A 72,089-nucleotide genomic window follows, 5' to 3' on the forward strand; every position below is an offset into this window, starting at 1 on the left:
ATGGAGAGACCAAATCCCAAAAAAAACCAAACATCCAACAGCAGTGAGGCATGCCTGTAATCCCAGCACTTGGGAGGCAGAGGCAGGTGGATCTCTGGGAGTTCAAGGCCAGCCTAGTCTACAAAGCAAGTCCAGAACAGCCAGGGTTACACAGAGAAACCCTGTCTTGAAAAACCAACCACCAAACAAACAAACAACACCTAAAACAAAAACTTGCTATATACTCAATGATTAGCTAGAATTTCTGATCTTGTCTCCAAATGCTAGGATTGCAAGCATGCACCACCAAGGTCAGTTAAGCCCTGTGCTGAGGATAGAACCCAGGTTTTCTCAAATGCCAGGGAGCACTCTGCTAACTAGGCCTCCAAATCGAAATGCATAAGAAATATCTGTGAATTAACATTTTTTGTCATTGTTTCTGCTTTTTTAAAAAATGGCTTTGCTATCGACGTAGCTCCAATAGGCCTTAAACTTGTGCCCTCCCGTTCAACTCCAGGGTGCTAGAATCACACACAGGTATGGGCCACTGTACCAATGAGAGTCCACATTTTAAGGATAAAATAGTTAAATGGAGTGGGAAAGAGAAAGAATGGTAGTGTGAGGGAAAGTACTATTTGAAATTGAAGCATCGCACACAGATGTATGCATACAGATTAGTAAACAGAAGACTCCTCCCACCTTCTGGCCCCAGGCATCACACATGTTTACTGTAAAGTGCTTCAGAAGTCGGGAACAGTAGGGTAGGAAACAAACATCACTCCAGAGTCACTGATAACATTTCTGGTGTGTGTCCACCAAGCATTCCCTGTGTTGAGGGTTTTTTTTTTTTTTTTTTTTTTTTTTTTTTGCTATTGTTACAAAATATCTGAAATAAGCCCCAGCAAAGAGGAAAGGCTTGCCCTGGCTCACAATCTTGGAAGCTGCAGTTCTCCGGCAGGTGGTGCACTGCTCTTCCGTCTCCTACAAGGCAGTGCATCACGGCAGAAGCACATGCTGGGGAAAATCTTCCTTGAAGCTAGAAGGAAATCCAGAGAAAAGAAGGAATGGGGCTAGGGTTCCACTACAGCCATTCGAGGCATGCACACAAGGCCCCTCAACGTGCCCAGTTGGAGAGTGTGGCTTCATTTAACACCTGGACCTTTGGGGGACATAAAAGTGCAAACTATCACATTTCCCACACATTACAAAGTGTTTTTTTAAAAACAATTTTATAACATAAGTAATGCATGTTCATGATAATATGTTCACTAGTAAAGAATTATATATATTCAAAAGTAAAACAGTGCTCATCTTGCCAATGTCCAATATGAACTCCTTAGAAGAATCCACTAATAACTTTTTAAAAATTAATTGTTATTTGTTTTACCAGCATAAAGGTCTGTGCACGGCAGTGCCCACAGAGGCCAGAAAAGGGAGGCAGATCCCCTAGGACCAGAGCTGTAAACAGTTGTGAACTGCTACGCAAATGCTGGGAATTGAATCCAGGTCTTCTGGAAGAACAGCCAGTGCTCTTAACCTCTAAGCCATTTTTTCCAGCTCTACACTAATAATAGTTTTATGTGTGCATGACCCTGACAAACCTGTTTGTGTGTGCCTTTTTGGACATTATGTTTTCTGTGTCTTTGTAGGTAAATACTGTTTCTGAATAAATGGAATTATATTATCAATATTTCTCTCATATATTGACATCCCTTCCCATCAGAATTTATGGATACACCCCAAAATCTTTCTTCATAAGTATATTTTGGTTTGTCAATCATCTTTACATTGCTAGGGAAAAATAATGTTCTAGCTCTATGTTTCTTATTATTAAAATATCAGGTGATGAAAGGTTTAAATGAAATAAAAATATCTTATTGTACATAGTGTGTTACCCAAATAAACATAGGATTTTTTATTCATGTCTTCTGAGAAAGGATGTATGATTTGAAAGCACAATTATAAAGGAAAGTTTTATTAAACCTCATTACAGGAAAATTACAACTGCATAAAGCAACACATATGCATACAGCCCAGGATTCATCCTTCTACACAGCATAAACGAGGTACAGTGCACACCTGTAGTTCTGCCATTCAGGTGGAGGGAGGAGGATTAGAAGGCCAAAGTTATCTGAGACTGCCCGAGGCTAGAGATCTTGTCTCAAACAAACAAACAAACAAAAAACGATTCCCAAAATAAAAATCAGGGCCAATAAATGACAGGTATTTTTTAATGCAAGCGATGGTAAATGGCACATTTCACCAATATAAAAACCTTACAAAGATGGGATATAGATAGGAGTTGGCATCACATTGATAAATTCAAAGAGTCAAGCAAAATTAAACATAAAGAAGGTGAATAGAAACAATGGTCATCCGTACTGAGAAGTGAAGGTTAAGGGACCTAGAGAACTGGCGAGTGCCAGAAGGGGAAATAAAACAGACCTCTGAAGTAGATGGAGGGAGGGACCTGGGTGGGGAGAGGAAAGGGAAGGCCAGAGGTGGGGAAGGGGGAGTAGGGCTGGGAAAGAGAATGGAAATTGGTAGGGGGGGCACCTGTGGAACAGGGGGGGGAGGTTCCTGGGAGTTCACAGGGGTGACCCTAGCTGAGACTCCTAGCAGTAGGAGAGATGAAGCCTGAAATGGCCACCTCTTGCAGCCAGGCAGGACTTCCAATGGGGGAGGAGTAGGACACCATCCCATCCACAAAACCTTTGACCCAAAATTTACCCTGCCTACAAAAAAGTTTATGAATAAGGATGGAGTAGAGGTTGAGGGAATGGCCAACCAATGACTAGCCCAACTTGAGATGCACCCCATGGGAGAGAGCCAACTCCTGACACTATGAATGATATTCTGCTCTGCTTGCAGACAGGTGCCTAGCATCTTCTGAGAGGCTTCATCCAGCAGCTGATGGGAAAAGATGCAGAGACACACAGCCAAACAATAGGTGGAGCTTGGGGAGTATTGGGCAAGAGTTGGAGGAAGGACTGAAAGAGCTGGAGAGGTCAGGAACCCGCCAGAAGACAAAGAGTCAACTAACCTGGGCCTATGTCGGCACATAGACTGAACCACCAACCAAAGATCATGCATGGGCTGGACTTAGGCCTCCTCTACATAGGTAGCAGATGTGCAGCTTGTCCAGTTTCCTGGAAGATACTGGAATGAACACTGTATGAAGCTTTGAAAGTGCCCCTCCAGGAGTTCTGGCTGGCAGATTGCCATTTCACTTCAGAATGTTATGAGATCTCTGCTGTCCTTACTTGAAAAAACAAAAACAAAAACAAACAAACAAAAAAAAACCCCAGAAATTGGGCAACAATAACATACAAGACACTGGGCACAAACAGTTATGTGGAGTTCTGAGGGATCCTAATTGAAAGTTGCAGTGTTTTGGGTCAGACGTGTGAGTTCAGCACCGACCATTGTGAAGACCTGGCCTTGGCTCTCACCACCTAAAAAACATTGAATAGCCTAAATCTCCACTGGATAGCCTTGGACCATGCTGGGCTGGTGGTGCTGTGTGAGGCTTTGACTCACAAAGACTGTAACCTGAAGATGCTTGGACTGGACAATTCTGCATTTCCTGAGGGATCACAGATACTACTGCAAGCTGTGGAAAAGAAAAATCATAATCTGAATATTTTGCACTATCCCCGGGTTGAAGAGGAACACGAGGAGCGGAGTGTTCATCTGGTATGAGACAGCAAGAACTGAATTTGAAATAGAAGTGTTTCTCTTGTCGTGTGTCTGCTACACGTTCAGTCCCAAGTTGCATACAGTGGTGGTAGCTAATTCCAGGGTGGCTCTTTCATGACGCCCTGCCCCCACCCATCTTTATATCTCTTCTCACCACTTTGCAATATTTAGATAACAAATACATTCAATAATTTCTAAGCATGTTATGGGTGGGGAGAGAATAATAATTTAAAAAGGATGCTGAGTGCTCTTGATGGGGGTGAGCTCAGCACCCATAGCAGACACACACAATAACCTGCAACTCCAGCTTCATGGGATCTGACACCCTGATGAGTACTGCATTTACACGTGCAAATTCCTCCCCACAGGTGTACCCAGAATTTAAATGAACCTCCTCCTCCTCCTCCTTCCCAGTCCTCTTCTCTTCCTTCTTTTGGTTTTTTGAGACAGGGTTTCTCTGTGTAGCTGCTTGAGAACTCTCTGTAGGCCAACATGGCATTGAACGCAGAGATCCACCTGCTTCTGTCTCCTGAGTGATGAGATTAAAGACTAAACAGATATTTTTAAGATATGAAAATTAAGATTAAAGATATAAAATACTAAGATTAAAACTAAGATGAGCCTATTGCTGGATGGATGCAGGGAACCATTATAAGCACAGTGGTAGGGGAAAAAAACCTGGTGTGTCATCGTAGGATAAACCAGCAGCGGCAACACTCTCAGTTTAGTATACTCTGGTTTCTTTTCACACTGTGTAAATTTCCCTTTAAATAAATTTAATTAAGAAAACTTTCATGAGGGGATCCAAAATGGTGGACCAAACACACACCTTGTTTGATCAGCAGGACAGCAGGTACTGTACAGCAACCTAAGGACTGAACTGAGAACTACAAAACACCAGTGCTGTTGATCCCCAGGTGAGAGGCATCCAAACTGTGAGGAGCATCGGCAGGTCTGGCCTCAGGCCAGCCAGAAAATCTAGAGAAAACACCTTGTGTCCAGCAGGCATAGCCATCCACTCCAAGGTCTAGCAGCAGCACTCCTTGAGGGAATGCAATTTCTGACCTCCAGGCCCCAGAGGAAGCTGTGTGCTATAGAAAAAAAAAAAGTTGTGTGTTACGGAAACTCCAGCATCTGCACTGCTGGCCCACTGGAGACCACACAGCCTAGAAAACAAGCTGATTTGACCTCAGGTCCCAAGGCCAACCCACAGAAAGTTTCCTGGTCCTGGCAGGCACAAGCTTGTGCCAGGGACTAGTGGCAGCATACCTGGCCTGAGCACAATCACTGGCCTCCAAGGTCCAGATCGAACTGTAGACTGCTAAACCACCAGGGTCACACACTGCCCTCTGACTCCTAGAGGCAAGTTGGCCCACTGGAGCAGCTCTCTGCTCTGATATCTTTCTTCCTGCTCCCCAGCTTACCTAGTTCACAATCAGGGAGCCAAAAGAAATAGTGAACTGGCCTCCCTGGCTCATAAACAGGGAGCCAATGAGACAGTGATCTCAGCAGAAGTAAGTAGGGCAAGGAGTGACCCTCCATTGTTTATACCTACCACCAAACTATCTTACCATCAGAGACCACAAAACCAGCTAACACCAGAGACATCACAATGGGAAGACGTAAGAACACAAGCAACAACTCCCAGGACCATTTGATACCACCAGAAACCAGCAGCCCCACCACCACAACAAGCCCTGGAGATAATATCTCATCCAATGCACAGGAGAAAGACTTCAAATCTGAGGTTATGAAAATGATAGAAGCCTTAAAGGAGGAAAATGAATCCCTCAAACTAGAATAAGAATACATAAAGAAAGAGATGAAAGAATTGAACAAATCACATAAAGAAATTAGTGAAAGACAGGAAACTATAATCCAACAGGAGAAGGGAATGAATAAAAGGATACAAGACCTAAAAATAGAGATAGAAGCAATGAACAAAACAATCTGAGACAATCCTGGAAAAACAAAACCTAGGGAAGAGGACAGGATCTACAGACACAAGCATCACCAAGAGAATACAAGAGATGGAAGAAAGAATCTTAGGGATAGAAGATATGACTGAAGAAACCAATACAACAGTCAAAGAAAATGTTAAATCTAAAAAGCTCCTAACACAGAATATCCAAGAAATTTGGGACACTATGAAAAGATCAAACCTAAGAATAATAGATATAGAAGAAAAAGAAGGCTCCCAGCTCCAAGACCTAGAAAATATTTTCAACAAAATCATAGGAAAAAAACTTCCCCAACCTAAAGAAAGAAATGCCCATAAATATACAAGGGGCCTACAGAACTCCAGATAGATTTGGTCAGAAAAGAAAATCCTCCTACTACATAATAATCAAAACACTAACCATACAGAACAAAGAAAGAATATTAAAAGCTGCAAGAGAAAACGTCACATATAAAGGCAAACCTATTAGAATCACACCTGACTTCTAAACAGAGATTATGAAAGCCAAAAGGGCCTGGGCAGATGTCAAGCAGACACTAAGAGACCACAGATACCAACCCAGACTACTATACCCAGGAAAACTTTCAATCACCATAGATGGAGAAAACAAGATATTCCATGACAAAACCACGTTTAAGTAATACCTAGCCACAAATACAACCCTACAGAAGGCACTAGAAGGAAAACTCCAGTCCAAAGAGGATAACTTCACCTATGAAAACAAAAGATGTAAATAATCCCACATCCTACTCTACCACTACCAACATTAAAAAAAAAAAAGGAACCAACAACCACTGGTCATTAATATCTCTCAACATCAATGGCCTCAACTTCCCAATAAAGAGATATAGGCTAACAGAATGGATGTGAAAACAGTACTGATCAATCTGTTGTATATAAGAAACATACCTTAGCAATAAAGGTAAACATTATCTTAGAGTAAAGGGCTGGAAAACCATATTCCAAGTGAACAGATCCAAGAAGCAAGTTGGAGTAGTCATTCTAGTATCTACCAAATCAGTCTTTCAACCAAAACTAATCAAAAGAGATGGAGAAGAACACTTCATACTCATCAAAGGAAAAATACTCCAAGAGGACATCTCAATTTTGATCATCTATGCCCTGAATTCAGGAGCACCCACATTCATCAAAGAAACATTACTAAAGCTTAAATCACACAGTGAAACCCATGCATTAATAGTAAGAGATTTTAACACCCCACTCTACCCAAAAGACAGATCATCAAGACGGAAACTAAATGGAGGAATAATGAAACTAATGTCATGAGTCAAATGAACCTAACTGATATCTACACCCAAACACAAAAGAATACACCTTCTTCACAGCATTTCATGGAACCTTCTCCAAAATTGACCATATACTTGGTCACAAAACAAACCTCAACAGATACAAGAAGATTAAAATTATCCCTTACATCTTATCAGCCCACCATGGATTAAAGCTAGAACTCAGCAACAACAAAAATAACAGAAAACTTACAAGCTAATGGAAACTGAACAACTCCCTTCTTAATGACCTCTGGGTAGAGATGAAATAAAAAAAGAAATTAAAATCTTCCTATAATTCAATGAAACTGAAGGCACAAATACCCAAACTTATGGGACACAATGAAAGCAGCACTGAGAGGAAAGTTCATAGCACTAAGTGCCTTTAAAAAGAAATTGGAGAGATTCCATACTAGCAACTTAGCAGCACACCTGAAAGATCTAGAACAAAAAAGAAGCAGACACACCAAAGAGGAGTAGACAGCGGGAAATCATCAAACTCAGGTCTGAAATCAATAAATTAGAAACAAAGAGACCAATCCAAAGAATCAACAAAACTAAGAGCTGGTTCTTTGAGAAAATCAACAAGATAGACAAACCCTTAGCCAAACTAACTAAAAGGCAGAAGGACAGTATTCAAATTAACAAAATCAGAAATGAAAACGGAGACAGAAGGACACACACAGAGGAAATCCAAAGATTCATTAGGGATTACTTCAAAGGCCTATATGCTACACAATTTTAAAATCTAAATGAAACGGACAATTTCTAGATAGATACCAACTTCTAAAATTGAATCAAGTTCAAGTAGGCAAATTAAATAGCCCTATATTTCATAAGGAAATGGAGGCAGTCATCAAAAGTCTCCCAACCCAAAAAAGCCCAGGGCCAGATGGATTCTACCAGACTTTCAAAGAAGACCTAATACCAATTCTCTCCAAACTATTCCACAAAATAGGATCAGTAGGAACATTACCCAACTCATTCTATGAGGCCACAGTCACTTTTATATCTAAGCCACACAAAGACTTAACAAAGAAAGAAAACATCAGACCAATTTCTCTTATGAACATTAATGAGAAAATACTAAATCAAATCCAGGCAGAGAAGGGGGGAGCTACACAGACTAATGCAAGTACCATGCATGGTGAGGACCTAGACCCTCTGCTCAGATATAGTAGATAGGTAGCACATTCTCCTTGTCAGTCACAATATGGGGAGTAGAGGCTACCTCTGACATGGACTCTGGACCCCCAATGTTGATCACTTTCCCCTGGCAGGGCAGCCTTACCAGGCCACAGAGGAAGAAGAGAATACTGTTTATACAGATAATACTTGGTAGGCTGCGGTCAGATGTTAGGGGAGGAGGGCTCCCCTTTCTGAGGACTAAGGAAGAGAGGGAGAGGGGAGGAGAGAAGGAGGGTGAGATTGGGAAGCGATGAGGGAGGGGGGCTACAATCAGGATGTAAAGAATTTGAACTGCAGAACAAGCAGTTAACTGATGTTGCTAATCCTGCTACATGGGAGTAGCTCTGAGACTGGCTGAGACATGAATGTCTATGCATAGACAAGGTTTCTTGTTGGTCAAAGAATCCCTGTGACTTTGATGCCATTCTTTGTATGGCATGAATGAAGATTTACAGATAACCTTTTTCTGTTCATACAAAGAGCAAAGAACCAGCCTTAACTGTTCTGTGCATACCACACACCACATAGATTTATAATTTTAGGACTGTATAATGCTTGTGAGAAATTATATTTCCAGAACAAAAGAAGCAGACACTGATGCTGGATCAGACTTGACAAGATTCATTCATCTCAGCATGTTGGATGCTGACATCCTGCATCCTTCATGTTCCAGCACCAAGTACTTCAGTTGCTGTTCCTCATCAGACCAGGACAGCTTCAAAGAAAGCTTCCAATCCCAATTGGTCCAGCATTTCAGACTGTCACATACAGGACTTCTACTAAGCTGGAATTACTCAACATTTAGAAACTGGACCACAAATGCCATTCTTAGCTTGTTTAACCATTTTCCCCAATTTTATTTGTGCCCCTACAAAGGTGTTATTTGTCCAAAATCATCTGGAAGAAACCTTAGAAGAATGACACCCCATTTCCCTTAAGGGGTTGGGTAGGTTTTTGTTTGCTTTCTTTGGGCTATAGACCTTTATTTTCCCTGAGAGTTCGTTTTAGGTTATTAGTGGTCTTATTCAGAAAGAAAATGAGGTTGGACTCAGAGATGTCTCTCTTTTCCTTTAACTTTCATTCTTAGGTTTGGAAATAGGGGTTGAAAAGAAAGAAAGCAGAATATAGAAATATATAGGTATAAAAAAAGAAATATATAGGTATGATGGGACAAAAGGTAGATTATTGGATCTACCCTTCAACTTAAGGTCTTAATTGTTACTCACAAGTTATTTTTAATTCATTGGTATAGAATTTTGTATATTGATGCAAAATAAATTTAATTTTGATACATTGGTATAGAATTCAAATTTAAGATTATTCTTCACACATTCTATATATTTCTACTCTAATATGAGGTATTGTACCCTTACAACTCAATTATAATACAAGGTTTACTTTCAATACTTTGAAAGTGCTATTGCAGGCTGTTTAATTAAGTAATATAAGTTGTTAGGTGATCAAATTATGGTCATATCAATTACTAGTCTACTTTTATCCCAAGAATATACATCCTAGGTTTAACAGATAGATATGATTCTATAATTAGATAAGGTCTTCAAAAGCCTCAGAGACCTACAAAATATGGCATTTAAAGATTTTTATTATTTTAAAGATTCATTAACAATAAGACAGGTTAAATCATGGCAACACCCAGCCTACCTCAAAAAAGATGAACATCAAAGAACCTCCTTATGGAGATGGCTTCAAATGTGGCAAATAAGTCACAGGGAAAAATATCCTCATTTCTGTCACAGACAGAATTCTGTCTAAAAATGGGCAAGCTTGGATGCAGGCAAAGTTGACAACTAAACTCTGCCAAGACAGAGTAAGCAAGTTCTCAATAGTTCCTGCCTCACAAATATGTCTGTCAGATATATTGGGCCAGAAGGCTGAAAGTGATGTTCCAATGTTATAGAGAGTTTTGGGTGACTGTTCAGGCAGCAAATTGTCTCTGTCTTTTTTCATTTTGGAAGCTGGTAACCTGCACTTCCTGTTTACTCAGGTAATTAATTTTATTCCTTCTCAAGTCTCTGATGGGGCTGAAGACCAGATAGTTTCATTTTATAATTAAGCTGAGTTGTTCAAGGGCTAAGATGTTTTTAGATCTAGGTAAATGTTTTAAATTGATAGATATGAGATATGATAGATACTGATTTACTGTCAGAATTTTAGAGTCACCAAGATAGGAAAGATGTTTTCTTCAAGGCTGCTAAATATAAATATCCAAAACACTATGAATGTAACATTTATATAATTCCTGATTGTTTCATGGTTCTTCTTGTTGTATGTAGTTTATTGTACATGTGTTTAATAATATAAATGTATATGTAAAAATAGAAATAAAAGAAAAATGTTGATTCTAAAACTCCTGAAAAAAAGAAAGAAAGAAAGAAAAATCTGCTGAGGGGGGAAAAATCCCTTGTAGTTACTTTATTTGTCCACTAGATGTCAGGGTTGTTCCACACCACCAGGCAAACAGCTCTCATTCAAGCCACTCAGGGCAAGTGTAAAATGGGTATGTGTGACTCTATCATACAGCACTTTGAAAAACTACATTTCCTAAGCTGAGCTTCAAATTATCATATAAAAGTGTCCTCTTGAAAAGAGACTTAGAATTTTACATACTTTCACTAAAATCTCTGAAACTGGGTAGACTCAGTGTTAATTTGGTTGCCTTTTAAGATTCATTGGAGTTTAAGCAAGAAAACCTGTCCCTGTGTATGAAACTTAGGACAGCTGAGGTGAGGGCGAATGACGAGGAAGACATGGCTCGTAGCTGGGGGCTTCACGTGCCTACTGCACTCTTATCTAAGCAGAATGTTTTATAAATGTGGTCTTACCACTGGGAGTACGGATATCTTAGGAAACCCCGGGCCCTGAATGGCCCTTTTTTAAAATCCATATTGTCAGGCAGGTCTTCCTGCTCACTTAGGAGTACAATGAACTCTATAGGCTGATCTAAAATAAATAAGCACGAATATGTTAGTGCCTAGATGTCACCTGTTTCAGCAGATATTGAAATCAACCCCACAGTTAACTGCTGGTTAAGAAAGAGCTCACATAGAAGGGTTTCTTGTACACATGAGACAAGGCAGATGTACAACTGGAACACAAGAACTTCTCTAAGGACAGAAAGACGAGCTTAAACAGGATTATGTAAGTGGTGCTCATCCTGTGCAGCCCAAAATACAGATGCACAGTCATATCACGAAGAGCCTTTGTGAAACAAGCAGTTCCCGAAGTGAACTTCAAGTTATGTTTTCTTTTTATGTGACACAATCTCACAGTTTAGCCCTGGCTGGCCTTGAACCTACTCTGTAGACCAGGCTGGCCAGAACTCGCAGAGATCTGTCTGCTTCTGCCATCTGAAAGCTGAGATTAAAGGCCTATGACACTTGGTATTGAGTTATCTTTGAACATGTCTTTCTTGTCTGAGGTAACACAGGAAAGTGAATCTTTATGTTAGGAAATGCAATTTTACAGACAGCTACTCAATTTAGTTTAGTTTTTTGTTTTAAATTTTGTTTTAAAATTTTACTTATTATGCCTGCACGTACACTGACACACCAGAAGAGGGCACCCTGTAGTTGCTGGGAATTGAACTGAGGACCACTGGAAGATCAGTCAGTGTTCTTAACCTCTGAGCCATCTCTCCAGCCAAGGACAACATCAGATCACAACGATCAACAGGATTAAGACAAATCTTATTTAGGCAAGAACCAAATATGGAACAACTGGCCTGGAGCTAGCTGCTCTTCAGAGGTTTCCTGTTTGAAAATATTATTTTAACAACATGATATTTATAGGTAGTGTTTAGCTATAAATGCCAGGCAAATATCAATGCCTTTTTGCTTTGTTTTGTCTTGTTTTATTGTTTTTTGTTTTTCAAGACATGGTTTCTCAGTGTAGGCGTGGCTGTCCTGGACTCAGTTTGTAGACCAGGCTGGCCTTGAACTCACAGAGATCCACTTGCCTCTGCCTTCCTGAGTGCTGGGATTACAGGCATGTTCCATCATGTCCGGCCAATCTTCCTTTCTCTTTTTCTTTCCTTCCTTCCGTATGTCTATTCCTCCCATTTCATATGCTCCCTGCTGTGTCCTCTTCAAAATATAAGAGTCCAGTGTCCTACAGATGCACATTTGTTTTTGAGATGGAATGTTCCTATGTATTCCCAGTTGGGCTTCAACTAGTAACCCCCCTGGGATGACATGAATAAGTTAATGTATTGCCACACCCAACTTATGTGCATGTTATACAACACTGGATTCATTTTCTGGTCCACCAACAGCCTTGGAATTGTTGCCTCCTAAATTCTGTTCATGACTGATCATTATTGCTCATAGATCCTGCATTCATGAATTAGCCGCCTTACAAAAGTCTGTTTGTGACCCGAGTAAACACTCACTATGTTTTCATGGCCATGCTCAGACATCTGCTAAGTGGAAGCATTTGTTCCTAGCTGGAGATTAAGAGGGAAACTTTGCCTTTTTGTTTCAGCTCTCATACTGAGAACAAGCATCCTTCCTGTTGTCTGTTTGCTACCGTATTTCCGTGTGTGTGTGTGTGTGTGTGTGTGTGTGTGTGTGTGTGTGTGTGTACACTCATGCAGTAAGGTCTGCTGCCCCCAAGGATAATTTGGGATATCTATGCAGTGTTCACAAGCAGAAGAGTATGATGTGCCTGTAGGGAAAATGAATGCATTAGGTAATGTTTCATTCTTATTGATTCATAATGCTGTCAGCCATGAGATGTTAATAAACCAACAGTGTTCATAAATAAGGTATCCTTAAACAAGCACAAACAAAACAGACATGAGCTGACCAATTGATTAAAATTGAACGAGAGGTTCCCAGGCATCTCCTAGGTGCAACGGTTCAGAATTTGCTAATTTGGTCTTGGTGGTGACCAAAACATTAACTGCCACAAAATAATGAAAATGGGCTATTTAGGTACATTCTCATGTATTGGCTTGAGTTACATGATGTCAGCCTATGACCAGAACTGATCCATGAGGGCTAAATACACAGACTTGCTTTTATTAGTAATAATCATAATTAACTTTCGCTCTCCTACACATCTCTCCTGCATCTCCACGGTGTCTACCCTTCACAATTATGCCTGCAAGTGGCTGGGATTGTACTGGCTGGGGAAGAGAATCTGTGGAAGTACATGCCAAATGAACCTGTCCTCCCCAACTTGCTTTTTGGCCATGGTATTTTATGGCAGCAATAAAAACCCTCCCGTTTGGTAAGTTGGGGCTTCAATATCATTCTTTCAAAGTGATGAACAATAAGGTATATTTCTTTGGCCGCAAAATCTCGGGGCAGACTTAAAATGAGAAGAGATCTGCAACATTGATAATGGGAACAGTGGGAAAATCCTCTACCACAGACTACCAGAAAGGGGACACACACGTACATATACATTGAATCTCACATTCTCTCTATCCATTTCCTTGTTTCCAGACTTGGCTAATAGAATCATTAACAATACCACTGCTCTAGAAGAAGTAGCTAATATTAAGAAGACTGTTAACTTTCTTCATCACCACTACAGCTGATATTACACTCATTAGAAGCTATGAAGATCCTGGTCCGCAGCTCCCTGTAAAACAGAGATCTATTTTCCCTGGTGTCCTCAATCCTCTCTGGCTCTTACACTTTTTCTGTTTCATCTTCCATGGGGTTCTGTGAGCTATGAGAGGAGGGATCTGAAGAAGCTTCTCTGATGATGGCTGAGCAAGGTACTAATTTATTGGGAGTCATTTAATTGCTACCGTTATTTTTTAGGCAGTAGTATTTTTGTCTTTTCCTAGGTCCCTGGGCTGTCTAGTTTCAGGTTCTTGGTCACCCAAGCAAAGACAGGTAAGGGTTTCATCTCGTTGCATGGACCTTAATTCAAATCAGATATTGGTAGATTACTACCCACAAATCTTGTGCCGCCATTGTATATCAAAGGGTTTGTGGTTGGGTTGGTGTTTTATACTTCTCCTTTGATAAAGTGCAGAGTCCCTTCCAGTAGCAAAGATGCTTAGCAGTGAAGGTTCTATGTTGACTTCTCCATGTTCATTACGTTGTGTAGGTGTTGTCTTCAGTAATGGGGCCTTGCCATCAGTTTGTGGAGAGCAACCTGTAGTCTTGGCAACAGCCTGGGTTGTCTGGGAGTTACCATGGGACCCCTTTGGCCAACAACTCAATTAGATGTAACCCAAAACCAGTACTGAAGCTTCATTTGATGGCAAGAGATGGCCAGTTGGGGCTGTGTCTTCCTATTATTTGGTGATTTCACTTAGAACATCTTCATCATGTATGTATATATTTTAGGAAGCTTCTATTACTTTAGGTTTTTATACTATGCCTCTAATGTTTCTCCCTGTATTCCATTCCTTCCCTCATTCTTCTCTTCCTGTCTCCTCTTCATTTGATCTCCCTGCTCCAGTCCACTCCCCTCCATTCACCCCTAACTATTCTTTTTCCTTTTCTTAGGGAGATCTTTTCCCCTACCCCCATCAGTCCTTTTCTCTACCTAGCCTTTGTGGTTCTATGAACTGTAGCCTGCCATCATTGACTTAACAACTAATGCCATATTTCTCTTTCTGGGTCCAGGTTACCTCACTCTGGATTATCTTTTTCTATTTCCATCCAATTACCTCTGACTTTCATTACCTCGTTTTTTGTTTCTGTTTTTGTTGTTGTTTTGTTGTGTTTTTTTTTGAAGCTGCTGAGTGAAACTCCATTGTGTACATGTATATTTTCTTTATTCATTCATCTGTTGAGTTACATCTAGGTTGTTTCCGATTTCTGGCTATTATAAATAGAGCCGTTGAGCAAGTGCCTCTGTGGTAGGATGAAGCATCCTTTGGGTGTATGTCCAAGAGGTCTATAGCTGCGTCTTGAGGTAGATCAATTCTCACCTTCCACAAGAACTGCTGTATTGACTTCCATAATGGCCATATACATTTGTACTCTCACAAGAGAGGCATGCTCTCCCCTACTCCATTTCCTCAGTAGTATGAGTTGCCCCTTGTTTTAATGGACCTAGGCATCTTGGTGGGTGTAAGATGAAATCTCAAAGTAGTTTTGATTTGCATTTCCCTGATGACTGAGGATGCTGAGCATTTAGGTGCTTTTCAGAGATACTGGCTTGGCCATGTCCACTGCTGCTCTATTCACAATAGCTGGGAAATGTAAACAGCCTAAGAGTCGTTAAACTGTGATTGCACAATGTCAGGAAGCTGGTCCTGTTCTTGTGTCCTAAGGACCCCACAGACAGTTCCAGTGGAGTCAGGGAAGCGTGTAGTGGTACTTCTATTTGGCACTGGCATAATTCATGCTTGTGCCATTCATTGTTAATTTCTTTGGCAGTCTGAGTGCCTTTGCTTCTAAAATAGATTTCAGAGACATCTGTCAAAACCAAAACAAATATTTCAACATAGAACTACAGGCTGCCAGACTCTTGACATGTAACTGATGATGGTAGAGCTTTTATGGGGGAAAAAAGGGCAGAACTACTTTGTTCCTTGCCATTTACATTTGAAATAACTACATTTTGATTCCTTTATTTCCTTAATATTTGTTTTTTGTTCCTTGAATAAATGGAATTTGTATTCATCTTTTTGGGGGGAGGAGTACAGATTTCCTTTGAGCTGAGCTATAGATAATTCTCCTGTTGGCTCTGTTTATTAACAATTAAACTTTATTATATAACTTAACTAGCATATACAAGAAGGAAAAAAAGGTTAAAGGGACAGAAGAGTAAATCTCCTGGAATCTGTCGGTAGGACGGGTCTTTAGGTGTCTCTGTCCCACGAGCTGGTCTGGTCCCTTTCTCTCTCTCCGAAAAAGCTTAATCTTTCCCACATTCTCCCTTACCACAAGTGTTAGGAATTCCTTGATTTCTGTCCTGTTCTTTGTCTGAGCTAGCTTATCACCAATGGCACTGCGGCTCTTCCACTCATCTCTTACTCTCCTATTACCGGGCTCTGTGTCCCATCTAGGTGTGTGAAACCTGTGAAACCGTCTGATTTGGTGTTAGAAAAGCAATCAGATGAAACGTTCCATATTAAAGGCAGGGTGTCTCATTTTCCTTCTCTAAATCCTTTGCTCACAACTGGCACCACAAGCTTTTATTGTATTTGTTTTACCAGAGGAAAAACTTGCCAACTCAACTGCTACTGAGTTTTAGAATAAGCTATTTCCCTCTTCTGGCTGAGAAAATAGCCATGGTACTTTCTTAAATGAAGGGCCCTAGACACAGGTGGCTCTATTAGAAATAAGTGTTTTAAAAATAGGAATTGCTTGCCGCTCCGGTAACCGAAGAGAGTATTTGACCACAAGCACGGTTGTGAGGGGATAGCGGCCATAATGCTGAGTAGCAGAGAATGGTTAGGTCATTCTGTTGCTTTTGTACAGGAAGAGTCAGTTTCTAGTATAGGTGGAGCTAAAGCAGTAGTAAAGATAGGAACAGCTTTTCCAGTGGGCTCTTCATCAGTAACAAAGCTTTACAACCCTCAACATTGGCCAATTCCTAATTTCCTTATTAATTACTCTGAAACTTGGCAATTTACAATCTTCTGGGTAGCAGCGTGCTGGTAAATGTGCAGTAAGCAGCTGTCAGAGGAAAGGAAAACACTGACTTGCAGCATTTGGCAATTCTGGAGGCAGAAAATGCTACTGTGGCCAATTTCAAGCTACCAGCATGTCATTCCACAGTGCGTTGGGAAGCAATGCATACAGTTGGTTCTCAGGGACCAGCACTCCATTGACACCTTTCAGGTCTTAAAGGAGCAGCCAGAAGCCAGAATCCCTGTACCTGGGAGGCAGAGGTAGGCACATCTCTGTGGGTTTGGGATCAATCTGGTTTGTAGTCATGGCCAACAAAGGACAAGGTCGCCTTCCAGACACCTGCTCACCAAAGAGGATGGCTACCTTGTTCCTTGTGGCAGCCTTCTTGCCTTTCCACTTCACAAAATTATCTTCTATAAATAGTCAAGAAAAAGAGTATGGCAGGGGGCTGGACTGGTGGCTCAGCAGTTAAAAAACACCGATTGTTTTTCCAGGACCATAGGTAGATTCCCAATAGCCATGTGTCAGTTCAAAACCATCTGTAACTCCAGTTCCAGGGGATCCAATGCCTTCTTCTGGCCTCTGAAAGCTACAGGCATGCAAGTGTAACAGGCAAGACAGTCATATACATAAAAATAAAAGAGAAGCATATAGGAAGAGCCCCATTTAAAGATGTTGGTGGCCTATCTTGACTTACCAATGATTTTTTTCTGTACTTTTTTTTAACTGTAAGAAGTGACTTGCTGTCATTTCTAAAGGTTACTCACATAGCTTACTTCACTTGATGGGCTACAAGCCCATTATTACTAGTCATTGTGATGCTTAGTGTTTCAGATTTGGCTAACAGGAGCTCCTTGAGTTAGCTGCTGTGTAACTGAATGCACGTCCTTAGTTCTCAGAGCATCTTATTTCTTATGGCAGGTATGCTGGGTCCCTCTTGCATTTTTCTTGCCCCAACAATTAAGTATCCTTATGTACATTTTAGATAATGAATGTAAATTATGTAGACTTTCACTGCTGGCTAAAGCCCAGACTGTTGTGAGTTTGTTAGCATAAAATGGTTCTCTAGCATTCAATGCCCTTCCACTGCAGAACAGAGTGCGGACTCTAGATTAGTACACCTCAGAGTCGCTACCTGGGACGCTCAATGTGAAGCTGTTTCTGATTTCTGCTGTAACGTATGGTTCTGCCACCTAACAGCCCATAATAAACCCATGTGTTTCAGTGGGGCGTTCATGTCTGGAATGGTTCCAGATGGCTGTAATCCCAAAATAAAAGCTCACCCTAGGCTTTAAAAAGCGCTGAAGTTGCTTTCCTATAAACCTTAGGCTTCAAGCAAGGAAAGATGCCCCTACCTAAGCAGTTCAAATTCCCAATCACCAGCATAACCACAAAAGTTCATTGATGAAGAAGTTTTGGCCAACAACTTTATTCAGGGCTTTTTTTGTGGACTGGTAAAAAGCCCAAGGAGTGAAGGGTGTGATCCGTTTAGAGGAACGACTCCTGTATTGCAGCGGCTCCCTAGTTCCCAGTCCATGGTCTTTAGGAGTGCCATATTTTCACTGACAGACACATGAAAACATTTCTCAAACTATTTTACCTTAAAGCTGAAAAAAGAACAGAGACAAACTTGTAAAAATACATCTTTTAATAAACATGAGGCAGCACAGCACTCCCACTGAGGTTTTTACCATGTGGTTTACAGCAGATGTTATCCATCACAGGGCATATGTACAAGCAGAGTGAACTCAGTATCTCAGATTTATTCTTCTCCCAAAGCTGGGTAACAAAAATCTGCTGCACCATCTCACATTCAAGGCTGTTTGCCAAACTGGCTCCTTAGAACGCCTTTTAAATCAACAGCTTGTAAGCAACAAAAGAAGTTATCCACTCCATCTCAGTAACAGCCCCAGGAGTGCTCAAGTGACTCCAAAGGACTGTAAATACATGCTTTCTTTTGATGGCTTTGAAAAATAGCTATTTATGCCAAATATGGAACACTAAAAAGATAATACAGAAATATCTGTTTCTCTTCCTGAGTGAATTCATAATAAATACTAATTGGAGGCTATAGATGATAATGCCAAGAGATTCTCACAAGAAAACTTAATGTTTGTAGTTGTTATTCTGTGAGCTGAAAATTGTCTGGTATTCTCACTGTTGAGTCTACCTTTTTCTTTAAAAAATTTTTAAGACAGGATCCCATCTCACTGTGTCGCTCTGAATGGCTTGGAACTTCCTAGGGAGACCCGGATGTCCACAGAGATGGACCTGTCTCTGCCTCCCGAGTGCCGGGATTAAAGTCAAAAGCTACCATGCCTGGCCCCACTTTTATCTTCTTATACTAACACCAAGGGATGGTGGAATTCTTAATCTTTCTGAAAACAGTTTAGTGAGAGAAGAACTAATATTAATTAACAATAGGGAAAAACTATCATTAATCTCAAAATTCCAGCTGCCATTGTCTTGGAATGACCAACATTCAGCTTTATCTATGAATGAGAAGAACCAGAGGTGGAAAAGATTAGAAGCTGTAATTAAAAAACAAAACAAAACAAAACAAAACCCAAAAACATAGATGCGCATGCTTTGTACTGACAGCATTTAAAAATTATACAATTGGATTTACTTGCCTACATAAAGTAGTGTTGAACTTAGGGAAACATACTACATGTTTCTATAGAAATATTCAGATTTGCAAAAGAGGCATCATAAATTGTTTACCATGAAATCAGCTGCCTGTAAAAAATCTATAACCATAATATACCACAATCCTTACACACATAATGCTACTAAGTGGAAATTATACCAATTAATGAGCAGCTCAAATCCCTAAGAGTTAAGACCCAACGTCTCTCAATGTCCAAGTGTGACTTTAGCATAACATGGTTTTATCCATTTGCTATCACACCAGAGGAGACATTTAGAAACATGTCCCTCCTTAGTGTATCATCTCAGTTCCAGAGGTAGAAAGGGTACACGTTAATCTCTCCTATCCTGCCCGCTCTCATGATCCAAAGCTATGTGAGGAGACTTCACTAAAGTGGCTCTCTGGTGTCCAGGCTCCTGCTGGTGGTGTGCCATCGGCTGTCTGTGACAGAAAGACACGGCTCAGCTGAAGTTCATTCCTGGGTCGATGCTTGACAAGGTCACAGCGGCCAGAAGCCAGCCTTTCCACTGCTTGCCAGGTGTCAGTTTGGTCTTCTGTTAGATCACAATGTCTACCCAGATGTGGCTACATCTCCTGTTTGTGTATCCTCCCTCTAAAGTCCTTACTCAAGCGTTAGGCAGTGTTAGCAGCAAGTAACCACTGGTGACGTGGAACCTGAACACGGGGAGCACATCCTTTACATCATCACTCCTCAGATAACAGGCACCAAATGAACCCTCTGTGCTGTCACTCAACAACAGACTCCTGTGCCCCACCATGTGTGTCTAAAAGACAAGCACCTGGCTTCAACCACCTTGTATTCATTTGCCTTAGCCACCAAAAGCTTGTACATGGCAGGAGCACTGCCGGACTGATGGGCGTCTGCAAAGCATTTCTTGTTTCAGATGAAGCCACAAACTGTCACTTGGCACATTTTAACTCCACCAATATAATCAGTAACAAAAAATTGTGGTGGGCTAGATGTAGTTGGGCATGCGTGTAATCAGTGTTCGGCAGGCACACAGGAGCCTGGCGGAAAGCTTAAGGGCAGCCTGGTCTACGGAGTGAGTTCTAGGCTAGTTAGAGATATACAGCCAAGACTGTGTGAAAGCCAAAAAAAGAAGTTAAATGTTAACTGAATTTAGATAGCCGTACTCTGTCATCATTTAAAATGCATTTTGCTTTTCACTGAAGTGAGGTAGAAGATAGTCATCTTCAGCAGACTGACACTATCCAGTTAGTCCCAAGAGAGAACAGAAGTACACCCTCAAGCTGGTGGAGTTCTGAAGACAAACCATTATCTTTATCTGACCACAATTTCTTATTTTTGAAACTGCCCTTCTCAGTTTAAGTCAGAGATGACGCACAGTCAGTCTGAGTATTGGTAAGGACCAGACACAACAGCACTGTTCATTGATACACTGTTTTCATCGCCTCAACTGTTGCCGTGGGTCCTTTCACTTTAGTCATGATCAGATGTCAACTTGGAGGCTACAGACCCTTCTAGTGTTAGAAGCACGATAAAAGGAATGTTTCACATTTAGAAGAATGTAATATATACCTCATAAAATCTAGCAGCATTTCATTCTACCAAGATATACAAATTTGGCTCCACTGACTAGTCAGGAACAATGGAAAAATGTACACAGGTCCAAAAAGGCTCTTTATGCAGAGGACTGTGAGGCTACGAGACATACTTTTAACAAGGAATTATACCTCCGTTAAGTGCTATGTGAAACTACTGGAATGTCGATTTCAATGGCAGAGAGGCGGGAACGTGAAGAATAGGGCTGTGAGTAAGCATGCATACTGGGAGGATGGGAGTACAGTGGTTGCCAGAAAGGAGAATTCAGAGATTTGCATGCACAATACCAAATAAAGAGGAGGAGAGCAGTCATAAACAGACCCCCTGAGCTAGCAATAGTGACAAACACTGCATAGTCAAAGGCAAAGACTGGCTCAAACTTCTTGTTGAGATGACTGTTATAGAAGATGGCCCAAATAGATGGAGAGAGGCTCACAGTTCCTGCCAGGAAAAACAGGAGTCCAGCCACCAGGTGGCAGCCTGCACTATTGACCAAACACTTGGCCAGTTTGATGTTAGGCACCGAGGACTTGAAGGCTGTGTTACACATTCCAATCAGGCAGAGCAGCAAGGCACCCATTGCGATCAGGATGCTGAGGGGCAGGGCGAACTGGAGGACACGGAGGTCCAGCTGGTCAACTGATAGGTACCAAGTACGGTCGTACATCAGGCAGTCACTGCTTCCATCGTACCGAGCGCACTTCACCCACAGGCCTGTGTAAATAGTCAGGTTCTTCTCGTTTCTGTTGAATGTGATCAGGCGCAATTTCCTCCAGTTGGGAAGCAGGGTCCCCGCAAAGAGGCCTGCTACAGAGGCAATACCACACAGGAAGGAGAGGACTGTGGCTGCGTGGACATCCCGGCAGCCCATGGCAGGAGGGCTTGCGCAGTAAGGATAGACTAGGGAGTGACACACAGAAAGCAAATCAGGCACTGTAGGAGAGCCCAGCTAGAGTTGCCACCGAGGCAGCACATTTCCTGAAGAGATGCCCGTGCAGAGAGGGCTCTGCTTGCTGGCTCATTACTGCAATCCCAGCACTTCTGAGGCAGGAGGACTGCAGTAAGTCTGAGGCCAGCCTGGTCTCTACAATGAGTTCTAGACCAGACCCTGCCCTCCCAGCTCCTCCCAATAGGGGGGAAAAAAGATGGAAACACCTGTTTCCTCCTTGTACTATATGAATATACATCAACATATAGGTCCCAGATCAAGTGCACACACATATGCTTTGTCATCACAAAGCAACTAAAATCTTTAGCCATCATTATTTTTCTTTATAGTTAACTAGAGAAACATCACACCTACATCTTGAAATTGGTTGTCAATATTCACTCGACATAGATATACGGACCACTTTGCATACCAGGTATTCAATGAAAAAGCAGACCTTCGCACAAATTATTCAAACAGCAAGGGTTAGAGCACTCAATAACTAACAGTTGCCTACAATCACTACAAATTCAGAATAAGTGCTCCAGCAAATGTAAAGTGAGACCCAAGCAGCAGGAGAGTAAGTGGCCTGCCAAAGGTAAAGCTACGGAGAAAGCATGGCAGGACAGCAGGATGTTAAGAGCTGACTCTGGAACAGGCTGATAGGCAGACACTCCCCGAGCCGTGTCATTCCTCCTCTGCAAAATGGGTGAGAGAGCAGTGCCTACCTACCTTGCAGGTCCCCCGCCCCTCGTCCGCCATGTGCCCCCTTCCCCCTCCTCCCCCCTCCCCCGTGGATCCAATGAGGTAATGCAATGTCAAGTGCTTAGAATGTATCTGTGTTAATGAATGCTAGGTATGAGCACATGGTGACTGCCTTTGTGCTTGACCAGTGCTCAGTACTGGACACACTAGAGTGGTTTCAGCAACATTTATTGAATGAATGCTAAATGAGAAAAAGCAAACTCACCTCACTGTTATAATTTGGGAACATCAGGAAACTATCAGAATTGAAACTGGCTTATCCCCAGTGAATCAAATAGAAGAGAAGAATTAAAAGCCCCTGGGATTCCTGCTTACCTACCTTCTGGATGATTCTATTTGATCCAAATGCTTTTCAGGAAACTCCCTAGCACTTGGTAGTCACAAAGCTATTAACGTTCTGAAGTAGAGCACGCATCTCCACTAATGGTGTTGTAATAGAAACAACAGCACAGGCTTCCTCTCTATTCAAATTAAAAGGAGGCTGTATTCTTTCTCCATGTATCTGATTCAGATTTTTTTTTTTAAGCGTCTACAATGCACCTCAGGGCACTATTCAAACATAATTTCCACCATAAGGCAACACAACAGACGACTTTCAGGGGGCACATTTACTTTTGTTGTTGTTCAAGGCAAGATGAAGCAGTGAAATTGGGAGCAACTTTTTATCTGATACAATCCCATGATGTTCACAGAATCCATCATCTTTTCCAGAATCAAATAATGTCTACTGAAATATCATCATGGTGAAATGCTAAGAAACTAGGTCAGGACACATTCCAGCAAGCAGTCACAGTGTTCTTTAGAAAACAATGCTGTGTGCCATGTGCTATACAGCCATATGGAGTAGGGATAGTTTTACTAGAAAAATTCTATGCCCATATGGTCAAATAATAGTATGGCCTTAAGTGTACAATAGGAAAGTAGAATTCGGGCATAAGTGACCTTGACTTGGGTTTAAATTAAACATGGGAAGTTCTAGTTTTCCCACAATGATCAGCTGCTTCTTGCTTTGTTGCCTTCTACCAGTATTGGAAGCTTTAACTGTTCCAGAAAGCTCTCAGAATTAAACTGCAAATTATAGTTTAATTTTTGTGCAAATCAGAAAAAAAAAATCCAAGCTAGGAATAGTGGTGCACGTCTTTAATCCCAGCACTGGGGAGGCAGAGGCAGGTGGATCACTGTGAGTTTGAGGTCAGTCTGGCCTACAAATGAAGTCTAGGACAGCCAAGGCTACACAGAGAAACCCTGTCTCAAAATAAATAAATAAATAAATAAATAAATAAATAAATAAATAAAATCCACCTCTCCCTTAATTTTGGCAACAAAGTCTCTGGAGCAGAACAAACACCTTGGTACAGGCTTGAGAATGCTTGCATTAGCAATGCTTAATAATGCCAAGCTCCAGAATTCAGTTCTGGTTGTTTTTTTACCTTTTCCCCCATATATGATGAGCAATTTATATAGTACTCAACATACAAATGATTCTATGGTTATATGAATGAGTAGTGGGCCCTGTACCAACACTACACAAGGAAATTCACAAATGTGGATAGACAAATGACTAGCTATGGCTAAGAAGTCAGTCATGCAACAAGTATTTGTAGTGTGAGATGCATATGGAAAATACCCTTAAAAGGACACCAAGATCACTGATCTAGTGTGTTAATAAAAATATGCCATCTCATGCAAATTCAAAATACTAGTGGTTAATCAACTGTATAATTACTACCATGTATTAAGTCATCACTGTTATATATTAAGCAACATAAGCTAACAAACCATTTATTAAAGTTATTGCCTCAGGTTAGGTAAAGACTGAGGCAGTAAGAAAAGGGTTACTCCTGATTCTTTTAAAGCCTCAAGACTCCTTCAGCAGTCTTAAGTCAATTACAATTTCATTCTTGTGTCCAGAGATTGGAAACAAATACTTACAAGTTCAAAGGAATTAGTATCTTTCCAAACAGCCTGTCCTGTGCCACTGATGCCTGGAACACAAAGGCAATGAGAACAAGTTGAAAATATACTATTTACTATTAATGCTTTCCCATAATCCTTAGCCTACAGACAACCAAACAGTATTAATGAACATGGGCAGGCCAACATTTATTTCAGTGCCAAGTGTAGTTAGCTATATCTTCCCTCACTTGCTACGGTGATACATGCTTAGCTGAGCTCTCAAGGACTAGCAGTTTTAAACAGAGTCCACAGAGATACCGTGAAATGTGTTTCAGAAAAAGAACATCAGTAATCTCCTCAAGTCTTTGGGTTCAACCCCAGTGCTGAAATGATAATTTAGTGTCTTGTAATCCTTGACCATTTCACTTTCTATGCCATTATTAACTCTACATATCTATACTATGATAATAAGTCTCACCCTACTAGTGAGATAGCATCGGGGAAAGGATATATTTAGAATTAAAACGAAAAGATAATACTGGCTTCAAGATTAGGACTTTTTCATACTTGAAACTCTTGTGCTATGTTAATGAATTCTCTATCTAGAATAATTTTTTTGAGATGCAAATATGTCACTTCATCTCTTCCCACTCAATAGCTTCTCATTTTACAAATAATAAAGTCTCCACAAACCTCAAACCTCCCCAGTGTATACCTCCTGGCTTTTACCCCCGTCCTTAGCCCCTACCACTCTTTGATATGCTACACTGTCTATGCAACCATACTGCTTTTCCATTTAACTTTGCAAGGTTTCCACTCTTTAATTTAATTAAGACCTAGGCTTTATGCTATTCTTCCAAACTTTTTTTAAAATTTATTTTTCTTTTATGTGTAGGATGTTTTGTCTGTGCACCTCATGCATGCAGTGTCTGAGACAGCCAGAAGAGGGTGTCAGCGTCTCTGAAGCTGGAGTTACAGATAGTTGTGAGCTACTATGTGGGTGCTCAGAACCAAACCAGGTCCTCTGCATGAGCAGCAAGTGCTCTACACTGCTCAGCCCAGGCCGCTCTGCAACCCTTTAACAACTTTCTCAGTCCCACCCTACTCTTTAACTGATACCCTGTCATCTTGGTGGGGAGACCTAGCTAACCCTGTTCCTTTCTGTCCTCTGCCTTCCCCATCCCCAGCCACACGATGCGAACAGCACTGCTTCATTTTTTCTTTGTTAGCAGTGATGATGTTTACAATTCCTTGCTTATGTACTGTTCTTCCCCAACAGATTATAAATTTAGGACAGAAATCCCTGTTTTTGTTTATTGTATTTACTAGGGACACACAGAAGCACTCTCTTACTGACTGACTGAAGGAATAGATACATAGTTGGTCCATATGGGTCTAGCTAGGATACAGAGGAAATTGGAAATTTGGTTTAGTGTACGTTCCACTCATTTCATTTGGGGCAAGTCACTACACCCTCTCCTCTGAAGCACTCCAGCTGTTTCTAGAATGAGCGGCTGCTTCTATTTCTTGTTGGTAAGAAGTTCCTCCAATTTTGCAAATGAAAGAAACATTTATCTAGCAACAGTGACAGACCCTGAGGTTTGGAGTGGTTACTGACTAGACCAAATACTCTGCACAAAACAGCCACTTCACATTTGTCATCCATTCCAGAATGACTTTCAGAAGAAATTTGGAACACAAATGTTATCGATGAGATCATTTCAAATAAAAATATTTTCAAAAGGCTATTTTCTCTGGCTTTAAAGAGAGTTCAAAGAAGGCTGATGCAGAAATAGTGGCTAAGGGCCTCAGGGATTCACAAACCCATTATAATTTTCTCAGGAACAATTCCATGGAATCACTACAAAAGAACATACCTCTCATGGCCACTACATTAGCTCCTGATGCTAACAGTGGCCGCCCCCTTCCACCTCTAATCTGAGTGTTCTTGGAAGATGTAATCATCAACCACTGTACCCACAAGGGTGTTATGTGTTATTTTGCTGAAGAAGAGAAGAACAGCTCTGCTTCTGACTGAGACAGCAGAAGAAAGGGAAACATTACGTAACCAAGGGACACACTTACCCCTTAGTGTACCTGATCCTCCAAAACCAGCTTAGCCAACTTAGACGAAACAGGAGCACAGCTGCACACAAAGTAAAGATAATTTGGGCCTACCGAAATAGAAAAAAAGTCCCAAGTTACCACAGCACTTCTCTAGAAATGCTACTTTAATTTGCATACGGTTAGGAAATAATTAGTAATCATCGAACTTAATAAAATGCTACAGCAAAACAGGATGGCAATAAGTTTTTCAAAAAGACAGTTTAAGGTTGGGAGTGCAGCTCAGTGCTTGAGTGTTTGCCCATCATGTAGAAGGCCCTAGGTTCAAACACCACAAAAAAAAAAAAAAAAGCAAAAACAAAAGCACAACAAAAACTAACACAGCAATCTACTCTTATATTCACTATTAGATGTGAGCCTAAAAAGAAAACTAACTCTTACTTTGTTATTGGAAAATTTAGGATAATAAGGCTAAAAATAAAAATCACTTTCCTGGGTTAGAAATCTATGAAAAAAAATTTTTTTTTCCAAGATCGGGTTCATGGCTATTCATGAAAGAAACGAAGACGATGAAACCGCTATACAGTTGTCTTGGAATGAAAAGAAATGCACTATTTTCTAAAATGTTTTTTAAAACAGTACTCACAATAAAACCAGACAAAACTGATCTATATAGCCTAAATTTTGCAACCAGAATGCTCTTTTTTAGTTTATGCTGTATGGTATTGCCTTTGGCTCGACCTGCCATTTAGGATGTTTTCTTAACTCTAAACAGGAGCGACTTCCTCTTTAAATACTGTTTAACTCAAGCAGGTAGGATGAGTGAAAACTCATAAACGCCTGGGAGCTTCCTCGATCGAGGCGTTTATCACTGGTCCTATTGCAGTAATTACGCAGGATGTGGCCTGTGCGCTAATTTCCACCGAGGTTCCCCCAACTCCCGTCTATTACTCTTGAGTTATCAAGCACGACTGCTTTAGAGTCGGGCTTGTTTTACAATCAGAAACAACAATCGGACCCCTAGGCAACCTTTTCCAGTGAGGTCACCTAGTGTGGCTGTTCTGACATGGAGACCGGGTCCTTTCCAGCCCGTGGCACTCTCCGGAGGGGCAGCTTCGCCGGCTTTGCCAGCACCATGGGCTCGCCCCCGCCTCTCCCCTCCCCGCCACGGGGGAGCTGCGTCCTCAGGAGAACCGGAGCGGTCGAGCAGGGGAGAGGGGCGGCGGCGGCGCACAGCCAATGGCGTGAGTCCGCCACACCCGCTCGCCCGAGCAAGCCCACCCCTGCCCGGTGCGTGGGGACCGCGAGGGAGCAGGTCATCGTTACACAACCAGCTGCATCAGCTGGTGGTTCCAAAATAGCAAGCCGCAGCTCACACCCCCGCCCACCGGCTCCCAGCCCTCAGCTTCCCCAGCAACGCGGCTCCACATTTCCACACTCCTCTGAAGGAACGAAAATGTTTTAAACGCTTCACCAAGTACCTCCTCAGCCAGCTTCCACATCCACCCATGTGGGCAACGTTTAAAATGCCGACTCGCCGACACCTCGCCGTTTCACACAACACCTTCAACTACTTGCAAAATACTCCCAAAGGGAAGCGTTCCGGACCACACCTACCGGCTCCTCACGGCCCGGGCATCCCGCTCGCCCACTCGGAGAAGCCTCTCCTAGTCTCCCTCCGCGGTCGCGGAAGTGCGTTCTGGAGAAGCCGCCCCCGAGGCGTCAGGGAACCAGTCAGGCTCTCCCAGGCCCCAGCTCAGGAATGCCTTAGCGACACGGAACTACAGTTCCCAGCATCCACCGGGTCGCTGGCCGCAGGCCACATCCTGTGACCGCCTCCTCCTTCCGGGTCCTGCCTCCCTTGTGTCCTCTTGCACCCAGTTAAAAGCTAGGTTTCAGCCGACTGGGCTTAAAATGCTGTGGAGCACACACATAAGAGACAAAATTGAGAGTCGTTTGAGTTCTCAATCAAATGTTCATTAAAAGTAAAAGAGGTCTAACTCCATAACTATACAAATGTTCAAGGGTGCTTTGCATGTTACTTCTGTGGCTATCTAACTATAGGCAAAAGATAACTTACCATAACAAAATTTAGTAGGTGTTAAGTATTTAATTTGACTCTCCTACACATCAGCTATCTTCTCGCGTTTTATCTTAAATGTGCGTCCTGTCCAGGTAAATATCTCAAAGGATTCCTGTACAATATTTATTAGATTAAAAAAAAAAAAACCTCAAAGAGATGTGATGCCTGCAACTTCCAAATGATTCCATCCCTGAATATACACGTGCACATATGGAGAAACAAAAACTGTGGCCAATGGTGACAATTTTGGTATTATTTAAATTTTTTCATATAACATATTTTGGCTATATTCTTTTCCCTCCCCCAACCACTCCCAGATCCTCCCCACCTCCCTACCCACCCAACTTAATGCTATTTCTCAAAACAATAAAACCCATGAGACTCAAACAAACAAAACCAAACAACCCACGACCCCCCCCCACCACCCAAAAAAAAATTCAATAGAACAAAAATACCAAAGCAAATCAAAACAAAAAGCACACAAACGTCACGGAGTCTTGTTATGTGTCAGCCAACTACTCCAGTGGTTGATGTCTTTTGGGAGAAAACTGACATCAATAGCAAAGAGCCTCTAGGTTAGGGAACAACCTTTGAATCTAAATAAGTAAATAATTTACATTATATTTATATACATATATATGTATATACTGTTCATTTAAATGCTCTGTAACTTAATTACAATATCTCAAAAAAGATGGAAAATTATCATAGTTGACACAGCTGTAAACGATGTCACCCCTTCCTATTCTACTTTGCCCTGATGTGACCTTGGACAAGTAGACCTGATGTACTTTATGGTCTCCACCTGTAGAACAGTATGTCTACACCAGAAAATCATGAGAATTAAACTAATCTAAACCTTATAAGGAATACATAGAAAAGTACAATAGTATGTACACACAAGGCCTTGGCTATTAATACTTTCCATTTTGTGTTGCTATAGTAACAATTGGACAGTTACTGAAATGGGGGAAGTCTATTCTCCATCCAGCACTATTCCTTTCTCATTATTGCCGTATTGCTCCAGATACCAAGCAAGTCTGAGGCTGGGAACAACCCAGCCACCAGCCAGAGCTGGAGGAAATGGGTCTCTAGAGCACAGGTCTTGTCACCCCAGTCCTGTTTGTGGCCACAGCTTCTCTGTCTCCTGGGTGTGGCAGAGGTGCATCAAGGTCCCTCTCCTGCCATGCCTGTGCCACCTTGATGGGCTCTGCTCTCTCACGTGAAAGCCAGAAGAAATCCTTCTTACTTTGTTTTTCCTGTCAGGTGCTTTTGTCAGTGACAAGAAAGGTAATATGGCCCCTCTGGCCTCAGAATAGCTGGTCACCACTTTCACACACCTCACTGTTCTAAACTCCCCCATTCCTCTTCCATCTTAGAGCCCCTGTGATTACTTGGGGACACAGAGATATTACAGGATGTCACAGTTTTAAATTCACACTAAGCCTTACTCCCTCCCCCCTGCAATGTAACATGACATGTTCAGATTCAGGAAAGGATGTCAGTGGCTTTAAGGAATTCTCATTCTGTCTTTCATATTCCAAAAACCCTCTTCCAGGATGGGTCCAAAAAATTTTAAAAATTCATTAAATTAAAAAATTAGTTAAAAGTTTTAATTCTTTCCACTTTCTTCTTTTACTGAAGAAAGAAACTTCTTTTCCTTGGATTTGAGAATGCTGCCATTTTCATTCCTAACTTCTCTAGTTAGTTCCTGGTCAATCTTTTGCTTTCATTTTCTCCTTTCCAATCTCCAATGTAACTAACAACAGGCTACGTCCTCTGATTTTCTATCAGTCAATATGCTTTCTTGGAGAGGAACAACCTGTTATCTCAAAGCCACATCTTTGGCCCGGACTTGCCATTACTTTAGCATATAATTGCCAGCGCATGTGCTTGCCTCCTATCTCTTCAACTTTAGCATTTGATAATACAAATTAAGTGTACCCCTACGGCATTCACTTTGGAATTGATAAACACTTAGGTGGGGTGGCATCTGCCTCTAGCTATTTAGCTGAGGCAGGAGAATCCTTTCAGCCCAGGAATTCAAAGCCTGCCTGGGCAATGCAGATTGTCATCTAAAACAAAACAAAACACCAAAAGAACACAGCACAAGAAAAGAAAATTTTGCTCTTGACGGGTTTTCAAAAACTGTTAGGAATCCATTGCACAGCCTGTAATAGGAAGTATGACAGCATATTTCTTTTTATTTAGACATGGTGGTGGGGATTGAACCTATGGCCTCAACATGCTAAGCAAGCTGCCACTAAGGGATAGCCCCAGGCAAGATAAGAACAAAAGAAAGAGAGAGAAAGAAAAAGGAAGGAAGGAGAGAGGAGAGCAAGAAAGCAAGAGAATGAGGAGAGAGAGAGAGAGAGAGAGAGAGAGAGAGAGAGAGAGAGAGAGAGAGAGAGAGAGAGAGAGAAAACGCACAGTACTATTTTGTTCATTCATACTCAGTGACTTTTCAGTCAGAGTTGTATGTAGCCCTGGCTGACCCTGAATTTATCCTTCCTGCTGCTGCCTCCCAAGCAGCTGGGGTTACAGAGCTGTGCTACCAAACCTGCAGTAAACTTCCAATCTTTCAGAAAGCCGCCATCTGAGGGGAGAGGAAGGACTGGAGGTATACAAAGGGAATCTGTCTACAAGTGAGGCAATGTGGCTTTGGCTGTACCTGCTTCCTGGTTTTTAAAACGTTCAGTGTAACTATGACTACACCACTGTTACCTCTTGCTTCAGTTTTGGTTTTTAAAAGAAAAAAAAACATGTGTCTTAGCCACTTGAGGGAATACATTACATTTGGAATTATCACATGACTGCTTCTTTGAAACAGATTAGCTCTTATGTCGTATGTTTTATAGGAAAATCCATCTGTATTTACCATACAGTTCTTACTATTGTTCTTGATGCCACTTCTGGGAAAGGTTTGTTTTTGAAACTGAGGTCCAATTATTATATAATACTCTTGTTTTCCCCATCGTGATGCAGCTGACTAGGAGCTTTTGCTATTTTATTTAATCATGTTTCAAAGCCTTCTAGTCAGAAGCTTTTACTCAACATCTGTCCTTGATTTAAAACAGTCCCAATATCCTGTAATTTGTAATAAGCCATATACAAATAAAAATGAAGATATATTTTAGCTATCTAATTATATCCCTTTGCTTAGTACAATAAAATTAGTCAAAGTCTTCTTAAGGCTTTTTATATAGAAATAATACCAAAATAATATATACCAAAATAATGTTTGATAACCAATAACGAAAATGAAGGCGTTCATTAGAAAACACTGGTGATTTCAGAAAAACACACTGAAATGTGAGGTCATGAGCAAAGGAAGCCTTTGTCCTTTGCTTTCAACTTTGGACACTTCAGAGTACAGAAAACCAATAGAAAAAAGGCCTTGTCATATATTGCTCCAAAATTAGTTACACTATAAACCATATCTCCTGTTCTTCAAATTCCAAGTATTTCAAAGGTCACGATTCAGACAGTAGCTACGCTTCACACAACGCGGTATCTGGGCATCCCAAAGGTTTAGTTTCTATTGTAAACAATTTAATGCCATGTACAAAGGGGATAACTTCCTCTACAGTCTTGTAAGTACCTGATAATTATTAATGAATAAACTGTCACGTGGGGAAAACATTTTAAAATATAATTTGCCCCAAATGAACGGGTGAGTCTGTTCAGAAATAGCTAAAATCACCTTCATACTGATTAGAGCCACCAAGGCAATGACCCTGTTTCTCCTAAGTATCCACAGAGAATTTCCGACATCAAAGTTATCTTTCTTCTACCCATTTCCCATTTATGTTGCTCATTTTTTACTCTCCTTCACCTAGTTGAGAACATCTATGCAAAGATAAAAATAAAACCCCTGGTAGTTTTATGTTCTCTCTACCTGCCAAGCTCTAATCAGAAAACAAAAAAATACAAGTTTGCATTCCCACCAGCAATGAAGGGGTGTTCCTCTCTCTCCACATCCTCACCAGCATGTGGTGTCACTTGAATTTTTTATCTTAGCCATTCTGATGGGTGTTAAGACAGAAACGCAGAGTAGTTTTGATTTGCATTTCTCTGATTACTAAAGACGTTGAGCATTTCTTTAAGTGTTTCTCAGCCATTAGATATTCCTCTGTTGAGAATTCTGTGTAGTTCTGAGGCCCATTTCTCAATTGGGTTACTTGGTTTGGTGGTGTTTAATTTCCTGAGTTCTTTATATGTTTTGGATATTAGACCTTTGTCAGATATAGGTGAAGATCTTTTCCCAGTTTGTAGGCTGTCGCTTTGTTCTGTTGACAGTGTCTCCTGCCTTACAGAAGCTTCTCAGCCTCATGAGGTCCCATTTATTAATTGTTGACCTTAAGGCCTGGGCTGTTGGTGTTCTGTTCAGGGGGTCTGATCAAACTATTGCACTAACCAAGGACAATACAAGTAGTAAACATCGAACCCCTACCCTGATCTACCCAATGGACAGGACATTCTCCAGTTATGTGGAGAGCAGGGACTGACTCTGACATGAACTCTGGTGCCCCATATCTGACCACTTCCCCTTGGTGGGGAGGCCTGGTGGCACTCAAAGAAAGAATAAGCAGGCTACCAAGATGAGACTTGATAGTCTATGACCATATAGTGGAGGAGGAGGTCCCCCTTGGTCTTAGACCTAGGGGAGGAGAATAGGGTGAAAGCGTGAGGGAGGGAGGAATGGGAGGATACAAGTAATGGGATAACAATTTAGTTGTGATCTGAATAAATTAATCAAATTAAAATCAAACAAACAAACAAAAAACAAAAAATAATCAAGACACTTCTTTAAGTTGTGGGGAGGGGGGCGAGGACATGACCCAGACAACACCAAAATTGCTACTTTTCATTGGTTTTGCAGTAAAAATTGTATTAACTGCCAACTTTTGATGACAACTACCATCTCATCAGCTTAGTCCCAAGTTATAACATTTTATAGAGCAGACTATTTTCCCCAATGTCTTTAAAAATTAGCTATTTGAGGCTCGTAACAACTTTTTTTTTTCTTACTAATAATGAGATAGTGATGTTGGCTCACCTGGAACTCACTAGGTAGGGCAGGCATAAAGACCCACAGCCTCTGCTGAGATTAAAGGTGTGTGCCACCATGCACAGCTTCTCACATTTTAAAAGCTTTCCTATAGGCCCCAGCAAAGTTTAAAATAAAAAGAACAGAAGGAAATGTACTGCAGCCTATGGTGACAGTACCATTTTAGCTGACATGACAAAGAGCAGTCCACCTACTCAGTCAAAATTTCTGAACTTCTTCCATTTGTTTATTCTGTAAGAAAAGTCAGATTTAAATAAAATGCGTAGTACTTTTAAGAACTAGATATACAGGGGCCGGGGGGGTGGGGGGTGGGGTGGCACACACCTTTAATCCCAGCATTCAGGGAGGCAGAGGCAAGCAGATCTGAGTTGGAGGTCAGCCTGGTCTACAGAGTGAGTTCCACGACAACCAAGGCTACAAAGAGAAACTCCGTCTCAAAACAACAACAAAAACAACAAAGCTACAAGTACACATTAAATTTATAATGTTCTTTAAATGAAATGTTGAAATGTTTTTTAAAACAAGGTAATGTTATGTATTCTTGTTATTTTTGTTAATTTTTCATGATTTTAAACTACAGTAAAGATGTTTATGCTCTTGCTTTGAAACATTTTCATCATTATAACTGAGCATTTGTGGTGTTGGGAATCAATCCCAGGGCAGTGCACACGTTAGGCAGGTGTTCCACCACTAAGCAACATCCCCAACCGCTGAAACACTCCTAATGTATCTTCAGTGTAGGATCCGGTATTGGCTCAAGACAACCCAAGACCAGCTCTCAGCCCAAAGCAGATTTATTGTCCCAAGAGGGACAAAGGGCAGGAATTGAGCTGACAAGAGGAGATAGAGAACAAGGGAGACAGGAAAGGTTTATCTGTCCCCTCCCCCTGGGGGGTGTTCACAGGGCTTACTGGCTTTTCCATCTTACCTTAAAATCAGAAAAATATCTCTTGAGTTTATGTGCTTCTTTTTAACGTGTTGAGAGCTTTTTAGCTGTCCTTTCCTGCCTCAAAGAATCTCTGCAAGTGCATTCAATGGAAATACAACTTTATGGAGAGCTGGACAGACTTGAAATAGTATACCCATAATGTAGCCTATTCGATTACAGAAGCAGACGTGGGCCAGTGGGGTGACCAGTGTGGAAAAGTACCTGCTGCACACCTGTGGAGACACACCTAAAGGATGAAGACAAAGGCCAACTCCACAAAACTGTCCTCTGACTTCCACACACATTCGGTGGCACACATGCCCTTCCCCAACAGTTACAAATAAACAGTATTTTCAAAAGCAGACACTTCTCTTTACATAGCTAATATTTATCGTTTTAAAAGGAAAAACTTCATTGTGATAATGAGATGTTATATATTAAAACAGCATGTTATGTATGATTAAGGGTAGATCATGCATACAATGGTAGGACCACAGATTATATGGCCTGGTGACATTGTGCTTGTCTTAGCTTATGTAAGTATATACTCTGATGTTTCAAACTATGACATTACCTAAGGATGCACATACCACTCAGACCACATACCTGCTATAAATAATGCACAACAGTATATCACAAAACATTAACTAATTCTGAGAATTTTTACATGTTAAAATTTCAGAACAGATTCAACTTCAGACTGCAATATCCTGCTTGGCAATGTCTGTTAGTATAATCTTGTATTTTATACCAGTAACTCTGATATGGCAAGCTCCGGAAAGACTTCTGAAATTTAGTGAAAGTTTGCTGTACATAGTGTACTGTAGAGTACTGGAACATTGGTTATGCACTAATATAATTATTAACTATTCTAAAAGTAGGTATTTTGAAAATATATTTTGAATGGTAATAGACTTGCAAAAATTTATTTAAGGAAATGTTAAAACATTTACTTCATAGTAAATTAACCACAATGCTAGAGGTCAAACCCAGTATTCTGAACATGCAGCTCTTCAATGTTTTGTTTTTAACTGAACTTCAATCTGGGACTGGGGAGATGGCTCAGTCATTAAATGTTAGGCTCACAACCAAAAAGAGCTGCTACACAATCATGAGGATGAAGGTTCGGATCCCAGCTCCCATGTGACAAGCCAGGCATCCAGCAATGTCTGTAAAATGCAGCTCAGAGGGATTCAACCTAAGGCCCCATTGCTGCACATGTACAAGTATGCACACACTATATTGTTTTTAAAAATCTGGAGTTTGTCTTTTTGTTTAGGGGAAAAAACACTCATAGGTTTTAAAAATGGGGTAAATAGGTCACACCTTCAATAACTAGAAAGTACATTTCAATAATTACACAATAAGTCATGAACTGCTTTAGTAGTAGCCTGAGCATCACTGACAAACATATTCCTCTTCATCTTCAACATCTGCATCTCTCATCAAGGACAAAATTAAATCAGAGCATAGACTCTTAAATCCACCTTGTGAAGCTGTCCTCACTGCTACTTTGTGTATAGGTAGAAAACAGCTGAAGAGGCACTGATGATCGGATAATCGTGTAACAAGCCTGGCTGCAATCACGTAGGCTGCCAAGTACTTTTCCTGAGGCTCACTTCTTTGTTATGCAGTAGGCCATGCCAGCTCCCTGCAGTGTCTGCTGTACAGTGGGCGAGGATAAGGCTTCTGTCTGCTCTTTGTGTGGCACCCTGCACAGGGCTCCATAAATGCCCATGTTATGAAGAAAAGAGAGATACAAGGCAAACCAGTCCAGGAACTAGAATGAAGCGGGAACAGAAACCAGAATCAAATTAAAATAATATTTTATCAAAGTACACACAATATCAAGTCAGAGGAAATTTAAGTCCAATCAATATAAATTTTTTTAAAATCTATTTTTTTTAAAACAAAGGGATCAACTACCACAAGTGTAACTAAGCACTGAATTGCCAAATAATTTTTAACAAATAAAAATTATTATTAAAGAAGGGGGCTGGAGAGATAGCTCAGCAGTTAACAACCCTGGATGTTCTTGCAGAGGACCTGGATCTGATTTCCTGCATCTGCTCACAACAGAGCGCACTCCAGTTCCAGGACATTCCAGCCCTATTCTGGTCTCCACAGGCGCTTCATTCACATGGTACACAGACTGACAATATACACATAAGAATAAAATAAGATGTACTATTGAAAAACAGTTTTTTTGAGACATGGTCCGGTCATAAAATCTAGACCACCCTAGACCGTTCTGTCACCCAGTCACTTCAACCCAGTCTGCTGCTGCTCCTTCCTCAGTGCTATGGCCACAGGCCCACACCACCATGCTTAGCTGAGGGATTTTTTTAAAGCTCATTAACTTGCTGCTATTTTGTAAAAAGAAAAAAAAAAGTCAGATAAAATTACAGGGAACTCATTTGTGAAAAAAATCATAAAAATTTCCATAAGAATAAGCATATAAGGTATTGACAGTAGCTTTCTCTGGGAAGCACTGAAGGGTCTCAGCAGACTGAAATGTCTTTTTGCCTCATACTCCTATATACTGCTTGAATTTATTTTTTAAGCGAATATGTATATTTTATAATAAATTTCCCTGAAAGGAAACAAAAATCTATTTGTAAATATTTTTTAATACTTTAAGCAGGAATTAAGAAAATGTATCTTCTCAGAAGGTAGGCTCACCCTTGATATGAGTAATTTACTCTTCCTAAATGGCCAACATATGATGCCTAGATTTGAAAAGTAATGTAATAATAGTAAGTTATATAATAAAGAGGGAGTAGTTGTGAGAAACTTTATTTTTTTATTTTTTATTTTTTAATTAATTTATTCATATTACATCTTGATTGTTAGCCCTTCCCGTTTCCTCCCATTCCTCCCTCCCTCCCACTTCCCCCCTTCTCCCCTCCCCTATGTCTGTGATTGAGGGAGACTTCTTCCCCCTATGTATGCTCTAAGATTATTGAGTCTCTTCTTGGTAACTTGCTATCCTTCTTCTGAGTGCCACCAGGCCTCCCCATCCAGGGGACATGGTCAGAAAAGGGGCACCAGAGTTCACGTGAGAATCAGATCTCACTCTCCACTCAACAGTGGAGAATATCGTGTTCGTCGGCTAGGTCTTGGTAGGGGTTCGAAGTTTACTGCCTATTGTGAGAAACTTTAAAATCAAAATAGTTTAGCCAGTGAGGACTCATGTTTGCTGAACAGTTGCCCTTTGATCCAATTAGCCATTAGCCAGACTGTGAGGCTGCACTCCCACCAATGGATGAGACCCAGGCACTACCCACATTAGGTCTACAATATAGAGCCTGCTGGTCTTGGTGTGCTTGCTGGCCCAGTCAGAGTCTTGTGTAGACTTCATGCAAAAAGAAATCTCCTTGCTGTGGTAAAACCAGAAGAGGAGGAGGAGAAAAAATTATCTTCCTGAATGATGACACCTAATCAAGAAACTTACTGATAACTTTTTAAAATGTGGAAAAAGCTTTTATATTAATATAATTTTACTACCATTTTTAATCAACACAAAATTATACAATTATCTTTATCATACACAGAATGTTTTGAAATACAGAATCAAGCTTTTTTAAAATATATTTTTTTTCAGACTTTTCTTTTATTGTGGTCAGAACACTTGAAATCTACTTTCTTACAAATTTTCAAAATATAAATACATACATGGTTCTAACTATCAACAACAAGGAACACAACAGAGCTGGAGAGCTTAACAGAAACTCTGTATCTCTTGACCAACATCTCTCAACCTTCTAGCTCCCATTTACACTATAAGTAACGCACACTTTTCAGGACTTCTACCAGTTCAATTTGTTTTTAAGATTCACATGTAGGTGAGATCATGTGATATTTGTCTTGCTGGATGCATCCCAGGCTCATCCGTGTTTGAAACAACATGATTCTCTTCTTCCTAAGAACCAATAATATCCTATCCTAAGGCTTTACTAGACTTAAATGCTGCGCTTTGCTGTGGCTCACCCTAAGCTGCTGTGCTAGGAATCTGCAAGTTAAGCAACTGTTCCCTGTGATGTGCATCATTTTCCCTGTCATCCTGTTCATCCAGGGCTTTCCTCACACACTTCTTCAATTCCTCAATGCCTTCTCCAGTAACTGTTGAGACAGGGATGACATGCTGGAACTCTACAGCCTTCTCTGGAATCATGTTTTTCCCAAATAAATGCAGAAAATCTGAAACAAAGAACAGGTGATTTTCATTGCCTTTTAAAAATTCAGTCAAAACTACGGGACTGACAACTTAGCACTGGAACTCCATCCCTGCTCTGCCCTAGCGAACAAGCTCTTGGGCAAGGGTGGTCCTTAGCCCACGGTAGGGACTTCATAAACAAGTGTTTAGTTTAAACCAAATAAGGAAAAAGTTAGATAAGTCACGGCAATACTTAAATAATAAAATTTGTTTGAGGAGGCCAAATAAAATGAGGAAAAATAGATACTCTGAAAGTTTCCATAAAAACAGTGACATCATTTGGAACATTCCTGCTTCCCTTAGAACACATTTGCGTTTTAACTTCTCTCAGGCACAGGCTTCTCACTATTTAAATGGAGGCCAGGCTTCAGTTTAAAAACTGCAGCATGAGGCCAAATAGTTAAGCACAGATTGTTTTATCTGAGCCACTTAGTGGCTAACAGAAGCTACAAGGCTTTATCTTCTCCCTAACACCACAACAGTGGAGGATGGGGGCAGCATACTGACTGCATGGGCCAACTGCCATATAAACTAAAATGGGCAGAGTGAAATCATCATGGAGCCTGCCGTCTAAGTTATAAAGAAATCCCTAAGAAAGCCCAGAGGGACAAACTCAACCACTGTGGCCCAAAGCTCCTATCTGCTCTTGAGCACTACCACGTGCAAGCTCAGCAGGCCAGGAGAAACGCTGAGCAGATAAGGCACATGAGATTAGGGAATGAAGACTAGTAAGGAAGGCTGATGTCCCAAGACTAACTTACTAACTCAGGGACAGTTCTGCCATGGACATGATGCAGGGGGATGATTCTCAAGAGAAGGAAAATGACTTGGTGCTGTTGATTTTACTAGCATGTGAAAGTCTGTTTTCCCCAGCTACCACAGTAACAGAAGGGAAAGAAGCAGGATTCTTTAAGGGCAGGTGGCCGCTTGCCATTTGTGCATGAGGTCCTCTCCTAGACCCCAGAAGCTGGAAGCACCATCACCACAGGATCAGCGTGTTCTACAGCAGTCAGTGTTCCATCTGTGGAGAGTCCCTGTGGTGGTTTGAACAAGAATGGCCTGTGTAGCCTCATATATTTGAGTCACCTGTAGTATGGCTGTCTGAAAGGGTTAGGAGGCATAGCCTTGTTGGAGGAAGTGCGTCGTGTGTGTGTGTGTGGGGGGGCACATCTGTCTCTGTCTTGCTGTCTGTGGATCACGTTGTAACTCAGCTACTGCTACAGTGCCATCGTGATGATAATGTGTCGTGGTACTGTCTGGTGCTTTGTATTTGTTAATTGCTTGGCCCCCAAGATCTTCACTGTTCTACAAGCAAACTTCATCGACACCAAGTAATGCTGTGTAACCTCGTCTCCGAATTATCCCTGATTGGTCAATAAATGCCTACATCTGGGCAGGGCAGAAGAGCAGTAGGGGTAGGTGGAGCTAAGGTTCGAGGGCTTGGGAAAGCAGAGGATCATGGGAGAGGAAGAGGAGAGACAGGAGAAGAGGAAAGAGTCATCATGGGTTAAACAGGAACTAGAAGCACGTGGCTGGGAGGAGCCTGCTCTGAGCATTGGTAAATAGAGAGAAGCAGCCAGATGGTAAACATGTGCAAGTATTTTGGGATTTTGGATGGAAAGTGGCCCAGATAGGAATAATTAAAGCAAGTGGCACGTGATGTGGGGCTGGGAGATAATCAGACAGCTCAGGGGGTTAGTTTCTGCCCAGTTGCAGTGTATAGGCATATGAAGAATCTAATGGGTAAAAGCCAGGCGGTGGTGGTGCACGCCTTTAATCCCAGCACTCGGGAGGCAGAGGCAGGTGGGTCGCTGTGAGTTCGAGGCCATTCTGGTCTACAAAGTGAGTCCAGGACAGCCAAGGATACACAGAGAGACCCTGTCTCAGAAAAAAAAAAAGAATCTAATGGGTGTCTGTGTACTTATATTGATATAATAGTGGGTTAAATAGTAAATGCTGTAATAATTATATGCATTAATAGTAAATATTAAAAGCATTTTTCTTAACAACAATGGACTAAGCCTCTGAAACTGTAAACAGGCCCCAGGTAAGTGCTTTCCTTTATGAGAGTTGTCAGGGTCTCTTCACAGCGATAGAAGAATGACTGAGACAGTCCCTCCAAGTTTCTTCATACAGTGGAAATATTTCCATTTAAGAATTTTCAGATAAATACTTTTAGTCACTGGATTTATTTTCAGTTCACATAAACACAGGACCAAATGTTCTCTTCTAAAGACTAATATTCTTCAGAGCTACGAAGTTAATGTTAATAAAATGAAAAACCTGTTTGAAACTGGCTCTAGGGGCTGGAGGGCTGGCTCGGCAGTTAGGAGCACTAGCTGCTCTTCCAGAGAACCCAGGTTCAGTTCCACCATGGCAGCCAAGAGCTGTCTGAAACTCCAGACCCAGAAGATCTGACACTTTCCACCAGACATGCATATGGTGCAGACATACATGCAGACAAAACACCCATATATATATACAATCTCAAAAAAGAAAATAAGAAAAAAAAAAGGTAAAACTCTAAGTTTGTTAAAATATATTGTGTACTAGTGAAAGAAAGTTCCAGGGCTGACAAAACCTGCTAAGTTTAACAGACAGTTGCTGACTTTTTCTCCTTTTACCCACATCTCCAGTATTTTGGTTTTGTTTTCTTTAAAAAAAAAAAAAAAGAGTTTATTTTTAGCTACTCACAATGGTATATAACTTTAATTGCAGCACTCTGGAGGTAGAGGCGGGTGGATATCTATGATTTTAAAACTAGCTTGGTCTACACAGCTATTTCTAGAGTGTCAGAGCTACATAATGAGACCCCATCTAAAAATACAAACAAAACAAAACAAAACCCAAGAAACAAACAAGAAGTTTTATCTTATCTTTAGTTAAATGCATGACTGGACATTGGGTGTGGAGATGTCTGTGTGAGCCTGAGAAGCATCAGATTCCCCAGAAGCTAGAGTTACGGCTGGTTACAAGGCCCCTGACATGGATGCTGGAAACCAGACTCTGGTCCTCCACAAGAACAGCATGTGCTCCCAATGGCTGGGACATCGCTCTTGGCCCTCTCTCACACTCTAGCCATATAAATTTCAGTTCTATAAAGCCTAACCTTTCTGACCTAAGTAATTTTTCTTTTCTTTCTCTAACTTAACTGTACTCATTCTGAGACCTGATAATGTAGGCTCAGTGCTATTTCAGGGCTTCATAAATTATGTGTTCTTTCTTCAAATATAGTTCCTTAGAGTAGAAACTATTACTTTTCTTCCTCATGATTTTTTTTCACTATCATTGGCTGTGGTAGTACATGCCCATAATTCCAGTACCTGGGAGGTAGAGGCAGAAATTCAAGGTGATCCTTAGCAAAACAGTGAATGTGAAGCAAGCCTGGGCTACAGGAAACTCAAAAACTTAACCCCTCCACCAAAAAACCAAAAGCAGAAGTCCCCACCACACTCTTCACACAGCTAGTCCCGCTGACAGATGAAGTGAATGCTGGCGTTACCTTCAGGGCTCTGGAGCTGATTCATCAGTTCCTGAAATTTAACATGGGCATCCGGCAAGTCCATCTTGTTAACTGCCAAGAGTGCAGGTTTTGCCTGCAGTTCCTCTTTGTATAACTCCAACTCCTTTAAATAAAATGAATAACCAACTAATTTTATAACAGTTTGTCTGTCTGTCTGTTTGTTTTCCTGACACTGGGTTTCTCTGTGTATCCTTGGCTATCCTGGACTCACTTTGTAGACCAGGCTGGCCTCGAACTCACAGCAATCTGCTTGACTTTGCCTCCCGAGTACTAGGATTACAGGCATGTGCCACCACTCTGGCTAACAGTATATTTATCAATGGAGATTATGATGATCTTTCTCTACAGCCCATTCATATCATACAAGGCAATAAATTCCAATAACTATAAACTAACAAAGCAAAGTCAGCAAATACTTCTTGCTAAATATGAACAGAATGTTAACTCATATGACTTCCCAGAAGCAGCTCATTTTGTGCCCAGAGTCAAACACAGGTAACACTCAACAGAGATAACTTATATGCTAATTATTACAACTGAATGTCTGTTGCATTCTTGGAAAAGGTATATATACTTAAAAGTAAACTTCAATAAAGTCATGGAGGTAGCTAAAGGATTTTTAAAAGTTGGGGGAGTTTTGGTCTCTTACTTTGAGTGGTTAACACAGCATTCAACTGCAGCTGCTAGTAAGTATCTAGTCTAAAGCATAAGCAGAAGATCTGGCCATCAGTTACAGTCTGGGCAGCCAAGGCACCTTCACTGTGAGCGATGAGAAACAACAACAGCAGGTAAGCTCATACACTACCTCTCCTGTTTAAATGCTAAGAAAAGTGCTGGGATAGCAGCTCAGTGGTAGAGTGCTTGGGTAGCATTCATGGTGGATCATCAGTACCTCCAAAAGGAAGAAAAAAAAGTGAGGAAAGTGTGGGAGTGGAGAATGTTTCAAGAAGATGCCAGAGCAGAAGAAAAGATTCACTGTGAGGGGACATGGAGCACATGAGGGTGTGTTGCCATGTAAGAGTTTGAAGAATGGGTGAATATTGAAGAACTAAAAATAGCAACTTTAATTTTTTTTTTTTTCCCGAGACAGGGTTTCTCTATGTAGCCTTGAACTCTGAGATCTGCCTGCCTCTGCAGGGATTATAGGTGTGCGCCACCATGCGTGGCTCTCAACTTTGATTTTTTCACTAATACAAAAATCTTTTTAAAAGGTGGTTATTCTGATTACTGTGTGACATGGCTACTTAGTGGGCTAGATGCAGAACACAGGAAATCAGAAAAGTTACCTTCATAAGAAGTATTATAGTTTCAAAGGCTGTTCTGTATGGAGTTACAGAAGAAAGCTGGAATCCAGAAATATCAACCTAAAAAGAGAGAAAAAACACAGAACATAAAATAGTTTGGTTTTATGTTTAGAAATGTTTTCTCTCAATAATTTAATAACTTCTTAACTTTAGTGACAATTTAGTCATTCAATACAATATAGAAATTGAGTTGTCATAATAACTATAAGCATTACTATAAAAGGACTCACTGATGAAAAACTAGTAAAGATGACTGATATCAACACAGGCAATCTCATCCTGACTCAAGCATCACAAACTAAGGATGAAAGATACTACATAAGAGTATGCCAAAATCTCAAGGAGTTAAACCTTGATAAGATGGCCAAATGTACACACAATACAGTCGCAAAGACATTCCCTCCCCATGTTACAAACAAATATTACCTACTGTACTGTCCCCCATTGAAACATACTGGAGTGATGTTTACTAGTACAGTCACATACTGCTTAATACCAGGGCAACATCCTGAGGACGCAGCCAATGATTTTATCACTGTGTGAATTCAGAGTGTGATCACACACCTGAGATGGCTGTGATGTAATCAGGTTGTGACACCATTTGGCACTACCATAAGATATATAACAGTCCATCAATAATGAAAACATGGTTTGTAGCACATTATCTTTAATCTTACTTACAAAGCATTTCTAGGAAAAACATGTTACATTAATATGTATATGACTTACAACAAAAAGCAGCTGTTTGGTTCTCTCTAAATGCTTGAGGAATTTGTGGCCCATTCCTTTGTTCATATGTGCTCCTTCTATCAAACCTGGGAGATCAGCTACTGAAATCTAATACAAAATTAATGATTTGATGATAAAGAAAAAGAAATGAAACCAAGTTCAATTTATTCCCAAATTCTCAAATTTCATATATATTTCCTAATCAATCACTCTATGACATCCTTGAAATAAATGTTGAAATCTTTTATTAGATATGTGAGTACTATTTAACACATTAGTCTACCAACTTGTAGATACTGGGGGGTTAGTTTAATATTTATTACTTTAACTTTTACTTTACTAATAATATAAGTATGTAATTTCCTTCTTTTTCTTTCTCTTAACTCAAATGATTAATAAATTAGTGTGTAGATGTTTGGATTGTGAAGGCACACATGAACTAGAATATATGGACAGGCAGAGGACAACTCTAGGCAATCGGTTTTCTCTTGCCACTTGTGGGATCCAGGAATTGAAATCCCGTCATCAGGCCGGCGTGTGAGCTCCTCTACCTATAGAGCCATCACACTGACCCTGTTAGTCTGTAGTTCTATAAGCTATATTGCACTTAAGAATTTTTTATAAAACCACAGCTTTTAAAAGAATTCATTAGGATTCCCATTTAGCAAATACAGCTCTGTATTTTAAGGTTTATATTCCATTTGTAAATGGCAGCATTGCTCCTTTTCTGCTCACTTAATGCCAGCAAGACTACTGGCTATTCCTACACAGTGAAACATGCAGTACCCGCATCATCCTGCAGGTCACAATTATTAACAGTCGCTTCACACTTTTAAGCCTTGCTGTGCACCATCACCATCACGGAGGGAATGCTATTACAAACAAATAGTCAGGGCAATCCACAAGACATCCAGAGTGAAGTCTCTGGGGACCCGGCATAGTCTGTTACTACGGTCCCTAGCCCGCCCAGATGATTGGAGATGTGGTACGGAAGAAGCACAACAGCCATGCTCACTGTGGAAAGAACCCTGAGTCTGAAGGGAGGCTCTGGCTGTATGATGGAGGTGTGTGCACATCAAAATTTCCTTCAGAAATTTCCATTGATATCCCTTAACATTAGGTATAAATAATGTTATTTTCTTCTAAATATTGTTCGTTATGTTCAACATACACTATATGCTGTAAGTTTATTTAGAATTTAATACTCTAACAGTTGGTGTGTTTTGTTTTCTAATTCTCTCGACATTACACCACTACTCAGGTCTTTTGAATTGTGCCTGAGAATTTCATCAGCAGACTCACTCATCATTGCCATTTAAGGTCCATACTTCACATGGAGTTCATCCTAGATCTTGTGTATGCTGTACAATTTGACGAATAGCTAATGCATCATTAGTGATGGTATCACATGGGATAATTGCCTTATCCCAAGAATCCTCTGGGCTTCATCTACTCATCCTTCCTTTCTGCTTTATCTTGGCAAAGTTGACCTTTTTGCTTTTGCCACAGTTCACCTTTACCAGAACATGAGGAGTTGAAATCGGAAGAAGATAGCCTTTTGGCTTCTTTATGCACTCAAGATTTTATGTTTTCCTGGCTTCATAATCCATTAATTTTTAAAACTGACTACTCCATTCTCCAGGTATAACACAGTCCATTCACATACTGAGAATCTTGATTGTTTCCAAGTTCTAGTAATTATGAATCAAGCTGCTAGACATGTGAGCGTGCAGGCTGCTCTGTATATGTAAAGAAACTCTACAGTTCTTCCCTACGAAGAATATAAGCAAACCGCAATGAAACCTTTTCCCTTAGAACCAGAAACAGCTCCCACAGAAGTACTATAATTTCTATAGAAAGTCCTTTCAAAAACTGGAGATTAACAATCCCTGTGGTGGTAAAACACGAATATGTACTAAGAACAGACTAGGGAAGACATAACAAAGACATAATTCTATAGGTATGAAGTGACCATAACCACCGGAAAAAAATAAAATTTTTGTTTTACTATAATACTACTGGGCTGAATTACTTTGTCCACAGTTTTACTTATCATTAAAAAAAAAGTCTGTTTGTTTTTTCCTCCAGGACCATAGATGCATGTAAATACAAAAGCCCTACTACCAGTTACAAGCACATACTGTTCTCAGAGAGCATCTGAGTTTAATTTCTGGCACCCAGGCAGCTCACAACTGCCTATAACTCCAGTGACAGTGAATATGACACCCATCTGACTTCCAGCAAAAACATATATACACATGTATGTAAATAATAAAAAATATATTTTTAAAAGCTCTACTACTAAAATAAATAAATAAATAAATAAATAAAAGACCAACCTGTTTGAAATCATTGTACATAATCTTTCCAAGCTCAGGCCTTAGTGTTGTAACTGAAAGGAAAAATAGCAGTAAATTAAGGAACAAATAAAAGACTAATTCTCTAGAAAAATGTGAACATTATATATAGAATGAATAATATCTATCTTCTGCATATTTAAACTCATTTTAATTTGTTGAAATGGAAGCTACAGTTATCTCTTTCATTTGCATTTTCCTTTAAAAAAGACAGAGACATCTGTGCTCTGGCCTAAAGTCCTATTGTCTGGCCAGGGGCAGTTTAAGAATTTTGGGGGACCAGAATTTAGGTTCTGATCACAATCACTGGTTTTGCAGTAAAAATTTTCTATCCTTTCTCCTTAAAGAGTCATTACCTGTATGTATTTATGCATTTATTTGGGGGAGGGGACTTGCACATGGAATGGTATGCATGTGGCGGTCAGAGAACAACTTACAGGACTAATTGTCTCTTTCCACCAAGTGTAAAACTGAACTCTGTCAGGCTCAGCAGCAAGGCCCTTTACCCACTAAGCTGCCTCACAGGGCCCAGTAAAATTCTCTGGCCTGCTCTCTTGAGCTGTTCATATGCCTATCATTGCTATACTAGGCCTCTCCTGGGACTTTTTGTCTTTCCTTCTGTCATAGCTAATCTGACCTGTCAACTTGACAAACCTGACAAAAGGGGACGTCAATTGAAAAGTTACTGCCATTGGAAACATACTAAAGCATTAATGAACCTAGAAAGAGTAGTTAGTATTCTAGTGCAGTAGCTAGATGACATACAGCAAAAGATTAGGTTAAAGGTATTGACTGAAAATGATATTATATTTGCCATTATTAAGCAAACAAACAAACAAAAAACCCCAACAGAATGGCTATTTTATTTATATTTATACATATTTATATTATTTTCCAGATTATTTTTTGTTTAATAAGGGCAAATATATCATATTCACTCAATACCTTACACACACACACACACACACACACACACACACACACACACACACACAAGTATGTTGCAGAATATTTGATCACACTGTGAACCCCAAGATTGTGTACTGGAAAAACCTGTTTCTAGTTGTACTGTGGCTCAGCCCTAGCACATCCTTTAATCCAAGAACTCTGTTTATTATAAACATGTAATTGTGTGGCTCAGCCCTAGCACAAAACATTGGTTCAAGAGCTTTCTGTAAACAGAATTAAATAATGTCAACCCTAGGTCAAGAGGCTGAGTAAGCAACCAGTTAATAGGGAATGAACATATGGGAAAACCACAGAAAGTGAGAGGAAGTCCAGAGGATGGATAGAGAATTGCACAGGAAGTAGAAAGGAGGGGCATTCAGTTTGGCTTTCACCCCAGCATCTGGCTTCTTAGTCTTTACTGGTAAAATCCTATGTTTGGGATTTTGTTTAAAAACAACAATAAAAACAGCGGCGCGCGCATGCACGCACGCGCACACACACACACACACACACACACACACACACACACACACACACACACACACACACACACCCCCTGATGGAGTAAGCCCTAGTCTGCTGTGGGCAATGCAACCCCTGAACAGGTAGTCCTGGGTATATAGGAAGGGTAGCTGAGCAAGCCAGTAAGCAGCATTCCTCTGTGGTTTCTACTTCAAGCTCCTGCCCTGAGGTCCTGCCCTGGCTTCCCTTGATGATGGGTTATAACCTGTAATCCAAATGAACTTTTTCCTTTGCAAATTGATTTGGTCATGGTGTTTATCACAGCAAGAGAAAACACACTAGAACACCTCTGTTTTTCTTTTAACGAGTCCCAGGTGTGGTAACAAACATCGACCATGTAACTAATAAGAGTTTTACATGAACTAATTCACCAAATTCTAAGTTTTGAATGGTTTATTTTCCAGATTACTGCCATTCTGTGGGGTTTTTTTTTTTTGTTTTGTTTAATAATGTCAAATATTTTAATCATATACTCAGTCAATACCTTTAACCTAATTTTTCCTTGTAGCTCATCTAACTAGTGCACTAACACATTAACACGTCTTTTTAGACTCATTAATGCTTCACACCAACCAATTTCAATATTATAGGCTAAGAGAACTTTTGGAAAGTCTGTTTTATCCCTTGCATAGTCGTCTAAATACGGTCGAGAGTTAAGAGGAAGAAAGACAATCCGCGTGGTCCCTCGGGTTAATCCGCCTTTATTCTCATGTCCCTCCCTCTGTCCCTTACTTCATTTTCTTTAGACAAACTTCTGTAACTGCTGACCAAGGGCAGGCCGCTTTCATGACTTTACGGCCTTTTCCTCTAGTCTAAAGTCTGATTAGTCATAATTAGTATCCATGTCTCAGCCTAAGCACATTCCCTCAAGAGGCCTCCAGCAGCTGCCTATGCTCTAGCAAACACTCTCCTTCCCTTATATTTAGTTATCAGTGACAGGCACACATAGCTGATGTCGCAACATTTCTGTTTGTTTACCAGCTTTTCTAGCAACATAGTCTAATATGGTTCCTAGAAAGAAATTCTTATAAAATTAATAAAACATTAATGTCTGTCTTCCCATGGTCTATAACATGAGCTAAGTAGCTTTAAGATCCTATATAAACCAAGTAAGTGTCTAACAGAGGAATAAATGCAGCAAAGTTCCTAAAAAGGACAAGAAACTTTTGTGAGGGCTGTAGCAGTCTGAAAGATAAAAAGGAAATGCATGGGTTCTCACTGCTGAGAGCTTTCAAGCTGCAGCTAACCTCCGAATTTGGGTTAGTCTTACGCAAAGAAACGCGTCCCACACATTGAAGTACACCCGTTATACTTACATGCATAATCTGCAATCGTAGGCCTCGCATGGGAAACTCGACTTAGTAAGGAGGACTTTCCAGCATTTGGGAATCTGAAAGAATACATTGTATGTGTGTGTTACAACAAATACCAGGATAACTAATAGTTGCATCTTTCTGAATCCCCAGCATTTCAAGTGTTTACTGCTCTGGTTGGCAGTGTGAACCTGGGAAAGCGAGGCCTAACAATGAGGTAGATTAAGAAAAGTCTCATGCACTAGCCAACTTTATTCAGAGGCAGGTTCAAGATCTTCTGGGCCTACAGAGTTTCATGACCACCAGGGATATATAGAGAAACAGCCCCCTGCCCCTTTTTGTCTGTTTGTTCTGTATGATTTTGCTTTTCTCTGAGCCAGGTTTTTCTGTGTAGCTCTGGCTGTATTGCAATCAGCTTTGTAGACTTAATTCAGAGATCCACCTGCTTCTGTCTCCTCAGTGCTGGGATTAAAGGTTTGTGCCACTATTAATGGAATAATTTGGTTTTCTGTATAGGCCTGGTTTTCCTAAAACTCACTCTATAGACCAGACTAGCCTCAAACTCACAGAGATATGCCTGCCTCTGCTTCCAAACCAAAAAAGAAAAACAAGGGAAAAAAAAGTAGAATCTTGACTATTTATGGAACTAAAATTTAGATATAGGAATTTTACAGCTCAGTAGTAGAATGTATACTCTACATTCAGGAGGCATAAGAGTCAATTCTTCAATCTGTCACCACAAGATATTAAGTTTAAAAAATCTTGGAAACCTTGAGAAAAAAATATACTTTATATAAATAAAGTACTTATTTTTTAAACTTATGTAAACAAAATAAAACATTCAGGACTGGAAAAACGCTGTGGGGATAAGAAGAGTCTACTCTGCTTTTGCAGAAGAAGAGTTCTGTTCCCAGCATCCATGCTGGGCAGCCCACAGTGCCTGCTGAGGCCAGAAGAGGAAGCTGGAGGCCCAGGAGTCACAGATGGTTGATTACCATGTGGATGCTGAGAATTCAACTCAGGTCCTCTAAAGAACAGCCAGTGCTCCCAGTGGTGAGCGTGCTCTTTAGTCCCACAATTCACTACCTTTAGCCAAACACTAACAAAACATGAATGTGTTTTGGATTGTGAACATTTTCAAATAATAGTATATATCTCTCCAGTTGTACACATATTTTTCTTACATTTATTTGTGTTTGTATATTTGAGTGTGGACATGCAACTGCCACAGTACATGTGTAGAAGTCAGAAGACAGTTTTTGGGAGCTGATTTTCTTTATTCGCCATGTAGGTTGCAAACATCAAAGACAAACTGTCAAGGTTTGCCCAGAGCCATCTCGATGGTCTCTTGATAACTTTTTAAGACAAATTTTTGCAAAGTTAATTATAATTGCAACAAATTAGAAATGATATACGTGTCACTGGAAAGTTGGCTGGGTAAACTGTGTATTAACCGTTGAAAAGCTGTTCTTAATGTCATGCAGATTAAAAGTATATCAGTAACCTATGAAACACAACCTTAAAAAAATCAAGGCATAGTTTATTAGTCAGGGTTCTCTAGAACAATAAAACTTATACCACCCAGTACTTGGAAGAGGACTTAGACTAAAGTGAAGATGGAACTGAAAAGCCCAGTAATTCAATTAGTAAGCTGAAAGGGCAATAGAATGAAACAAACAGAAGGCAGAATATTGGGAATCGAAGCTAAACTTGAGGATCTAAACAAAATAGACGAGGAATATGAAAAATTAAAACACAGAGTAGGGGAGTGCAGAAACACTCAGGAAATGTGGGACATCATAAAAAAAAACCTTTCTATTATAGGCAAACTTTCTAGTTATAGGTACAGGTGAGGGAGGAGAATCCCAAATCAACAGCATAGACCAGAGCTTCAATGAGATCACAGATAAAAACTGCCAAACTAAGGAAAAACCCAACCATAAAAATACAAATAACACATGGAACACCAAAGAGACAAGACCAGAAAAGAAAGCCTCTATGGAGCATTGTAGTTAAAAAGGCACAGAACAAGGAAGCACATTGAAAGGTTGAAGAGAAAAAGCACAAGCTACATGTAAAGAAAAACTCATCAGAATAACAGTTGTTTTCTCAAAGGAAACATAGAAGGCCAGAGCAATGCATTCCACATCCTACAAGACTATAAAGGCCAGCTTATCTGTCATAATTGAAGGGTAAAGAAAAACTTTCTTAAAAATGTCTATCTAATAAACTACGCCTAAGGAAAATCAGGAAGCAGTATTCAGGCTGAAGAAAGGAATGAGCACAAGAGGCTGTGGAAGGAAATACGAGAACATAGAGTAGCACTGAAAACACAGACAGCCCCCAAGCCAACAACACAGTGACCACTCAACACACACCTCAAGAATAACTTCAAATATCAATGCCCTCAATTCCTCAATCAAAAGACACAGGCTGACTGACTGAATGGATCAAGAAATAAAATTCATCTATATGCAGTTTTAAGGAAGCACACCTTATCTTTAAAGATAAGCCCTGTCATAGAATAAGAGGATGTACAACAGTACCCCAGTAAACAGGACCACGAAGCAAGCGGGAGTCACATCTTAATAGCTGACAAAATAGACTTCAAACTAAAACTAATCATAAGAGATAAGAAGGGACACTTCATTCTAATCAAGAGACATTACTATGCTAAACATGTATGTACCAGATGCTTGGGAACCCAGTTTCATAAAATATGTACTTCTGAGTTTAAATACAGATTAACATCAATCCATTAATAGATGATTTCAATACTCCATTTTGTCTACTAGACAGATCATCTGAACAAATATTAAACAGAAACATCAGAATGAATTAATCTACATCATATATCAAATGGACTTTAACAGATATTTACAGAATATTCCACTCAAACACAAAGAATATACATTTTACTCAGCAGCACACAGACACTTTTCTAAAATATTCCACATCCTGGGACACAAAACATATCTTTACTAACTCAGAGATTGAAATAACTCCTTGTATCCTATCTGACCAATGTAATAAAATTTAAAATTCAAAGCAAATAAATTTCTACTAAATATACAAACTCATACAGATTAAACAACTCATTTCTGAATGATGAATGGGTCCAAGAAATCAAGAAAGAAAAAAAAGGAAGTCCTGTAACTAAATGAAAATGATTTGAGCTATCATGAAGATATTGAGAACTAACCCAGGTCCTCTGCAAGAACATCAAATGCTCTTAACCACTGATCCAGCTCTCCAGTCTCTCTCTCCCTCTTCCTCTCTCCCTCCCGACCCCCCTTCTCACACACACACACATTATATAACAAATATATGTAGCTTTTATGTCATCTAAGGCATATAACATATAATATGCAAATAATACAAAATAAGAAGTCAACAGTCAACAAAGAGGCTATTATAGTTAAGTTTTACAGGAATCAAAAGTTACATGCAGAGCCAAGGATGATGACTGTGATGTTTACTTTTAATTGTCAACCTAACACAATCTAGATTCAGGGGAGAGGAGTCTCAGTAGGTGATTATCTAAATTAGGTTGGCCTGCAGCTAAGTCTGTGGGAGACTATCTTGATTGTATTGGCTGACATAGACAGACCTAGCCTGAGAGTGAGCAGCAGCATTCTTGGGTTTGGTTTCCAGGCAGTATAAAGTAGAAGAGATCCTGATGAGCATACACGTGCATCTACTGCCTGTTGTCTTACTTATTTTTCTCTTGCCATGACAAAACACCATGAGCAAGGCAATTTATAAAAGAAAGAGTTTAATTTGGGACTCACTGTTGCAGAAAATTACAGTCTGACCATCCTGGCAGGCAGCATGGCACTGAAGGAGTATCTGAGAGTTTACATCTTGAACCACAAGCATGAGGCAAAGAGAAGTATCTAAGAGTGGTGTGGGCTTTTGAGACCTTAAACCCTGCCCTTGCAATGACACACCTCCTCCAACAAGGCCACGTCTCCTAATCCTTCTCCAACAGTCCACTGCCTAAGAACCAAGTATTCAAATATATGAGCCTACAAGGGCTGTTTCCATTACAACCACCACACTTGTAACCCCAGCATCTGAGATGCTGAAACAGAAGGTTTAGTTTGAGGTTGGTCAGGAAATGTATGGTAATTTCCAAACCAGCATGTAAAACATAGAGACCCAAGAAGGACAGAAGCAAGGAAGGGAGGAAGAAACTGAATACAGACTTTTTATCACAGAGATATACTGTTAGAATTTGTACCTCACCTCTTAAAATTTTAAGAGTCAATTGTACTTTTAGCACAGAGTACTAACATACAAACTACATAAACTAGAAATACTCACTGCCCAAATTTCCATTTATTTTGTGGTCTTGAATTGTCTTTTTGAACACAGTCTAAGAATATAAATGACACTTACCCTACTAGGCCAACATCAGCTATGACTTTTAGGTCAAGGTGAATTATTTGCTTCTGGCCTTTCAAAGGTAAGAAATTTGTATGTAATTTACCACCGAGCCCACCTTTAGCAACTAGAATTCTGTCTTCTTCTTTATTGAGTTCCCCTTTAAGAGGAGAGAAAGACAACAAACATTAGTAAATAAAACCAAAAATATGTTTTATTTTGGGTTTTTGTACAAATATATGTCACGAAATTCCAATTTAGAAATCTATAGAGCTAAACTGTAAGATTTAATATCTTTAAAAGTATAACCCTTTTGATATCAGCTCCCTAGGGCTGGCTCAGAGGTAAAGTGTAGCATGGACACAAGGCAAAGAAATCCTGAGTCCAGAAAAACTTTTTTAAGTAGTTAAAAGGAAGCTGATTACTCTTAAAAACAGGAGTATCCCTACCTCTTTAAATCCATCTTAAATCGAGCAGTACAATTTTGGATATATTTTAGATACATTAAAAAAAAACTTTAGTAAGCTTGTAGCTAGAGCTTATAAATGTTAAAAAGAAAAACCTTTCTTCTGTGAAACAGCTTGGTGTGTTAAGTTACTGTCACCAACCGTGATGAACTCACATGATGGGAAGAGAGAACTGATTCCTGAAAATTGTCCTCCAACCTCCATGAGTGTTGTGTCACAACACACAAAACAAATAAATAATGTAAATTTAATGTTAAAGAACATTTTCTTCTGCAAGTTAAGAAGTTATTTCCTGGATTCATTTTTGGAAAATGTGCTCACTTCTCAGAAGCTTAGAAGCCACAGAACACTCACCTATGACTTTACCATTTTCATCAGTCACTGAAATACCCACAGGCACAGGGATTTCACAGTCTTTTCCTTTGGGGCCCTTCAGTGCACTAACTCTACACAAACAAACAAACAAACAACAAACAAACCAACAAAACATCACTAAATTAAATGATTTACAAAGGCTTACAAAGTATTTACAATCAACCCTTCTCATTAGTACAGATATTAAAGGTTAAACATTAAGAAAAGATTATTCTTATTTTTTTAATTTCATACTATGTCCTATAAACATGGAAATAAACTGTTATTAAGTTAACCACTAAAAGTCATTTTAACCTGAAATGAACTAATATATTGCACATCTGAAATACAAAGATGACTGCTACACTCTAAGTAAAGTAGAAAACCCCAGCAAAATGTCAACTGTCTAAAAAACTGACCATAACCAGCAGTGCGTAAGTTACAAGAAGCTAACTGGCTACTTTAAAGCTGCTATAATGAAAATATGTTGGTATAATATTTTAATAGTAACTCCACTTGTAAGAATTTGTCAAAAAAAAAAAAAAACTGAACATGTGAGAGTCCCTACACAGATATCATTAATACACTGTGAGTATGGCAATAAAAACAAAACAGAGCAAAAAACCAGGATCAACATTCGCCTAAAAGGGCAAAAGATCAACTGTTAATTGCGAATCTGTGATACACAGCTTTCTGAATAATATTTAGGCACGAAAAGGTTAAATACAAAGAGGAGGCTGTAAAATATTGTGCTTTCATATTATTTCTTCCTTTTTTTTTTTTAGTGTCCAATGAGACTTTATTTCTTCCTCTGAACTTCTTTTTTTTTGCTTTTATTTTTTTTATTTTTATTTTTTTTCTCCTTTATTAATTTATTCTTGTTACATCTCAATGGTTATCCCATCCCTTGTATCCTCCCATTCTTCCCTGCCTCCCATTTTCCCCTTATTCCCCTCCCCTATGACTGTTCCTGAGGGGGATTACCTCCCCCTGTATATGTTCATAGGGTATCAAGTCTCTTCTTGGTAACCTGCTGTCCTTCCTCTGAGTGCCACCAGGTCTCCCCCTCCAGGGGACATGGTCAAAGGTGAGGCACCAGAGTATGTGAGAAAGTCATATCCCACTCTCCACTCTACTATGGAGAGTGTTCTGTCCATTGGCTAGATCTGGGTAGGGGTTTAAGGTTTACCGCCTGTATTGTCCTTGGCTGGTGCCTTAGTTTGAGCGGGACCCCTGTGCCCAAATCTGCCTATCATAATGTTCTACTTGTAGGCTTCTAGGACCCTCTGGATCCTTCTACTTTGCCATTCTCCCATGCTTCTCTCATCTAGAGTCCCACTAGAATGTCCTCCCCTCTGTCTCAGTTTCCTTGTAAGTGAAGGCTTTCATGGGACATGCCCCTTGGGCATATTATTTCTTTATGCTGGACCTAATATACAAATGCATAATCACTGTTTTGTACAACACAGAAATGTATTAGAAAAGTCAAGTCAAAGGAAAGAGTATTTATATCTGGGTGGCAGAATTATAAATGGAAGGCTTTTTATGATGGTGAGTTGCAGTACCATTGCTGAAACTCTGCCCAGGGGAAGTCTGGTGGAAAGTGGGCTCAGATCATATCTAGTGTCACAGAAGACATGTAAAAGGGAGACTGGCAGAAGAAACGGGCAAAGGTCAAAACCAACAAAATAGTCATGTGAGATTAATGCCTGATTAATCACAAAAAAATGGCAAGTTATTAGTAACATATTATATTTGTATATAAAAATGTTAGTAGCTATATTCTATACTGTTTTCCCCTGAGGAATTTGATTCTCATGAAGCTAAAAATCATCGCATAAGCACTTACCGACTGTTTGCTCCTCCTCCAGCCACAAACCGTTTCTGAGGATATTTGTTCTTAAGCTGCTTTAAGGTCATATTCTTTTGGGCTACTACCCAGACGTCACCACCTTTTCCACCTTCTCCCCCTAAGCGAGGGTAGCCCATTCCACCACTGCCTCCCTTGGTGAAGATTCTTACGTTATCAATGAAGTTCCCATACTTGAAAAGAGAGAGAGAGAATATTTATACACCACATGTTCTTATCAACTTAACGGTTCTCGGTTCACTCTCCTGAGGCTTCTTTGCAGAAAGAATCAAAGCTTTCAGTATAGCAACTGTATAGTCTTTTCTTAGATCACCCCCTTTCCCCAACCCCCCTTCCCAGGACCCTCTCCTTCCATGATTAATAGATTCACCTATCCATGCTTTCTCCTGTGCTCATTCTAAACCTCTCAGGGGGAATCTCAGTAGGTACCAGTTAACTCTCACCTAGGAAAAATATAAGCTTCTGCTGGGCGTGGTAGTACATGCCTTTAATCCCAGCATTCGGGAGGCAGAGACAGATAGCTGTGAGTTCGAGGCCAGTCTGGTCTACAGAGTAAGTCTAGGGCAGCTGAGACTAAACAGAGAAATCCTGTCTCAAAAAAAAAGAAAAAAAGAAAAAATGAAAGAAAGAAAGAAAATATAACCTTTAGTAGTTCAAAACAACTAAAAGCAGAACTGTATTTCATTTACATTTGAAACCCTTTAGATAAGTAACTTGTTGGTGGGTATCAGTGAATGATCCCACCAAAATAAAATTTTAAAAGCATCAACAACAAAAATCTGTTCCCTCATATAATTACCAGTTTATCTGTTCACCAAGACTAAGCAAATGGATGGCTTTTTTTTTCTGTTACTGTAATTTTTGCTTTTCCAAAACCCTAACTCCTTTCCAGTACCTCTGTCCTCTTAGAACCGTGACTGTTAACTCCAAATGGCCTTTCCATGTTTCATCATCCATTTGTAATGCATCCACCACCATGAGCTAAGAGCATCTTTTTCCTCCTTTAAATGAACCTGATGTGTTTTCCCTCTACTCAGAAACAATCATGGCTTTGGGGTTTTACTGCTTATGAAATAGTAAAATTCATAGTACTGTCTTCAAAGCCCTCACCCTACCTTCCCAGTATTATTTTTGTTTGCTGTAAGTTCCCCCATTCTCTGCACAGTCTCTCTGCCACTCTACTCACGCCGTTTCCTCTTCTTATATTATCACTGCTCTTTTCTAGCATAAACCCACCACTTTCTGGTGTCGGATTTTCAATGTATTTCCAAAATAATAAAACTAAAATATGGTTTCCGGCTTAATGATCTGAGGTACCCTTGGAATACTGCTCTCCATGACTCTTGCTCCGACTTTGCTTCCTCAGAAATTGGATTAAACCTTCTGACATCTTACACTGCATTTAGTTTCCCTCACTAAATCAGTAACTTCGTATAAAGCTCTTGGGTATAATCCCAGGCTTCCAAATTACAGAGTAATTCTTTATATTAATATTCACATTTTTGGTAATCTGCCACACTTTTGGATACTAAAAATATCTGGGGGCTTAAAAACCTGAAGATTTGATGACCCTGATATACGAGTGCTAAGGGTTTTGAAAGCTGTATTCAATATGTGACCTTTTCTTTACTTCCTAGATTCGTCAATTTTATTAACGAATTTCCTTTGTAAGGAGATTAATGGCTGTTAGTAACAACATAATGGCTTATGTATGTAAGATGACGTCTAGCTTTCAAAAACCATGACTAGTTAGTTCATTTTGATTTTTTTAACCGAAGCTGTTGGTTGAGAATTGTTATGAAAACGACAGGCACTAGATATCTCCGTAAGAGGCACATCAATTCCACACTTAGGCTTCCAGAAAAAGCCTTCAGAACCACAGGCAGGTACCCCAGTTCTCCTCCCACATGCTTGGGGAATTTTTTTTTTAAAGGAATTCTCCAAAGCCGGACCCCAAACAGGCCTAAGCAAACAGAGACACATTCTTCTCCCAGGACAGAGGGACCCGAGGAAAGATAACCCGGAAGGAGAGCGGCGAGACCCCAAAGCTGGGGGCGGAGGAGGACGCCAACACGGACCTTTCTCAACAACACGCAGCCGCAGCGAACCATGAGCTCGAGGCGGGTGAACTCCCGGCCGCCGCAGAACCCGCACAAGTTTTGGTTAGGCGCGCCTTCTGACGTCACTACTGGTCGCCGAGGTGACGCCTCAGCGGATCTGCGCGTGCGTGGTTTAGTGCGTTCGCGGAAGACTGGCGAGTGCTTTGGGCTTTCTAGATGTCAAGGGGTGGAGGAAGCAGAGTGAATGCAAAGTCGAGATACGTATTAGTTAGAGGGCCAAGGAACAGTAGGACTCAGAGTAGGAACTTCTGGAGCTAACGTTTTGAGCGCAATGCGTTGGCGACTGTCCTGCTTCACGCACATTTTTATGGTAGCTGAGGTGCTAGGATTTTCTGTCGGTGAAAAACCCTCCCACAGGAGTAAAACCAAACGTGTCAAGGACACCGAGAGCCCTACGAGACCGCTGGGTGACGACCTGAGTAATCTCTAGCCAAGGCTTTACCTTCAGGAACCAGTCACTGAAAACTTGAAGCACAGAGGGATTGAAAGAAGTCTGCGGATCTTAGATCTGTAAGGAGAGTCAGGCAGCCAAGAGTTTTCACCTGTCCTTTGAAGGCGTTGTTGGAACATGAGAGATTACCATTCCTTAGTTTGGGGAGGAAGCATGAAAAAGAGATGAATATCAGGTCCCACTCACCACCTCTCTGCCCTGCCTTTTAGTGAAAAAAAAAAAAAAAGTGACAGGCATACTAGGAAGGTCTCCCTATTACTGCTCGTTTTATTATTGTCTATCAGTAGAATTATTAGGTTTAGAATCCTTCATGGCGGGATGCGACTCTGTCATGGTCACTGGCCAGGATGGTGCAGCTGAGAGTAACTGTAAGAAATTGTTGTGTTCTGTTTTCAGTATGAGATGGCGTTAAAGTTGGTGACAGATAGCAGGAGACCCTCGGGCTGCAAGCCTCTAAGGCTCCTCCCGGAACTCAACAGGTGGTCTGCTACGTGCCTCAGTCCTAGTTAGAAAAGGGGGCTCCAGCTTTATTTAGATAAAGCTCTGTATCTTCAACAATAGGATGGGGAATTTGGGAGGGGGTAAGTCCTAGCCTATGGCAAGAGAGGGAAGGAATTTCAGGAGACCAAGGGACTTTCGAAAACCATCTTCTTGTGCCAAATCACCAAGTCAAGCCATTTTTGTCCCCTTTCTAAATCTGTTATCTTATTTCCTACATTTGTACACGTTAATGTGACAGTTTCTTCACCTATCATTAAAGGCAGCTACTTGGAACACACAGTATGGAAACTACTGCTCTGTCTAGATTAATTTACTGTTCTTGGACTTTGAAGCTGTCATTGTCATTTACCCTGTAACAAGTGTTTATTTGGTGGGTGTTGTTGTTGTTGTTTTTAACCTCTATAGATTAAAGTTAAATATTGACCCAAATATTTCATGTTAGTATCCATCAATATACTTAACTTTTAAAAATCGTACTATTAGGTTGCTATTATTAAACTTTTTCTATTTATCAGAATGTTTAGCCTAACCCGTACATCTTTTAATCTTTATTTATGATTATTGAATACAATCCCATCCTCTTTCCCATAACATATACAAAAACATGTACACAAAACACTAAATAAAACATAAAGGAGAATTGATATCTAAAATGCTAAGAATCATTGATGATTGTAAGTAAAGGAAATATATTAAAATAAACCTTTTAAATCTATAAACTCTCTCACCTAAAAACATGCTGTTAAAATTGACCTGGGGTGGGGTGGAGGGATGAGTCATTGGTTATGAGCACTTCCTGCACTTCTAGAAAACTAGAGTCTGAGTCCAGCACCCAGGTTAATTGTCTCATAGGCTTATGTAACACCAGTTCCGGAGAAGGCTAGCAGATACACACACACACACACACACACACACACACACACACACACACACGGTTTAAATACTTTTTTTGAAAGTTGGCATTAGGCAAAATGACCCAGGGAATCATTCAGTTCTCATAAAGAGGTCATTACTGGATGGAAATATTGGTACCTTTGTGGGAAGAACATACTTTTCCAGTGTAGAGGAATTTTAATTCAGTACCTGGCTACTCACACAGTTTTTGTTGTCATTGTTTTGTTTTTGTTTTTCCAGGCAGGATTCTCTATGTAGTCTTGGCTGTCCTGAAACTCTCTCTGTAGACCAGGCTGGCCTTGAACTCAGAGATCGACCTGCATCTGCCTCCCAAGTGCTGGTTTAAAGGTGTGTGCCACCACTGCCCCACCCAAACATGCCTTTAATCCTAGGAGACAGAGGCAAGCAGATCTCTGAATTCAAGGACAGCCTAGTATAGAGCAAGTTTCAGGTAAAGAAAAGCTTAGGTCCAGGCCTTTGATCACAAGCACCTAGGAGACAGAGACAAGCCAATTGGTCTCTGGGCTGCATTCAGGCATGTCAGTTGAGTCCATGGGTTGAGAGGCAGTGCAGTGGAGCTGAGTTCATGGCAGTTCAATTCACAGAATTCAGAGGCAATTTTCTTGGGAGAGATTTACAGAGACAGGTGGAAGGGAGAACAAGCTCGACACAGGTAAAGGCAGAATGAGCCAGAGAATGAGAAGGAGCCAGAAGATGAGGACAGATTGCTAGAGTTAGTTTGAGGCCAAGCAGAGAAAAAAGTCGGAAGCTGAGAGAAGCCAGTTTGAATCAGTCAGCTTGGAGAGGCATTTGAGCCAGAACAGCTGAGTTGAACCAGACAGCCAGGATTCAGAAAGAGCTAGAAAGACTGTGCTTATTCAGCAGTAAGTCTCAGAGGCTGAAAACATTCTCAGCCTAGATAAGATTGTATGGAGGTTAGAAGTCTAGCTGAGCAGACAGAGGCAATAAACCCTCAAGACAACAGTTTCACCAGGTGAATAAAAGTTATGTTAACATGCCAGGAATGGGGCTTCTTCAAAGATGAAAGCTGACAAAATGCTCTCAACGACATTGGAGAGGTTTTTTTTTTATGTTAGTCATCAAAGTCACAAATGAGTCACTATATAACTCATAATCCAATTTTAAAAATATTTCAGAACAGAGTTGTTTTGATCTGAGTGTTGAACAATTTTCTTTCGAAATGTTTTTTTTTTCCTTTTATTTGATTTGGCCTTTTTTTTTGTTGAAATTTCATACATGCATAAAGTGCGTTCTGATTACTGTAACCCCTCACACTCTCTTATCTACCTCTCACCCCTTACCCCTCTTCCCTATGACTATCTTTCTGATAGACACATCTCGTCATCATCGTACTCCCTTGAGACCCATTGAGTTTGATCAGAATCCTCTGTGACAAGGGCTTTGAAACTATATACTGAGCCTGATAAGACTCCTTAGTGGACACACAATTGAAGAGAATGGCAGAATCCATCATCAGGAGCCACAGTCGTTTGAGGATCATGGATCCTCGTTTGAGTCATGAAAGCCCACTTTTCCGATCCACCATGGACTGTTGATAGGCCATTGCACACAGTCACAGCAGCTTTGAGGCCACGTCCATAAGACACTGTCTTACATCCTTTCCTCTATCTACCTTCCAGCTCTCACATTCTTTTTGCCTGCTCTTCTGCTATGATCCCTGAGCCGTGGTGATATAAATGCTGTTAGAGCTGGGCATTCAACAATCACTTATTCTCAGCATCTTGAGCAACCACGAGCTCTGTGTTCACTGCCGTTCACTGCAAAGATTAAGGCTGGGAGTAGTGTTTACTGATGGGGATAAACGTAAACATAGAAGGCAGCTTGATGCCATGGCAACTCAACTAAAGAACAGCAGCGATTTTGTCTCTAAGACCCCTGCAGTCATGGATTTTGACTGAGTTCACACTACCATTTTGCAATGCTTTACAATTTTACATGAAAATTGAGAAGATAACCCAAATTTCCTAGCATATCCTAATGTGAATGTATTAGGTTGGGCATAGTGGCACATGCCTGTAATCCCAGCACTTGGGAAGCTAAAGCTGGAGGAAAAAGCTACATAGTGAGTTAGTCTTTCCTAAACTAAGTAGTGAGACTCTGTCTTAAAAAGCAAAGAACAAGGGGCTGGAGAAATGGCCCAGCACTTGCTGCTCTGCAGTTGCCAGTATCCACATGGCAGCTCACAGCCATAGGCAACTCCATGGGACCTAACCCCCTATTCTGGCCTCTTCAGGCACTGAGCAACGTGGTGCACAGATGTACATGCAGGCAAAACACCTATATGCCTAAAATAAAGGTAAATGAATTAAATTAGTTTGGGTACAATATCAATTAAGCTTCCAACTTTTTTGTTTATTTGTTGAGAACCAGTGTCTTGAGCCTGCCGGACAAGCACACTCAAATTCAGCTACATCTTAGCTGTAAGTACAAACTTAAGTTGCTCTGACCTTTATCTGCTTCAGGTTCAATTACTGGAGAGGTTGCATTTAATATAGCCAACACTTTAGTCTGGATACATTTTAAAACACAAACTGGACAAATATAATTAAGAAATCTAGTATACATTGTTTAATTTTTTTAGCCCATTGAAATGTAAATTGTTTGACTTGGTTCTCTACTTCATAGATTGCTTCTATCAATCTTCTGTTGTTTCCTTCCCACTCTTAATTTGATTCCCACCATTTGTTCAGAATGCTGTGGGTTACACTTGGACAACTGGACCTAACAAGATTATGCTGCCATGGCCTTGGGCTCAGTAGAAACTGAGTATTTTGCTGCTGCTGTTGTTGTTGTTGTTGCTTGTTAATTTATTTAAAAGAAAGACAATCTCTATAGTGCTGATTCTTAGGACAAACAAATCGTTTTATCTTTAAGACCTGCCAAAGTGGCACAGCAAATAGCCTCTGATGTATGCTATTCAAATGTTGTGACTCTGAGAAATGCTATAAATTGAGGTCTGAAAATTTAACATGAAATCATTTGAATTTTTCCAAATGATAAACATGACTGGATTAAGCCAATGATGGAGTTTATAATGTAAAAGGAACTTTTATTCTTCACCTATTTCATTTGATGTCCGGAGGATTATTGCCTCTGCCTGCTAACCTAGGCCTAGTTCTGGAAGCTTCTAGCCTCCATACAATATAGGCCTAGAACATTTTCAGCCTCTGAGATTAACTGCTTAATAAGTTCACACCGTCTTGTTTTTACTGAGTTCTAGGCTGCCTGGTTTAACTCAGTTGTTCTGGCTGAAACTCCTCTCCCATACTCAATTTGGCTTTTCTCTTGGCCTCTGGATTTCTCTGCTTGGTCTGAAACTAACTCCAACAACCTTTCCTAATCTTCTGGCTCCTCTTTCATTCTCTGGCTCATTCTGTCTTCACCTGTGTCTAGCTTGTTCTCTCCTCTACCTGTCTCTGTACACCTGCCTCCTCTCTTTTCTTCTTCTTCTTCTTCTTCTTCTTCTTCTTCTTCTTCTTCTTCTTCTTCTTCTTCTTCTCCTCCCTCCCTCCCTCCCTCCCTCCCTCTCTCTTTCTCTCTCTCTCCCTCCCTCCCTCTCTCCCTCTCTTTCTCTCTCTCTCTATTGCCTCCTTTAAGTAGCTTCCCTTTCCTCTCTCTTCACATGAGAGGTGGGCATATCCTATTCTGTCAAATCTCTGATTCATTACTGTTTCTGCCACTGAGTTAAACATCACCTTCAAACATGGATGCTTCATTCTACAAACCAACTTTATCTTGTTTGGGATTAAAGGCATATACTGCTATGGCTGGACCTAAGCTTTTCTTTACCTGAAATTTGTTCTATACCAGGCTGGCCTTCAACTCACATCTGCTTGTCTGTCTCCTTGATTAGAGGCCTGTTTATATTGTAGCCAGATCATACTGACATAGAAGGTCTTTGGATGTGATCTCTTGCCAGAGCACCCATGTTCTGAATTCTGCTTCCTCTAAAATATACCAGCTATTTCTGTAAACAAAAATAAAGCATTGCCAAAATTAGCATCTTCTAGGTATAGGGTCACTGTTCCCAAACAAGATCTCCATGAAAGAGAAAAGAAAGTGGATTTATAGTATTGCCCTTCTTTTTATGAATTCGTGGTGTAACCAAATTTTCATTTATAAAACAATTTCTTTCGCAATTTGTGCCACACATTCAGATATGAGCAGGGACACTGCCATAGCTACTGGAATAACTGAACAATAATTAGGTAGAATAGTTATATTAATGGTATAAAAGCATATTTTTAACCTTTCTGGTACTTAATTTTATAACAAGCTGTGAAAGCATTCCTATTGAACATTGTCTGTTTTGTTCGTAATGTATATTGTTTTAATCTGAAGGACAACAAAGGTTCATTTTAAAGAAATACCTGTAGAGATTCTAAGAATTAGTTGAATTGTACTTTTAGTATCCCTATTGTCAGCCATGGGTTCCATAAAAATTAAAATATTTAAATTGTCTCTACTGTATTAATTACTTTCTCTTAAATATTTTTTATTCATCAGCAAGCATAAAATATCAGTTCAGTGATCAGAAGGGCCTCTCATAGTAAGCCTATTGTTTGTTCAAAACAAATGCTCATGAAGCAGAAAAGTTGGTAGTATATTCATGTTTTTCATTTGCCTCATTTTCTTTACTGATTGTATATTTAATAAAGTTATTGCTAATAGGAGGACGGGTTTTTGAAATTTTAAATAATATAATGGATATAATGTCTTATGCACATATTGTTTTAAACTTTTATTATTACTACATCATAATTCAGTAAACTGGAATATTCTTCTCAAAAAGGAGATATCTATGAATATGTTAGCCACTGCTCTAGGTACTAAACTACTCCTCCACGTGTGGTAAGTTACTACCTTGAGATGGAATATCATCTGTGCACATTGCATGCTTCTCTAAAGAATTCTCTGCATAGAGAATACGGCAGATTATTGTAGGGCTTGGTTGTGAGAGCAGAGTTAGTTCTTTTTTTTTTTTTTTTTTAGTTTTTATTGGTTCTTTGTGAATCTCACATCATTCATCCCAATCCCTCTCACCTCCACCACCCTTCACATTGCAACTTTCTCCCAACAGAAAAAATAAATATCAATGGAAGCTGTAGCGTGTCACAGTGTAGCCTCGGTGTACCCTTTTGTCCATGCTTCTTTGCATGCAGATGGTCATTACAGGAACTCCTTGGTCTGGTATGAGGCCTCTGGCTTCTGCTACAGTATCAACACTAATATTCTAATTCGGCTCTGTGCTATGAAAATCCTGCAGTTTTGGATCTATAGGACTGAGCCCTTCACTCATTCCAGCAGTTCATTGTTGAGGTTGATGTTAGGGTGGGTAAATTCCAAGCCCTGGTACTGGGCCTGAGAGGTTTCTAATCTGGTTAGCTGGATGGCTCTTCCTTCCTTCTTCCTTCATCCCCTAGGGCCAGTTTATCAGCAACCCCCACAACCAGTGCCAGCTGTACCCTGTTGCCCAGATGACGTGCAGGGCCTGTACTCCTGCCTGCTGCAGGTGGCGAGAGTAAAGGTCAAGGGAATCTTTCTCTCTCTGATGTCACTGCATAGAAGACAAAAGGCAGAGCTAGCCCTCCTATGCTCATGTCCTCAAGTCAGCTTACCCCCCAAAAAACCACATCCAAGGCTAGCTTTACTGTGCTTCCCAGATGAGGTTCAGGGTTCCCTCTCTCTAGTGCTACAGTAGATCAGAGGCAGGGCCTGCTCTCTTAAGTACTGCAGCTGGTGAGGGACAGAGCCAGCTCTCCTGCTCTCATGACCCCATGTCCAGGTCATCCATCTGTTGCAGGTGTCCAAGGGCTATGCGGTTGGAGAGTATCTTTCCTTCTTCCATGACACCTCACAGGAGATGAGTGACAGGGCCAGCTCTCCTGTGTTCATGCACTCTGGATCAGCACACCGGGAATTCCCAAAATGTGTTCCCCTCCTCCTGTTCTCAGTACTGCAGCTGACTAGGGTGTGGGTCAGCTCTTAAGACCCCAGTGCCAACTATCCGAGAATGCCCAGAAGAGGGATGGGCCAGTTCTGCACAGCCCTCAGACATCAACATGTCCCCAGGCATCAGGCCAGCATATACGTCATTTATTATTTATTTATTTATTTTAGAGACAAGGTTTCTCTGTGTAGCCTTGGCTGTCCTGGACTCACTTTGTAGTCCACTTTGTAGACTCACCTGGCTGGCCTAGAACTCACAGAGATCTGCCTGCTTCTGCCTCCCCAGGTGCTGGGACTAAAGGTGTACACCAGGCTATATAATTCTTTTATACAGTTCTTAAATTTAGAAATTGGCACAACCTTTACTGTGTAACAAAACAGGGAAGAAACCCTGCAAAAATTTGATGTTAAGCCTGAGTATCAGCGCCTCCAGCCCAACTGATTAGGCTGCTAGGAAGTTGCTAATGACTCAGTGGGGACCAGGAATTGAAGAAAGGAAAATACATTTTTCTATTTAGTAAGAAATAAGTGGCTTGCAGAAAGCAGTGAACAGAGAAGGGTGATTTGTAGCTGATCTTTGTGATACTTTTTTTTATTAACTAAGCCACAACCCAGAAGACCTAATTAAAAATTCTTTTTCTCTTATTGTTTCCTTAAGTCTTTTTATTGGTGGAGGGTTCTCTCCACGACTAAATTCAAGCCCCCAGATTTTCTGCTCATCATCAGATAATGAATACTCCCAAGACTTTTAAAGCTTGCAGACACTATACAGATTTAAGACACTGTGTAGATTCAAAAGTGGTGGGTTTTCCACCAGTTTTGTTGACAGGAAAAGAACAGGGCAGCCTGACAAACACTGGGCAGAAATGCCCAGGCTCAGTCCAGCCTGCCGTGAAGCTAATTATTTCAAGATCTTACTAAGAAAGCTGGAGAATCTGGTGTTCACTGGAAAATGCACCGTGCATAAATCCTCCCCTGGCATGCTATTGTTCATGTCGATAGACGTATTATGTGAACAAAATAGTATTTTCCCAACATTGAATAGGGTGAATCGTCGGAAAGGCTGCAGCTTTTTGCCTGTGTTTGACTAACATTTCATTCTTAATCTGTGGGGTGAGGAGTAACATCTGCATTAAGACATTTAAGATCTAGGGGTCTGGGTTGTAGTTTTGTCTGTCATAGGTGTTAATATTGTTGTCATCATCACCATCCCCTTCCTCCTCCTCCTCCTCCTCATCCTCATCATCATCATCATTCCAACTATGAGTTACTTCCTGGTGTATCCAGGGTCTCATTCCTGGTCAGGTTTGTTTGTGTCTTGTTTCTTGTTATCAAATTCTGTTTCTAAAAGTGCCTCAGAGGGTTCTTGCTCATGTTTCACTTTCTTGCCTCACCCCCTTTCTCTCATTTTTCTACTAGTATTACTATTTCTAAGTGTTATAAATGCTGAATTTTCAGGCAACTGGTTTGTGTTAAGCATTTAACACATAAGATTGCACTTCCTCCGGCTGGAGAGATGGCTCAGAGGTTAAGAGCACTGCTTGCTCTTCCAAAGATCCTGAGTTCAATTCCTAGCAAACACCTGGTGGCTCACAACCATCTATACTGAGATCTGGTGTCCTCTTCTGGCCTGCAGGGCAAACACTGTATACATAATAAATACATAAAATCTTGGGGGAAAAAAGATTGCTTGTCCTTCTATAAAATGCTTGTAATTATCTAATGGATAATTTTAATTATAATGTAAAATCCTAATGGATTTAAATTTTACTCTAATGTACCATGCATCATTATAATTAAAAAGTGTTGGTTCTTATATAATAATCAATAATATTTTACACTTACATCTTGTCCTCTCCTTAGTTAGCCCTGGTTTAAGGTACACATATATTGACATAATTTTAAGACAATGAAGATTTAAACCAAGAGAAAAAAGACAAAAACTATAAGAAAGTTTATATCTGAGTAATGTCACTAGTAGACTGGGTTTGAATGTCTGGGATCTACACATATTGAGGCTGATTCCCTCATGGGTGGTTTTGTGAGTGCTTCTTCCATCCCTGGGGCCTCTTATCTTTGGTAACCTAATGGACAGACAGGCATTTGACTGCATTTAGGCTGCCTCTGCTCTTCCAACCTGAAGAAACATCTGAAAGACATTTGAGCTTAAAACCTAATCACTTCCTCTCTTTGGTGGTCTGAATAGTTTGAACTGAAGGCAGACTCAGCCTCACACCTAGCCTCCAGGTCAGGAAATATTCATTTGGATTTTACCACACAAATTTAGAAGAGCAGTGCAATCTCAAGGCATTAGAAACTGTCCTCTGTAAACAAACTCATCGGTGAGCTGGTCTCTTCACCTCTTGTTTTCTCCGGACGTGTCACTGCACAGGAAGGAAACTACGATCCTTCCGTAGGTTTGCTGTGGAATCCTATCCGTCTATAAGAGCAGCGGGGCATTCACCGCACTGCGACCTCCTCCACTCTCAGAGCGCAGGACCTCAGAGAGCTAAGAATTCTGTGATCACTTACAAGTGTGAGCTTGTATTCCACACACACATCATCTTAGTCCCAAGCACCTCCTTAGATGCTCCGCTTGCTGTGTCATCTGGAGCTTGACATGCAGTAACTGAGAAATGTTTCATTTGGGAAAAATGTGAATTTGGAGGCTTGAATTGAGTTTTTACTAAAATACCTTTTTCCCCCTTTGCTAACACATCAAAAACTTATTATTTATCTTTTGTTAATAATTGAGTGTGGGGGGAGGTTAGAATGGTATTAAAATTTTCTCTCTTCAATTTTATTATAATAATGTGTTTGGAAATGATATTTCCCAGCTTTGTTTTTCTTCTGAGATTGAAATGAAGTAATAACCCTACAAATCACCCTCTCGGGGCTGGTCTTCCACTGTCAGAGCTGTCCCCTTCCATGCTATCAGTGTAGCGTGGGACTTCTTTGCGGCTGCATAAGTTGTCTCAGTGTCAAGAATGACTCTTCCTATTCATCGATGAGATCACGTCTCACAGAGATGTCATCTTAAACGTAATTAATGTCAACCCTGCTATGTCCTCCTGACAGAAAAATCTGCTCGCAGATGAAAGATGGTTGTTTACTTATCAAAGGAGCAGTGCTGGGTTGTTATTGGAAGGGCCTCTTTTCTTAAAAGAGGATGAGCTACAAAATGTATGATGATTACTTAGGGTTCACAGAGGAGAAAGAGCAATCCCCACATCAATTTCACATTGCTTCCTTCTAAGACACTGAAGTGTTACAATAAGAAAGCAAAGATCACATGCAAATGCAGCCGGTCTAGAGTGAAAAGAGTGAAAGGAAATGGCAGAAGTAGAATTAGAGAGGACAAAAAAGTTGAGTAAGCTTGACGTATTTGTTCTTCATAGTTACAAAGAATGGCTACTGAATCAAAGCTATAATCAATCCATCCAGCCCAGCATTTCGTCCAAATGGAAGCTGAGACATGGCTGGAACCAGATGACGTCATACTAACTGGAGCAGGCAAGGCACGGAAGGACAAGTACCACATTCCTCATTGGATTGTGGAACTTAAAATCTCATTGCACAGGAATATACTGAAGAACAAAAGTCACTAGAAGTAAGGAAGGGCAAGGAGGCAGAGGGACATGGAGAAGATAGACAAATGCATGCCCAAACACCAAAGAGGAAAGTGCTTCTAATGGTATAATTGGATGGCAAACTCTGTATCAATTGATTACAATTTATATGTTGCTATTTAATGAGTCCAATGCTTATTTTTATGCTTACTCTCATATAATAATACAAACAAATAAAAGGGGGATGAAGAGATAGCATAGACTTTAAGAGCATTGGCTGCTCTGCCATAGGGCCTGGGTTGGATTCCCAGCACCCACATGGTGGTTCATAATCATTTGTAACTTCAGTTCCGGGGATTCAACTCTTCCCCACTTGTATCCATGGGCACCACCAGTAACACACACATGTGTGTGTATACACATGCAGGCAACACACACGCACACACAAACACACAAGCACACACTAATCAAAGGAGAAAGGCAGAAGAGAAGATGCTAAGGTTGCTTACCTTTCTTTCTCAGAGTTAACTTTCAGGTGCAAGTACAAACATGGCCATGGCTGTGCGTGCTCCCCACCTGAGTGCCATGGAAGTCTGCACATACAAACCTATTGTTCCACTGATGACCATGCAAAAGCCGCACGTAAGTTCAAGAACAACAAGGGACTCTAACCACAAGGCCATGATGACTAATCTTGGTTGTCAATTTAACTGCATCTGGAATGAGCCAAACCTCAAGCTGTTGGGCATGCCCGTGAAGGCCTTTCTTCACCATAGTGTGTCAAATGGGAAGACTCTGCCCTAAATTCAGGCAGCCCCTTCTGGTGGCAGTCCATAGTAAAGAACCTGGAAGAAAGAAACTCATCTTTTTGCCTACTTGCTTTTACTCTTGCTAGCAAGTTCACCTATCCACTTGCTGTGGCATTCCTTCATTGATATTAGAGTGAGCTTCTTTGGGTTTAAGGTTGACTGAAAACCAGAAGCTCTCCAGGCCTTGATAAGACATTCAGCCTTGTTGACTAAGCAACTAGTAGGTTCTTGAGACAGTCATTTTGTGGGGCTACCCAGATGGTATCAAGGAAGCAATCCCCTCATTCAATCAGTTCTGTTCTTTTAGAGAACCTTAACTAACACATGAGACTATTAAAATATACAATATATATATATATATATATATATATATATATATATATATAGTGTTTCAATTTCATGTCCTAATAAAACTTTTTTCTTTCTCTTTCTTAAATAATTACAAAATATTTTATACTAATGATCCTCCTTCTCCCCTTGTTTCTTTTTTTGAAGAAGTAATAATTGAAATTCTTTTTTTATCCCTGTCCTGAACTTTTTCTTTTATCTCACAGTCAGTATTCTGTTCATCATCCTTTCCCTCATGTTCCTGGAAAAATAGTGTTTCTTCCCTAATTATCAGACAAGGAACATTTGTGTGTGTGTGTGTGTGTGTGTGTGTGTGTGTCTGCAGACTTCTTACTCTGCAGACTTTTGGCCTCTCTGGTTTCCTGCTCTTTTTACCAGCAGCAAGGACACTGAATTACACTTTGATAAACACATTGTAATTAAGGATTACCAGAGGGAATTGAGGTGTGGATATTTAAAATTAATGGCTTTCATTATAGTGAGTCAGAAAGTCAATGCCCTGAGAGCCTGTTCTCTTTGTAGGGCTTTAGCACATCCCTGCTGTGTGTGGAGGGCTCTTCTGGATGCAGTGAGGAGATGATGGCAGTACTTCCTGGGGAAGTGTGCTATGCGGAATCAGGATGAACACAAGTGTGACAAAACCGCACCGAGGGATTGGAAGACAGGAAGTGGAGCGACGCGTGAGTAGGCTCTCGTCTTGATTCAATCAGAAAACCTTTGCAAGCGGCACTAGGGTTCTGGAGTGCTCAAGGGCTGTGGCTGCTGAGA

The 72,089-nt window shown here is 40.4% G+C and overlaps 3 protein-coding genes across 4 annotated transcripts in view; 1 reads left to right on the top strand and 2 right to left on the bottom strand.

Moving 5' to 3' along the window:
• Positions 1-18,309: 18,309 nt before the first annotated feature.
• On the bottom strand, positions 18,310-28,341 carry CLDN12 (claudin 12). Of its 2 annotated transcripts, none has more exons than XM_084785785.1 (4): positions 28,185-28,341; positions 26,589-26,677; positions 24,540-24,592; positions 18,310-21,814 (listed from the first exon to the last, which is right to left on the bottom strand). In XM_084785785.1, the coding sequence occupies exon 4, from the start codon at positions 21,783-21,785 to the stop codon at positions 21,051-21,053; it is 735 nt and encodes a 244-aa protein (XP_084641911.1). In that variant the 5' UTR covers positions 21,786-21,814; positions 24,540-24,592; positions 26,589-26,677; positions 28,185-28,341; the 3' UTR covers positions 18,310-21,050. The 2 variants fall into 2 exon arrangements, with proteins under 2 accessions (XP_084641911.1, XP_084641912.1); XM_084785786.1 differs by having other exon boundaries at positions 28,049-28,187.
• Positions 28,342-38,110: 9,769 nt separating this feature from the next.
• Positions 38,111-58,823, bottom strand: GTPBP10 (GTP binding protein 10). The gene is made up of 10 exons (XM_084784373.1): positions 58,717-58,823; positions 56,618-56,811; positions 54,769-54,860; positions 53,963-54,107; positions 49,565-49,638; positions 46,761-46,813; positions 44,422-44,529; positions 43,675-43,752; positions 42,368-42,491; positions 38,111-38,849 (listed from the first exon to the last, which is right to left on the bottom strand). The coding sequence occupies exons 1-10, from the start codon at positions 58,747-58,749 to the stop codon at positions 38,641-38,643; spliced, it is 1,110 nt and encodes a 369-aa protein (XP_084640499.1). The 5' UTR covers positions 58,750-58,823; the 3' UTR covers positions 38,111-38,640.
• A 13,084-nt stretch (positions 58,824-71,907) lies between these two features.
• Positions 71,908-72,089, top strand: part of LOC311599748 (uncharacterized protein) — a gene marked incomplete at its 3' end in the record, with an annotated part of 5,923 nt that continues 5,741 nt past the window's right edge. Inside the window, exon 1 of the mRNA XM_084785732.1 lies at positions 71,908-72,001. Coding sequence (XP_084641858.1) covers positions 71,929-72,001 — 73 coding nt within the window. The 5' untranslated portion in view covers positions 71,908-71,928. The remainder of the gene's footprint in view (positions 72,002-72,089) is intronic.

This window comes from Acomys minous (assembly GCF_964271855.1).
Source record: "Acomys minous genome assembly, chromosome: 6".
In the NCBI taxonomy this organism is placed as follows: domain Eukaryota; kingdom Metazoa; phylum Chordata; class Mammalia; order Rodentia; family Muridae; genus Acomys; species Acomys minous.

Bases quoted from the DNA above. Each gene is read 5' to 3' on its own strand.
- GTPBP10 (XM_084784373.1), bottom strand. From the start codon at position 58,749: ATGGTTCGCTGCGGCTGCGTGTTGTTGAGAAAG. The intron at 49,639-53,962 runs GTAAGTGTCATT...GTATTCTTTCAG, and splicing joins GCTGATGTTGGCCTAGTAGG to ATTCCCAAATGCTGGAAAGT. The intron at 43,753-44,421 runs GTAAGTCATATA...CTCTCTTTTTAG, and splicing joins CCAAACAGCTGCTTTTTGTT to GTTGATATTTCTGGATTCCA.
- CLDN12 (XM_084785785.1), bottom strand. From the start codon at position 21,785: ATGGGCTGCCGGGATGTCCACGCAGCCACAGTCCTCTCCTTCCTGTGT.